Consider the following 72089-nt stretch of genomic DNA (forward strand, 5'->3'; position numbering starts at 1 on the left):
CAAGAGTACTGGAGTGGGTTGCCATTGCCTTCTTCCTGCCATAGTTTGGCCCCAGGTAAGTGACAGGGAAGGAACACAGCCCCACCCATCAACATAAAATTGTATTAAAGATTTACTGAGCATGGCCCCACCCATCAGAACAAGACACAGTTGCCCCCAGTCAGTCTCTCCCATCAGGAAGTTTCCATAAGCCTCTTATCCTTCTCCATCAGAGGGCAGGCAGACTGAAAACCACAATCACAGAAACCTAACCAATCTTATAGCATGGACCACAGCCTTGTCTAATTCAGTGAAACTATGAGCCATGCCATGTAGGGCCACCCAAGATGGACAGGTCATGGTGGAGAGTTCTGACAAAACATGGTCCACTGGATAAGGGAATGGCAACCCACTTCAGTATTCTTGCTCTGAGAACCCCATGAACAGTATGAAAAGGCAGAAAGATAGGACACTGAAAGATGAACCCCCCAGGCTGGTAGGTGCCCAATATGCTACTAGAGATCTGTGGAAAAATAACTTCAGAAAGAATGAAGAGATGGAGCCAAAGCAAAAACAACACCCAGTTGTGCATGTGACTGGTGATGGAAGCAAAGTCCGATGCTGTACAGAGCAATAGTGTGTAGGAACCTGGAATATTAGGTCCACGAATCAAGGCAAATTGGAAGTGGTCAAACAGGAGATGGCAAGAGTGAAGATTGACATTTTAGGAATCAGCAAACTAAAATGGACTGAAATAGGTGAATTTAACTCAAATGACCTTTATATCTACTACTGTGGGCAAGAATCCCTTAGAAGAAATGGAGTAGCCATCATAATCAACAAAAGAGTCTGAAATGCAGTACTCGTATGCAATCTCAAAAACGACAAAATGCGATCCAAAAGTCTACAAATAATAAATGCTGGAGAGGGTGTGGAGAAAAGGGAACCCTCTTACACTGTTGGTGGGAATGCAAACTAGTACAGCCACTATGGAGAACAGTGTGGAGATTCCTTAAAAAACTGGAAATAGAACTGCCTTATGATCCAGCAACCCCACTGCTGGGCATACACACTGAGGAAACCAGAAGGGAAAGAGACACGTGTACCCCAATGTTCATCGCAGCACTGTTTATAATAGCCAAGACATGGAAGCAACCTAGATGTCCATCAGCAGATGAATGGATAAGAAAGCTGTGGTACATATACACAATGGAGTATTACTCAGCCATTAAAAAGAATACATTTGAATCAGTTCTAATGAGGTGGATGAAACTGGAGCCTATTATACAGAGTGAAGTAAGCCAGAAGGAAAAACATAAATACAGCATTCTAACGCATATATATGGAATTTAGAAAGATGGTAACAATAACCCTGTGTACGAGACAGCAAAAGAGACACTGATGTATAGAACAGTCTTATGGACTCGGTGGGAGAGGGAGAGGGAGAGGGTGGGAAGATTTGGGAGAATGACATTGTAACATGTAAAATATCATGTAAGAAACGAGTTGCCAGTCCAGGTTCGATGCACGATACTGGATGCTTGGGGCTAGTGCACTGGGACGACCCAGAGGGATGATATGGGAGGGAGGAGGGAGGAGGGTTCAGGATGGGGAACACATGTATACCTGTGGTGGATTCATTTTGATGTTTGGCAAAACTAATACAATTATGTAAAGTTTAAAAATAAAATAAAATTAAAAAAAAAAAAAAAACGACAAAATGGTCTCTGATCGTTTCCAAGGTATACCATTCAATATCCCAGTAATTCAAGTCTATGCTACAACCAGTAATGCTGAAGAAGCTGAAGTTGAATGGTTCTATGAAGACCTACAAGACTTTCTAGAATTAGCACCTGAAAAAGATGTCCTTTTAATTATAAGGGACTGGAATGCAAAAGTAAAAGTCAAGAGATATCTAGAATAACAGGCAAATTTGGTCTTGGAGTACAGAATGAAGCAGGGCAAGAGCTAATAGAGTTTATCCAAGAGAACACACTGGTCATAGCAAGCACCCTCTTAAAACAACACAAGAGAAGTCTCTACACATGGACTTCACTATACAGTCAATACTGAAATCAGATTGATTATATTCTTTACAGCCAAAGATGGAGAAACTCTATACAGTCAGCGAAAACAAGACCCAGAAGCTCATTATGGCCAAATTCAGACTTAAGTTGAAAAAAGTAGGGAAAACCACTAGATGATTCAGATATGACCTAAACAAAATCCCTTATGACTATACAGTGAAAGTAAGAAATAGATTCAAGGGATTAGATCTGATAGACAGAGTGCCTGAAGAACTATGGATGGAAGTAGGTATCAAGGACATCCCCAAGAAAAACAAATGCAAAAAGGCCAAATGGTTGTCTGAGAAGGCCTTAATAGTAACTGTGAAAAAAAGAGAAGTGAAAGGCAAAGGAGAAAAGGAAGGACATATCCATTTGAATGCAGAGTTCCAAAGAATAGCAAGAATAGATCAGAAAGCCTTCCTCAGTGACCAATGCAAAGAAATAGAAAAAATAGAATGGGAGAGGCTAGAGATATCTTCAAGAAAATTAGAGATACCAAGGGAATACTTCATGCAAAGATGGGCACAATAAACAGCAGAAATGGTATAGACATAACAGAAGCAGAAGATATTAAGAAGAAGTGGCAAGAACACACAGAAGAACTATATAAAAAAGGACTTCATGACCCAGAAAATTACGATGGTGTGATCCCTCACCTAGAGACAGACATCCTGGAATGAGAAGTTAAGTGGGCCTTAGGAAGCATTACTACAAACAAAGTTAGTGGAGGTGATAGAATTCCACATGAGCTATTTCAAATCCTAAAAGATGATGCTGTGGAAATGTTGTACTCAATATGCCAGCAAATTTGGAAAACTCAGCAGTGGCCACAGTGGTGTGATCACTCAACTAGAGCCAGACATCCTGGAATGTGAAGTTAAGTGAGCCTTAGCAAGCATCACTATGAACAAAGCTAGTGGAAGTGATGGAATTCCAGTTGAGCTACTTCAAATCCTGAAAGATGATGCTGTGAAAGTGCTTCACTCAATATGTCAGCAAATTTGGAAAACTCAGCAGTGCCATGCAATTGGAAAAGGCCAGTCTTCATTCCAATCCCAAAGAAAGGCAATGCCAAAGAATGCTCAAACTACTGCACAATTGCACTCATCTCACATGCTAGTAAAGTAATGCTCAAAATTCTCCAAGCCAGGCTTCAGTAATATGTGAACTGTGAACTTCCAGATGTTCCAGCTGGTTTTAGAAAAGGCAGAGGAACCAGAGATCAAATTGCCAACATCCACTGGATCATCAAAGAAGAATGAAAGTTCCAGAAAAACATCTATTTCTGCTTTATTGACTATGCCAAAGCCTTTGACTGTGTGGATCACAATAAACTGGAAAATTCTGAAAGAGATTGGAATACCAGACCACCTGACCAGTCTCTTGAGAAACCTATACGCAGGTCAGGAAGCAACAGTGAGAACTGGACATGGAAAAACAGACTGGTTCCAAATAGGAAAAAGTGTACGTCAAGCCTGTATTTTGTCACCCTGCTTATTTAACTTATATGCAGAGTACATCATGAGAAACCCTGGGCTGGAAGAAGCACAAGCTGGAATCAAGATTGCCGGTAGAAATATCAATAACCTCAGATATACAGATGACACCACCGTTATGACAGAAAGTGAAGAGGAACTAAAAAGCCTCTTGATGAAAGTGAAAGAGGAGAGTGAAAAAGTTGGCTTAAAGCTCAACATTCAGAAAACGAAGACCATGGCATCTGGTCCCATCATTTCATGGTAAATAGAGGGGGAAACAGTGGAAACAGTGTCAGACTTTATTTTTGGGGGGCTCCAAAATCACTGCAGATGGTGATTGCAGCCATGAAATTAAAACACGCTTACTCCTTGGGAGGAAATTTATAAACAACCTAGATAGCATATTCAAAAGCAGAGACATTACTTTGCCAACAAAGGTCCGTCTAGTCAAGGCTATCGTTTTTCCAGTAGTCATGTATGGATCTGAGAGTTGAACTTTGGAGAAAACTGAGGACTGAAGAACTGATGCTTTTGAAGTGTGGTGTTGGAGAAGACTCTTGAGAGTCCCTTGGACTGCAAGGAGATCCAACCAGTCCATTCTGAAGGAGATCAGCCCTGGGATTTGTTTGGAGGGAATGATGCTGAAGCTGAAACTCCAGTACTTTGGCCACCTCATGTGAGGAGTTGACTCATTGGAAAAGACTCTGATGCTGGGAGGGATTGGGGGCAGGAGGAGAAGGGGACAACAGAGGATGAGGTGGCAGGATGGCATCACTGACTCGATGGACATGAGTTTGAGTGAACTCTGGGAGTGGTGATGGAAAGGGATGCCTGGGGTACTGCAATTCATGGGGTCGCAAAGATTTGGACATAACTGAGTGACTGAACTGAACTGATCTTATTGACTATGCCAAAACCTTTGACTGTGAAGATCACAACAAACTGTGGAAAATTGTTCAAGAGATGGGAATACCAAACCACCTGACCTGTCTCCTGAGAAATCTGTATGGAGGTCAGGAAGCAACAGTTAGAACTGGATGTGGAACAACAGACTGTTTCCAAATCAGGAAAGGAGTATGTCAAGGCTGTATATGGTCACCCTGCTTATTTAACATATATGCAGAGTACATTATAAGAAACACTGGGCTGGATGAAGTACAGCTGGAATCAGGATTGCTGGGAGAAATATCAATAACTTCAGATATGCAGATGATACCACCCTTATGGCAGAAAGTGAAGAACTAAAGAAACTCTTTATGAAAGTGAACTAGGAGAGTGAAAAATTTTGCTTAAAACTCTCAGAAGGCTGAGGTCATGGCATCTGGTCCCATCACTTAATGGCAAATAGATGGGAAAACAATGGAAACAGTAACAGACTTTATTTTTTTGGCCTCCAAAATTACTTCACATAGTGATTGCAGCCATGAAATTAAAAGACGCTAGCTCCTTGGAAGAAAAGTTATGACCAACCTAGACAGCACAATAAAAAGCAGAGACATCACTTTGCCAACAAATGTCCATCTAGTCAAAGCTATGGTTTTTCTAGTAGTGACATATGGATGTGAGAGTTGGACTAAAAAGAAAGCCGAGGGCTGAAGAATTGATGCTTTTGAACTGTAGTGTTGGAGAAGACTCTTGACAGTCTCTTGGACTGGAAGGAGATCCAACTAGTTCATCCTAAAGGAAATCAGTCCTGAATATTCATTGGAAGGCCTTATGCTGAAACTGAAACTCCAATACTCTGGCCACCTGATGGGAAGAACCGACCTATCTGAGAAAACCCTGATGCTGGGAAAGATTGACGGCAGGAGGAAAAGGGGACAGCAGAGGATGAGATGATTGGATGGCCTCACCAATGTGATGGACATGAGTTTGAATAGGCTCCAGGAGTTGGTGATGGGCAAGGAGGCTTGGCATGCTGCAGTCCATGGGGTCCCAAAGAGTCAGACATGACTGATCGACTGAACTAAACTGAATTGAACTTAACCTGTAATCCTGATTCCAGTTTGTGCTTCATCCACCCTGGATTTTGCATCATGTACTCTGCATAGAAGTGAAATAATCAGGGTTACAATAAACAGCTTTGGCATAGTCCTTTCCCAATTTGGAACCAGTCCATTGTTTCATGTAAGGTTCTAACTGTTGCATCTTGATCTGCATACAAGTTTCTCAGGAGGCAAGTCAGGTGGTCTGGTATTCCCTTCTCTTTTATGTTTCCACAGTTTGTTGTGATTCACACAGTCAAAACCTTTGGTGTAGTCAAAGAAGCAGATGTTTTTCTGGAATTCTCTTGCTTTCTCTAGGGTCCAACAGATATTGGAAATTTAATCTTTGGTTCTTCTGCTTAACCTACAACTAGCTTGAACATCTGGAAGGTCTTGATTTACATACCATTGAAGCCTGGCTTGGAGAATTTTGAGCATTTCTTTGCTAGTGTGTGAAATGAGTGCATTTGTGTGGTAGTCTGAACATTCTCTTGCAATGCCTTTCTTGGAATTGGAATGCAAACTGACCTTTTCCAGTCCTTGTCCACTGTTGAGTTTTTCATGTTTGCTGGAATATTCATTGTGACACTTTAACAGCATCATCTTTTAGGATTTGAAATAGCTCAGCTGGTATTCCATCACCTCTACTAGTTTTTTTTGTTTTTGTTTTTGTAGTGATGCTTCCTAAGGCCCACTTGACTTCACACCAGGATGTCTGGCTCTGTGAGTGATCACACCATCATGGTTATCTGAGTCATTAAGATCTCTTTTTTCTTGTTCTGTGTATTATTGCCACCTCTTCTTAGTATCTTCTACTTCTGTTAGGTCTATAATTGTTCTGTCCTTTATTGTGCCTGTCTTCACATGAAATGTTCCCATGTTATCTCTAATTTTCTCGAAGAGATCTCTAGTGTTTCCTATTCTGCTGTTTTCCTCTATTTATTTGCATTGATCACTTAAGAAGTATTTCTTATCTCCCCTTGCTTTTCTTTGGAACTCTGCAGTCAGATGGGTATATCTTTCCTTTTCTCCTTTGTGTTTTGCTACAAACAACAACAACAAAATTAGATGTACATAATTAAACAGCAGGACTATTTAAATACCTTATTGATGAGCTCAGTTTTTTAAAAACGGATGATGCATGAAAAGATACTCAGTCATGAATGAAAAGAAAAAATAAAAAGTAGAAACATAAAATAATTTCCAGAAGGAAAAAGTTTAAAATAAATTTGACAAACTGCTAATATTTTAAACAGGAAGAATTCATATCTGCTGCTGCTGCTGCTAAGTTGCTTCAGTCGTGTCCGACTCTGTGCGACCCCATAGACAGCAGTCCATCAGGCTCCCCCGTCCCTGGGATTCTCCAGGCAAGAACACTGGAGTGGGTCACCATTTCCTTCTCCAATGCATGAAAGTGAAAAGTGAAAGTGAAGTCACTCCGTCGTGTCTGACTCTTCGTGACCTCATGGACTGCAAACTTTCAGGCTCCTCTGTCCATGGGATTTTCCAGGCAAGAGTACTGGAGTGGGGTGCCGTTGCCTTTTCCATCATATCTGCTAATATATGTTAAAAATACATCTGTATATATGTTTATTTACACCATTGCATGTATAACTAAATTATCTGTCTATCCTTAGTATTGGATAAATTAATACTTAATGTATTGGTAAGAGATCACTAGGGGAATATGATTCTTGTTTTGATTCTAAAATACCTGTTGATGCCTGCAATCATTTTGCAACCATAGACACTGAACTTGGTGTGTCTACGTAGCTCTCCTCTGCCTAAATCACATTCCTGGGAAGATGCTAAAGAAAGCAAAAATATTTACCTAAAGCAGAATACATATGTAAAATCAAAAGTAGAAAAGGTAATCACTTCCCTGATGGCTCAGACAGTAAAAAGTCTGCCTGCAATGTGTGAGACCCAGGTTCAATCCCTGGGTCAAGCAGATCCCTTGGAGAAGGAAATGGCAATGCACTCCAGTAGTCTTGCTTGGAAAATCCCATGGACAGAGGAGCCTGATGGGTCTTTGGGGTCACAAAGAGTCGGACATGACTGAGTGATTTTCACACACGTGAGGAAGTTGGGAAGGTTGAGATGTCCGCTTTAGGTAGGTATCTATGTTTGAAATCAGATCTAAGAATTCAGAGGCTAAGAGATCAAACAGACTAGGACAGACCAAATGGGAATGGTGAAAAGAAATGGATCCTGAGTAGATGATATTATTTTTATAGGAACATATTTAACAAGCCTTTTAGAAAACATTTTAAACATTTTAGAATGATGAATGCTTATATTATTTTTGGGAAAGCTATTAATTATTTATCTGAAGTTATTCTTCTGGGTTAAGAGCTAGTACTTTTTAAATTACCTTTAGAGATTTTTCAGGCTCAGAACTAGTCAGGCTCTAATTTTTTCTGTGAAGAAAGTAATGGGAAAAAAAAGACTGGAAATAAGCAAACTTAATATGAAAAGCAAGAATGTATGAATTACAGAAGATTTAAGATCTAAGGTTGTATGCAGATCAAGGAAAGATGATGCAAACATAAGTTTTTGCTTCTAATGAAGCACGTGAGGCTTATGTAAAATTAGAGGTGATGACCTGAACCAGAAGTTAGCAAAATATGGCACTAGGCCAGATCCAGTCCATGGCCTACTTCTGTACAATGCATAAGCTATGAATGATATATACATATTTACATTTTTAAGAAGTTGTTTCATTAAAAAAAGAAAAGAAAATCTATGAAAGAGACCCTATGTGCCCCACAAAGCCTAAAATATTTATTGTTTGGACCTTTATAGAAAAAATTTTCTGACTCTTCAAGCAAACCATTTCTGAAGTTTCTTAAGCTAGATTTTTAAGGTATAGTCACCTTAATGACTGCAGTGTTGCCAGAGTCATTCAATAAAATGCAGGATATTCACTTAAATCTGCATTTCAAATAAAATATTTTTGGACTAGTATATCCCATGAAGTATTTGGGATATACTTATACTAAAATGCTATTCATTATTTTTCTGAAATTTAAATTTCTCTCAGAAACTTGTATTTTATCTGGCAACTATATGATTGCAGATATATGTGAATGCTCTGATAATATTTTGTATCTACAGCTAGTTGAGCAATTTGCCCAAAAAGTATTGATAGACAAATAATCTAAAGTTAGGTCTGGAAAGAATATTATTGAGAGGTTATAGGCCTTTGTCTTTGGACCTATTTAATCATTGTTTAAATCAATGCACTGGATAAAGTTCAGTTTATATTTATATAAACCACATGAAAGGGGGCATAAATCTTTAGAGACAGCTAAGGACTATTTTTGGAGAAGGAAATGGCAACCCACCCCAGTGTTCTTGCTTGGAGAATCCCAGGGACCTGGGAGCCTGGTGGGCTGATGTCTATGGGGTTGCACAGAGTTGGACATGACTGAAGCGACTTAGCAGCAGTGGCAGCAAGGACTGTTTTAAATTTCAGATGGTCCAATCAGTGGAAAACTGATAGTGATAAGCAAGAAATGACCAGAGGGAGAAGGACTTAATAATTAATGAGGTGTATCTGAAACTGGAGGACTTTATTTTCTTCCCTAAAGTGAGAGTAACTGACATTTTATTTACTCCCTCACAACTATGTGGAGAATTATATTTGTGAAATGTATTTTGAGAGTGTGCTTTCATTAGAAAGGAGTATTTTCTAAAGTTTGAAAATGTCAGGTAATGTTGGAAGAGTAAATGAGAGCAAAACTGTCTAAGTCTCTACATTAAAAACAGATGGAAATAAGTTCACTAGCAGAGATTTTGGCAAATACATAATTTCAAAATAATATGAATAGTGATGTGGAACAGGAAAAATCAGAATAAGAATGATGTGTGCAAGACTGGATATGTATTATATTTGTAAATCAATATGAATGATTGCAATTATAGAATGTGATGTAAAAAACCTGTATAGGAATAGTGTAAATAGTATTTATATGAAGGTCACAATTACTACCAAAATTTCTGGCTTTGAGTTAAAAAGCAGAAGCATAGCATTCTAATCTAGAACTGTGTGAAGCATTAATGTGAGATGCTAATGCCTCAAAATATATGAATAGTGAAATGTCAGAGTGTATTTTTTTAAAGAGAGCATTTCAAATTATCTAAATGCAAATTAACCTGATATATGCAGATTACAATTTTTAAAAAATAAAATTGAGTTTAAAATGAAGGGACCATTGCTTTACAATAGGGAACAGTCCTACACAGCTATGCTTTGGGTTTTTGAACATATGTTCAAACATCTGAAGAATGGTATGGTTGATTTCACAAACTCTAATTGTGTCCAGAGTTACACATTCATCATTTTTAGCAATTTGCAATGTTGGCTATTTTCAAGTGACTGCATAGCAACTTTTTGGGTATTCATACATAATGACTTTTATCACCTGTATAAAAAGTGAATTATAGATCAATTTAACATGAAATATGTACAGTTACATTTCTATCTAGTAAAGAAACAGAAAAAAAAAAAAACATATAAACTCAATGTGTAAGATAAAAACTCATTCAGCCTTCTTTTCTTTTTGTTTTCAAATGTTAATTGTGTACAATTTCTTTCCAGAACATGGTTTTGGCACTGCAAACACTAATTTGAATAAGGGAACAAATTTTAAGTGGCTCTTTTGCTTTTTATGCCAAGAAATGTCAGATGTGCTGCACATAGGAATTCACAGTAGGTAGGGCTTTTAGAGTCCTTCTTAAACTAGGTATTACAAATTTGTGAAAGACTAGAAAACATTTTTCTGAAAACTTCAAATCATAGAGAACTTCAACAGTTGTTTGGTGGTGTCACTGAAATACATCTAGTTAAAGACATCATTTTCCAAATTTCTTTTACATCCTAGAAAGAAATGTAACTACATCACTCTGCATGAAAGTACAAACTCTGAACAACCTACTTCCACATATTCCAAAGTCTGTGCACAATGAATGCATATTGATACAAATGTGAAAGATGTGATTAAGTAAATATGATGCATACTACAGAAAATCATGAGTATGGAAATATTGCTTGTTCCATGTAATTAGATATGATAAAAAATGACCTTCTGAAAATAATTGCCAATCAGTATTGTAGAATGAGATATAGGTGCTTAGAGTCTGTCTGTGGGATTTGGAATTCACATTCATGTAAAGGAATTCAGTATTTGAATAACGGAAGAATTCAAGTGTAATGTCCCATTTGATATGCATGTGATATGTGTGTGTAATGATGCCAACATGATAGAAATAACAAGTAAAATTTGTCAATTTTTTTTTTTTAAGAAAATTTACATTGTCGATTTCAGACTTCTATTTTACTTCAAGATTGCAAGTTATCCCATTTTATTTATTCTGAGTTCTTTAATAGAAAGCTCTAGAGGATAAGCTTCAGTGGTTTATGATACTCCAAGCTCAAAATTTACTAGAGTTGCTTAAATTTTTTTTTTAAAGTAGTAGATATTTTTGAAATACTTTTAAAAATTAAGGGTTATTTTTTTATTTATTCAGGAAAAAGGATTATAGCAAAAATTGAGTGATAAACCAAAAATATTTTGTCTAGTTCTTATGTTGATATGTTTTAAATCCTATGATATATCCTGGAAAATTTTTGTTAGTTTGACCTCAAGCATGTTTGTAAGTATCATAGTCTAAATAGTTTAGACTTTAGGGCTTCCCTCAAAGCTCAGTTGGTAAAGAATCTGCCTGCAATACAGGAGACCGTAGTATGATTCCTGGGTTGGGAAGATCCCCTGGAGAAGGGATAGGCTACCCACGTCAGTATTCTCAGGCTTCCCTTGTGGCTAAGCTGGTAAAGAATCCACCTGCAATGCGGGAAACGTGGGTTTGATCTCTGGGTGGGGAAGATCCCCTGGAGAAGGGAAAGGCTACCCACTCCAGTATTCTGGCCTGGAGAATTCCAGGGACTATACAGTCCATGGGGTCACAAAGAATCGGACACAAATGAGAAGCTTTCACTTTCACTTTACCTACAAAAGAAGGGTAAATGTATTCTAATAAAGCCAAGTTAGAAGTGCTGCCTGAATATTCAGGCACAGATTGAAATGAATATAAAGTTTGAAAACTGTTCAAATCCAAAACTAGTTCAGATGGGGAAAAAGTCAGAGATTTGGGCTATAAATTTGTTATAGAGAGAGCAAGTTTTATATTTTTTATAAGTATGATAGCATTTATTTACTTAAATAGCTAAATGGTTATTCAGTTATTTAAAAATAGTTTTATTTAAATTAAATAAAAATATATGTTTTCCTTTTATATCTCAGCTGCTACACTAGATGCCTTGGTTGGAAAGATGTAAATGAAGACAGTTACTGTCCTTGATATCTTCCTATCTAGGAGGAAGACATAAGTAAGTATGCTATGAAAAAGTCTATACACCAATAGGGAAAGGCACAACATAATATGGGAAAATAGGTTGGAAACAAAAGCAGATTGGGATGTGAATCACAGAAGATGGCTTCCCAAAGAAAATAATAATTGACCCAAGTCTTTAAGGCAGAAAAGCAGCTGACCAGATTAGGAAGACTATTCCACATATAAGGAAGGGTTGAGAGCATGGGGCATGATGTCTGAATGGGCAAGAGAGGCTGGGAGATTACAAATCCCTCAGCATAACTGGATTGGAATTTTGAATGGCAAGAGATTGGAGGAAAACAAAGCCAGAGAAGTAAGCAGGAATCAGATCAAGGAGAGCAATGTGTGTCAGAAAAAGAAATGAGTTTGGAAGAAAAACCAAGCATGGATCATTTGTAAAAAAAAAGACTGTCATGGATCCAGGCGAATAAAGCACCTGGGTGTCAATGAGAAATTGCATTCTCTCACTCCATGAGGGAGACTAAGTGTCCCAATTAGAAACAGCAAATGAAGTGAAACTGCAGACTTCAAGATATTCCCTACAACTCCAACTCCAAACAGCATCCTTTCCCCCAAAGCCATTTGCTTTTTCAGAAATTGTTCTGTGAGTAATGTCAGAGGAACACACAGCAAATGCACTTTTAGAATTCCTAGGCTGGAAAATACTAGTGTAACTGTAGAAGAATAAGAATTAGCCAAGATGGAAGGAGTCAGGCTCTCTTACCCCATGTTCTCTCACTCTCACCCCATATTCTGTAAACAATGACAGCATGGTTATGTAATAGCTGAAGTCATTTATAACACTGTGCACATACATCATGATGAATTTGGCCATGTGCCACCTTTGTTCATGTAAGCACCACCTGAAACAGCCCTTGCAGCTGTCAGCCACCTGTGAATAAAGCATGTCTGCAGTTCCCAAGGCTCCTCTCATTTTCTTTCAGCTTTCCAGCTCATGCTTTGCCTACACTGGATTCAGCAATCAGCAAGACAATTGGTATAGTTGGCAGGATACCCAGCAGCTAGGGGAGCCTGAGGCTACAATGGCCACAGTGGCCACAGCATAGCATGTGGTACCTGGTGGCTGCTGTCCTCTTGGTGTGGGCCCCAGTGGAAGACTGGAAGGTAGTGGATGGGTCACGGGTTAGCCTTGAAAACGCATTACAGGTGGTCAGTTCCCATTTGCCAGACAAAGTAGCTCATACTACCATACTGCGGCTGGCACCGTGGGGTGGATTTTGTTGACTACCCTGTAAGCTAATATGGATCATGCCCTCCGTGATGATGCAGAAGTGTGTGAATTGCAGAGATGGGAGAAGAGTTAGAACAGCGTATACCTATGCTGGAGCAAGACATGCATGGCCTTGTTGAACCCAGCTTCTTGGACAATGAGGTAATGAGGGACAGTGACAATGAACATTATGAGACCACAGGTCCCCACATGTTAGAGAGGCCCACTGTGCAACAAAAGGCAAAACATGAGCAGCCTATGGTCCAGGGGAGCATCCCCAAGGGGCCCCAATGTGACTGAGTACACAATGTATCGATGATATTCCTAGGTGGAGTTGGTTGATTTGGGTAAGCAATTTCCACAGAAGCAAGGGGAACCCTTGGTAGCTTGGCTTTTGTGACTCTGGAACATGGGGGAGGATGGGTTTTATTTGTTTCATGGATGAGACAGAACACTTGTCATCTATAACTGCTCACCTCTCATTGAGACAAAGATTATAGAATGTTAGGTGACTCATGCACGGGGCACCTAACCAAACACATGCACTGATAGAATGGATTAACACTGCCATTTGCTCCATGTGGACAAATGTGGGTGAACTCCCAGAAACTGTGAGTAAATGGCATATCTTTGCTGAGTTAACGCAAGTTGTGAGAGAGCTGGGCATGAAATTGTTTATGTTTAACCTAAATACTCAAGGTAGATGATGAGCATTTTACAGCAGCATGTGAGATGCCATTTTGAACAATGCCCCATCTACCTCTTTCAGACCCTTAATGGTATTCTTGCGCCCTGTGTGGGCCACCCCATCTACAAGGTGATCTCAATGGTGGTGAGCTTGCGAGAAGTAGAGGGACAGTGGCAGGCAAAGCAGGTTAGAAATGTGAAGACCCCAAAGGGGGCCAAGCTGGTAAAGACCCCATCTGGGTGACGCAAATGCAAATGTGGGCCAATTTGCTGGCAGCAGGAGTTAACAGAAATAGAATTGATAAACAGCCCAATGCTCTGCTCCTAGAGTTATGGAGGCAACTGAGACCAGAGAAACAGTACCAAGTGTGGGAAGTACCCACAGCAAGAGATACAGGTGGTTCGGTTAGAAGATTACATAGCACCCAAGGATGTTCCACTGGATGCCCTTTTCCATTCTGAATAGGGCTCAGACCAATGTGCCCACCCAGAGAGCCCAAGCAGGGACAGGAGGCCCCATGTAGAGCTTGCATTTCACTGGTTACCGGCTAGTGTATAGAGAGTAATGGCTCTGGTTGACACTGGTGCTGGAGGCAGCTTTATTTATGGCAAGCCAGAGTAGTTTCCAGGTTTTGTGCACAAATTAATGGCTATGGCAGCCAAGCAGTTAAGGTAAGGCCTGTGTCCTTACCTTTGGAAATTGGACGGCTCCCTATATGGATGTATACTTTGTATGTATTCCTGATCCTGGGATATATTTGGGGGCTAGATGTTCCACGAGGCCTAATGTTGCAAACCTTTGTGGGGGAATTTCGTCTTCAAGTGCATGTGATGAAGGCTGTTGTGAGGGAATACACAAAGCATCCCCCACAGTTTTTACTCACACCTTGGAAGGTAACCTCTGTGAGACAGTATCATCTACCAGGTGGGCATGAAGAAATAGGTGCCACCATTGCTGAATTGGCAAAAGTGGGCATTGTACCACCTGCTCATAGTCCATTTAACTCTACAGTTTGGCCTATTTGGAAATCTGATGGGTCATGGAGAGTGACTTGGACTACAGAGAACTGAATAAGGTGATGCCACCTATGCATGCTTCTATGCCAGAGACTCATGACTTGATGGACTGACTGACCACAGCGTTGGGTGCTTATCACTATGTGGTGAACTTACTTAAGGCATTTTTCTCTATTGTTATAACTTATGAGAGCCAAGACCAATTAGCAGTCACTTGAGAGGGATGCCAGTGGACATTCCAGGTTCTTTCCCAAGGGTACCTGCACAGCCCAACTATTTGCCATAGGACGTGGCAAATGGAAGTGCCCAACATCAGTGAAGCTGTTTCATTATATTGATGATATATTACTAACCTCTAATTCTCTTGAAGATTTCAAACAGTGTGCACCAAAGCTTGTAAAGTATTTGGAATCATGTGGGTGGGCTGTGAACACCACCAAATCCTGTCTTTGAAGGGGTGGGACCAACACCTATGGGGATTTTTCTGGGTCCTTAATGAGAAACCCTGCAGGGGTGGAGTTGCCCTGTGGAGGCTCTCCTGTGTCATGCTACCACATCCACACAATTGCAAGTAACAACAACAGACATTTTGTTAAAGCTTGGATACAGAATCCAAAGTAATATCCTGCTGCCAGTTCTGACTGGGATTTCACAAGGACAGACAGTGGACTGGACTTGGCCATGGAGGATAAAGGCATACCATATAAATTAGGTGGTTCTTCTAGCCCCGTGGGGTCAAGGACTGCAACATGAGTTCCAGGTGGTATCCTGGGTGATGAATCCCTGGCCCTCTCATGTGTGAATCACCTATCCAGTACCTGGCATTGGGTTTTTCTATGTAATGGGAATGTAACTTGTGCTCTAGTAGTTTGTTGCTGTAGCCTCTACTGTTGCTGCGGGATGTGGGTCCAAGTGTCAGCATTACTCACCAAGTGGGTATCATGGAAGACAGACTGCATATAGATTTTGAGGTGAGAGACCCTGAAGAGATGGAATATAGTTAGGCTCTCTCACCCCACATTCTGTAAACAATGAATTTGTATGGTATGTAATAGCTGAGATCATGTATAACCCTGCAAACACACATCATGATGTAATCTCTTGGCCATGTGCCACCCTTGTTCATGTATACATATATAAGCACCACCTGAAACAGCCCTTGTGCCTATGTCAGCCACCCATGAATAAAGCATGTCTGAAGTTCCTTAGCACTTAGTGTGGCTGAGAGGAGCTACCCCATGTCTGAGGTCAGGGGCAGAAGCCGGGAGGGCCCCATGCCCAAGGGGAGGCAGCCAAGAGGAGTTACCCCACGTCCAAGGTCAGGGGCAGCAGCCGAGAGTGCCAAGCTGCAACGGCGCAGGAAGGGCCGAGAGGAGCTACCCCACGTCCAAGGTCAGGGGCGGCGGCCTGGAGGAGCTACCCCGCGAATGAGGTTAGGGGCAGCGGCCAAGAGAAGCTACCACAAGTCCGAGGGCAGGGATGGCGGCCGGGAGGACTTACCCCGCCCCCCGCTCCAAGGAGTGGTGGCTGAGTGGGCGCAAGAGGGCCTGGAGGACCTATTCCACATTCAAGGTCAGAAGGGGCGGTGGGGAGGAGATAACCCTCCTCCAAGGTAAGGAACAGCAGCTGCGCTTTGCTGGAACAGCCATTAAGAGATACCCCAGGTCCAGTTCAGTTCAGTTCAGTTCAGTCGCTCAGTCATGTCTGACTCTTTGCAACCCCATGAATTGCAGCATGCCAGGCCTCCCTGTCCATCACCAACTCCCGGAATTCACTCACACTTACGTCAATAGAGTCAGTGATGCCATCCTGCCATCTCATCCTCTGTCGTCCCCTTCTCCACCTGCCCTCAATCCCTCCCAGCATCAAAGTCTTTTCCAATGAGTCAACTCTTCGCATGAGTTGGCCAAAGTACTGGAGTTTCAGCTTTAGCATCATTCCTTCCAAAGAAATCCCAGGGCAGATCTCCTTCAGAATGGACTGGTTGGATCTCCTTGCAGTCCAAGGGACTCTCAAGAGTCTTCTCCAAAACCATAGTTCAAAAGCATCAATTCTTCGGCACTCAGCCTTCTTCACAGTCCAACTATCACATCATACATGGCCACAGGAAAAACCACAGCCTTGACTAGACGGGCCTTTGTTGGCAAAGTAATGTCTCTGCTTTTGAATATGCTATCTAGGTTGGTCATAACTTTCCTTCCAAGGAGTAAGCGTCTTTTAATTTCATGGCTGCAGTCACCATCTGCAGTGATTTTGGAGCCCCAAAAAATAAAGTCTGACACTGTTTCCACTGTTTCCCCATCTATTTCCCATGAAGTGATGGGACCGGATGCCATGATCTTCATTTTCTGAATGCTGAGCTTTAAGCCAACTTTTTCATTCTCCACTTTCACTTTTATCAAGAGGCTTTTGAGTTCCTCTTCACTTTCTGCCATAAGGGTGGTGTCATCTGCATATCTGAGGTTATTGATATTTCTCCTGGCAATCTTGATTCCAGCTTGTGTTTCTTCCAGTCCAGTGTTTCTCATGATGTACTTTGCATATAAGTTAAATAAGCAGGGTGACAATATACAGCTTTGGCATACTCCTTTTCCTATTTGGAACCAGTCTGTTGTTCCATGTCCAGTTCTAACTGTTGCTTTCTGACCTGCATATAGATTTCTCAAGAGGCAGGTCAGGTGGTCTGGTATTCCCATCTCTTTCATAATTTTCCACAGTTTATAGTGATCCCCACAGTCAAAGGCTTTGGCACAGTCAATAAAGCAGAAATAGATGTTTTACTGGAACTCTCTTATTTTTTTGATTATCCAGCGGATGTTGGCAGTTTGATTGCTGGTTCCTCAGCCTTTTCTAAAACCATCTGGAACATCTGGAAGTTCACAATTCACATATTGCTGAAGCCTGGCTTAGAGAATTTTGAGCATTACTTTACTAGCATGTGAGATGAGTTCAATTGTGCGGTAGTTTGAACATTCTTTGGCATTGCCTTTCTTTGGGATTGGAATGAAAACTGACCTTTTCCAGTCCTGTGGCCACTGCTGAGTTTTCCAAATTTGTTGGCATATTGAGTGTAGCACTTTCACAGAGAAACCCAAGTAAGATGGTAGGTGTTGCAAGAGGGCATCAGAGGGCAGACACACGGAAACCATACTCACAGAAAACTAGTCAATCTAATCACACTAGGACCACAGCCTTGTCTAATTCAGTGAAACTAAGCCATGTCTGTGGGGCCACCCAAGATGGGCGGGGCATGGTGGAGAGGTCTGACAGAATGTTGTCCACTGGAGAAGGGAATAACAAACCACCTCAGTATTCTTCCTTGAGAACCCCATGAACAGTATGAAAAGGCAAAATGATAGGATACTGAAAGAGGAACTCCCCAGGTCAGTAGGTGCCCAATATGCCACTGGAGATCAGTGGATAAATAACTCCAGAAAGAATGAAGGGATGGAACCAAAGCAAAAACAATACCCAGCTGTGGATGTGACTGGTGAGAGAAGCAAGGTCTGATGCTGTAAAGAGCAATATTGTATAGGAACCTGGAATGTCAGGTCCATGAATCAAGGCAAATTGGAAGTGGTCAAACAGATACGGCAAGAGTGAACGTTGATATTCTAGGAATCAGTGAACTAAAATGGACTGGAATGGGTGAATTTAACTCAGATGACCATTATATCTACTACTGCGAGCAGGAATCCCTCAGAAGAAATGGAGTAGTCATCATGGTCAACAAAAGAGTCTGAAATGCAGTACTTGGATGCAATCTCAAAAACGACAGAATGATCTCTGTTCATTTCCAAGGCAAGCCATTCAATATCATAGTAGTCCAAGTCTATGCTCCAACCAGTAATGCTGAAGAAGCTGAATTTGAATGGTTCTATGTTACAAATAGCTGTGAAAAGAAGAGAAGCTAAAAGCAAAGGAGAAAAGGAAAGATATAAACATCTGAATGCAGAGTTCCAGAAGGCACTCAGAAGGCTGAGTGCTGAAGAATTGATGCTTTTGAACTGTGGTTTTGCAGAAGACTCTTGAGAGTCCCTTGGACAGCAAGGAGATTCAACCAGTCCATTCTGAAGATCAGCCCTGGGATTTCTTTGGAAGGAATGAGGCTAAAGCTGAAACTCCAGTACTTTGGCCACCTCATGCGAAGAGTTGACTCATTGGAAAAGACTCTGATGCTGGGAGGGATTGGGGTTGGGAGAAGGGGATGACTGAATGGCATCACTAACTCGATGGATGAGTCTCAGTGAACTCCAGGAGTTGGTAATGGACAGGGAGGTCTGGCGTGCTGCGATTCATGGGGTCGCAAAGAGTCGTACACGACAAAGCGGCTTCAATTTCACTTTTCACTTTCATGCATTGGAGAAAGAAATGGCAACCCACTCCAGCGTTCTTGCATGAAGAATCCCAGGGACGGGGGAGCCTGGTGGGCTGCTGTCTATGAGGTCGCACAGAGTCAGACACGACTGAAGTGACTTAGCAGCAGCAGCAGCAGCATGAAGACCTAAAAGACCTTTTAGAACTAACACTCAAAAAAGATGTCTTTTTCATTATAGGGGACTGGAATACAAAAGCAGGAAGTCAATAAACACCTGGAGTAACAGGCAAACTTGGCCTTGGAATACGGAATGCAGAAGGGCAAAGACTAATAGAGTTTTGCCGAGAAAATGCACGGGTCATAGCAAACACCCTCTTCCAACAACACAAGAGAAGACTCTACACATGGACATCACCAGATGGTCAACACCGAAATCAGATTGATTATATTCTTTGCAGCCAAAAATGGAGACGCTCTATACAGTCAACAAAAACAAGACCAGGAGCTGACTGTGGCTCAGACCATGAACTCCTTATTGCTAAATTCAGACTGAAATTGAAGAAAGTAGGGAAAACCACTAGACCATTCAGGTATGACCTAAATCATATCCCTTATGATTATACACTGGAAGTGAAAAATAGATTTAAGGGAGTAGATCTGATAGATAGAGTGCCTGATGAACTATGGAAGGAGGTTAGTGACACTGTACAGAAGACAGGGATCAAGACCATCCCCATGGAAAAGAAATGCAAAAAAGCAAAATGGCTGTCTGGGGAGGCCTTACCAATAGCTGTTAAAAGAAGAGAAGCGAAAATCAAAGGAGAAAAGGAAAGATATGAGCATCTGAATGCAGAGTTCTAAAGAATAGCGAGAAGAGATAAGAAAGCATTCCTCAGTGATCAATGCAAAGAAATAGAGGAAAACAACAGAATGGAAAAAACTAGAGATCTCTTCAAGAAAATTAGAGACACCAAGGGAACATTTCATGCAAAGATGGACTCGAAAAAGGACAGAAATGGTATTGACCGAACAGAAGCAGAAGATATTAAGAAGAGGTGGCAAGAATACATGGAAGAACTGTACAAAAAAGATTTTCACGACCCAGATAATCACGATGGTGTGATCACTCACCTAGATCCAGATATCCTGGAATGTGAAGTCAAATGGGCCTTAGAAAGCATCACTACGAACAAAACTAGTGGAAGTGATGGAATTCCAGTTGAGCCAGTTCAAATCCTGAAAGATGATGCTGTGAAACTGCTAAACTCAATAGGCCAGCAAATTTGGAAAACTCAGAAGTGGCCACAGGACTGGAAAAGGTCAGTTCTCATTCCAATCCCAAAGAAAGGCAATGCCAAAGAATGCTCAAACTACTGCACAATTGCACTCATCTCACACGCTAGTAAAGTAATGCTCAAAATTCTTCGAGCCAGGCTTCAGCAATACGTGAACCATGATTCAAGTATTGAATTTACTGATGTACAAGCTGGTTTTAGAAAAGGCAGAGGAACCGGAGATCAAATTCCCAACATCCGCTGGATCATGGAAAAAGCAAGAGAGTTCCAGAAAAACATCTATTTCTTCTTTATTGACTATGCCAAAGCTTTTGACTGTGTGGATAACTATAAACTGTGGAAAATTATGAAAGAGATGGGGATACCAGACCTCCTGACCTGCCTCTTGAGAAACCTGTATGCAGATAAGGAAGCAACAGTTAGAACTGGACATGGAACAACAGACTGGTTCCAAATAGGAAAAGGAGTATGCCAAGGCTGTATATTGTCACCCTGCTTATTTAACTTCTATGCAGAGTACATCATGAGAAACGCTGGGCTGGAAGAAGCACAAGCTGGAATCAAGATTGCCAGGAAAAATATCAATAACCTCAGATATGCAGATGACACCACCCTTATGGCAGAAAGTGAAGAGGAACTAAAAAGCCACTTGATGAAGGTGAAAGAGGAGATTGAAAAAGTTGGCTTAAAGTTCAACATTCAGAAAATGAAGATCCTGGCATCCGGTCCCATCACTTCATGTGAAATAGATGGGGAAACAGTGGAAACAGTGTCAGACTTTATTTTTTTGGGCTCCAAAATCACTGTAGATGGTGACTGCAGCCATGAGATGAAACGATGCTCACTCCTTGGAAGAAAAGTTATGACCAAACTAGATAGCATGTTGAAAATCAGAGACATTACTTTGCCAACAAAGGTCCGTCTAGTCAAGGCTATGGTTTTTCCTGTGGCCATGTATGGATGTGAGAGTTGTACTGTGAAGAAAGCTGAGTGCCAAAGAATTAATGGTTTTGAACTGTGGTGTTGGAGAAGACTCTTGAGAGTCCCTTGGACTGCAAGGCAATGCAACTAGTCCATTCTGAAGGAGATCAGCCCTGGGATGATGCTAAAGCTGAAGCTCTAGTACTTTGGCCACCTCATGTGAAGAGTTGACTCATTGGAAAAGACTTTGATGCTGGGAGGGATTGGGGGCAGGAGGAGAAGAGGACGACAGAGAATAAGATGGCTGGATGGCATCACTGACTCGATGGACGTGAGTCTGAATGAACTCCGGGTGTTGGTGATGGACAGGTAGGCCTGGCGTGCTGCGATTCATGGGGTTGCAAAGAGTCGGACACGACTGAGTGATTGAACTGAATTGAAGTTCCTAAGACTCCTGGCATTTTCTTTCAGCCTGATGGCTCATACCTTGCCTACTCTGGATTCAGGGATCAGCAAGATGGTAGATCATGACTGAACCTAAAGAATGCAGAGAGATATTGGTGTGGCAGATTTTGTGAAGCACTTGCTTTCAAACACAGCTGCCTTCTTTCTTGTACATGTGTCAATCTTAAAAATGCTCCCTTAATAAAACTCCGGTTTTATAATCTCTTTCTCGTATTCTGCTTCTCTGGGAACTCACCCTGTAACAACTGGGGAGCAAATTTAGAAAATGGCCTGACATGCAAACTCTTCAGGCAAGATGAAGAGGCATCCCCTAAGCCCCAAGTGCAGAGTGACTGCTAAATAGAGCCAAGAGATTTCATAACAGGGAAGAACGAATCCACTTTGATATTGGATCTGTTTCTTTTACTTTAACCTTTGTATTCTATTGCTTTTGCTACAAATTAGTCACTAAAGGGATGTTGCCTATAAGCTCAAATTATACATAATAATCTGTCTTTGAGAACTCTGCCTTCTGTGTAATGAACATTATAAGCTAAAACACCTCTTTCTAGTTCACATAAAATATCCTGAATGGGCCCACTGGTGAATGACTGCAGGAAGGGAGAATTAACATATGCTCTCCAACGTTTGACTAGGACTAGGAAATGATGACTGTACCTATTGAGTCTAAAAGAAGCCTGAATTCTAACTCTCTAACTCGAGGAAGATCGTCCTTTGGGATGATAGTCCACCATTTTCTCTATCTGCTGGCTTTCCAAATACAGTTGCTATTCCTTACAACAACACCTTGTCTTTCAATTTATTGACCTATCATGTGGTAAGTAGTATAAGCTTGTACTCAGTAGCAGTTTCATGTTAGAGACCAATCTGGGTTTAGTATGTTTTAGAGATAAGGTCAGTTCAGTTCAGTCACTCAGTCTCATCTGACTCTTTGGGATCCCATAGACTGCAGCATGCCAGGCTTCCCTGTCCATCACCAACTCCCAGAGCATACTCAAACTCATGTCCATCGAGTTAGTGAGGCCATCTAACCATCTCACCCTCTGTCGTCCCCTTCTCCTCTTGACTTCAATCTTTCCCAGCTTCAGAGTCTTTTCCAATGAGTCAGTCTTTGCATCAGGTGGCTAGAGTATTGGAGTTTCAGCTTCAGCATCTGCCCTGCCAATGCATATTCAGGACTTATTTCCTTTAGGATTTACTGTTTTGATCTCCTTGTAGTCCAAGGGACTCTCAAGAGTCTTCTCCAACACCACAGTTCAAAAGTGTCCGTTCTTTGGCACTCAGTTTTCTTTATAGTCCAACTCTCACATTCATACATGACTACTGGAAAAACCATAACTTTGACTAGATGGAAAATTAAGATCTCTGCTTTTTAATATGCTATCTAGATTGATCATAACTTTTCTTCCAAGGAGCAAATGTCTTAATTTCATGGTTGCAGTCACCATCTGCAGTGATTTTGGAGATCAAGAAAATAAATTCTGCCACTATTTCTATTGTTTCCCCATCTATTTGCCATGAAGTGATAGGACCAGGTGCCATGATCTTAGTTTTTTTGAATGTTGAGTTTTAAGCCAACATTTTCACTCTTCTCTTTCTTTCATCAAGAGTCTCTTTAGTTCCTCTTTGCTGTCTGCCATTAAGACGATAATATCTGAGGTTATTGGTATTTCTTCTGGCAATCTTGATTCCAGCTTGAGCTTCACCCAGCCCAGCATTTTGTATCATGTACTATGCATATAAATTAAATAAACAGGATAACAATATACAGCCTTAACATTCTCCTTTCTCAATTTTGAACCAGTCCATTGTTCCATGCCCGGTTCTAAATGCTGCTTCTTGACCTGCATACATGTTTCTCCTGAGGTGGGTAAGGTGGTGTAATATTCCCATCCTTTAAGAATTTTCCATAGTTGTGATCAAGACAGTAAAATGCTTTGGTACAGTCAATAAAGCAGATGTAGATAATTTTCTGGAACTCTCTTGCTTTTTTGATTATCCAGCAGATGTTGGAAATTTGATCTCTGGTTCCTCTACCTTTTCTAAATCCAGCTTGAACATCTGGAACTTCTCTGTTCATATAGTGTTGAACCATGGCTTAGAAAATTTTTAGCATTACTTTGCTAGTGTGTGAGATGAGTGCAGCCCTTTTTAGAGCTAAAATGGGCTGCAATTTGATTATAGCTCTGTCACTTTGACAGTAGAGAACCTGAAGGTCAAAAGAGTCATGATTCCCCTAGTTCTGCACAGCCAATTAAGCACTGGGTTGAGGATTCCACATCTTCTCACTTCTAGCATATTGCCTTTTTCCAGCATAAAGAAGTAGACCTCTGCTTATGAAAAATATGTGTTTCTTGGAATTTTCTTCAGCATATTGTTTGCTTATAGCCACAGGAGAAACATGAAAATTCCTAGAGAATGACTTCACTTCCCTCTTATATCACTATTTATAAAACGTAAGGAGCATGTGGTTTTTAAGATGAAAGAAACAAAAGCATCCCAAGATCTTTGGAATTTAGCTTAGAACCCTTTTTTGTAGAGTTGAATTTCCTCCACTACTAGGGATAAATCAGTGTACATATTTGAAAAGAACCACAGAAAGAAATTCCATTATTCTAGGTGTTCGATTCTTTTTCATCCTGGTTAAAATGTACTTATATTAGTGTAATAGCATCTATTGATATAAGGACTTTATTAGTCACCAAACTGCAGATAATTCATGATAACTATCTCCCATTCCAAAGATGGTACACACATCTAAGCGGTACACATTAAGAAGAGGTCAGTTGGTCCAATTATCCTCACCCTCCAAATCTATATTAGAGAGGGCAGAGCCCAGCACAGAGAGAAGTGGTGCAGGGAATCACCAGCAAGACAGTGATCCTCCTGTGGTGAGAGAATGAACTTGTTCTCTCCATCAGGAGCCACTGAGAAATCAGATTTCGCGCTTTTCCTGGTTTCTTCTACTCTTGAACTGACCCTGGGAAGAGATGTAACTATGGAAGAGATAGGAGGATGTGAACAATCTCAAATTGGGTGTAGGAATGAAGCAATTAGGTCAATTGGGTTAAACTTTTTTATCAGCAAGTTACCTGAAAGCTTTGGACTGTATCCATGTTATCTCAAATAAAGAAAAGATAAACATAGCAGAAAATATCTTGATTGCTGGGAGAAATTAATTATTCCTGAATGTAACCTGCCAATCCAGCTCATTTAAGAAACTAAATTCATTACTATGTCAATATAGATGACATTGCATACCCTATATTCTTAAGGGAGATTTTAAAACAGAAATGAGTGAGTGGTTAAAAGAACATTTTTTTTTTTTGCATCAAATTCAACTTGGTTTGAGTTCTGGCTTTGCTCATCACTGTGTGACCATGGAAAATTACTTTCTCTGTGCCTCAGTTTCTCCTTTAGTAGAATGGGGATATTGACAATTGAGGTTTACACATTTTATGGTGAATTCCAAGCCCACCAGGATTCCTCTTCTTGGGCGGTGCTTTCTGATATCTTTTAGCAGCCAGGCTGATACAGCAGTTTTAGCCACAGTTACTGGGCTATGGGTGGTGAACTTAGTCATGCATCTCCTCCCCAGGGTTGATCTTAGACTCAGTCTTTCCCTAGAGGAAGGACTCTACAGTGTTGAGTAGGACTCTACAGTGTTCAAACACCATTGTCAGCTAGGACCTGACAAGAAGAATGAAACACAACTCCAGCAGAGAAAGTATATGGATGCTTTTGTTCCTAGTTACTGGGGAACTAGTTTTCTGGAGATACATTTTCATCTTATTCTGGAGTTTTATAAGATGCCACATTTATATTTTCAAAATTAAAATTTTCTGTCTTTGCTGACATTAACTTGGATTAGAAAAGAAGCATAGTTTAAAGAACTTGGATTCAAATTCCAATTCCAAACTTATTGGCTAAGTAACCATGTTACTTAGACCCTGCATCATTTTCTCTCCCATAATGGGGAAAGAATAGTAATTACTTTGACATAATACTCGTCCTTGAGTAATACATGACTCACTACAGGCTAAGGTTAAGAGAAATGCCTAAAACATCTGAGTTCAATTCAGTTCAGTCTCTCAGTCGTGTCCGACTCCTTGCGACCCCATGAATTGCAGCACGCCAGGCCTCCCTGTCCATCACCAACTCCCGTAGTTCACTCAGACTCACGTCTATAGAGTCAGTGATGCCATCCAGCCATCTCATCCTCTGTCGTCCCCTTCTTCACCTGCCCTTAATCCCTCCCAGCATCAGAGTTTTTCCAATGAGTCAACTCTTCGCATGAAGTGGCCAAAGTACCGGAGTTTCAGCTTTAGCATCATTCCTTCCAAAGAAATCCCAGGGCTGATCTCCTTCAGAATGGACTGGTTGGATCTCCTTGCAGTCCAAGGGACTCTCAAGAGTCTTCTCCAACACCACAGTTCAAAAGCATCTATTCTTCGGCGCTCAGCTTTCTTCACAGTCCAACTCTCACATCCATACATGACTACTGGAAAACCATAGCCTTGACTAGACGGACCTTTGTTGGCAAGGTAATGTCTCTGCTTTTGAATATGCTATCTAGGTTGGTCATAACTTTCCTTCCAAGGAATAAGCGTCTTTTAATTTCATGGCTGCAATCACCTAAAGTATCCAATAAATATGAGCTATTATTTTTTGAATTGATTTTCATCACTTTGGAAACTAAAATAACTTCGACTAATAAAGTATCATTTACAGACTTCCCTGGTTGCCCAGTGGTTAAGAATCCACCTGTCTGCAGGAGGCATGGGTTTGATCCCTGGTCTGGGAAAAGCCACATGCTGTGGAGCAACTCGTTAATTGCCAGCAACACTGAGATTACCCATATCATCCATTCCTTATTTTTAATCCACAAGCAACAAACAGGACTAGAGAAAGAGGGTGACGAATATACATGTGCAGAGTGGTTTTGATTTCCAATTCTCTCTCTCAGTTCAGTTCAGCCGCTCAATCATGTCCAACTCTTTGCAACCCCAAGGACTGTAGCACACGAGGCCTCCCTGTCCATTACCAACTTCCAGAGCTTACTCAAACTCATGTCCATTGAGTCAGTAATGCCATCCAACCATCCCATCCTCTGTTGTCCCCTTCTCCTGCCTTCAATCTTTCCCAGCATCAGGGTTTTCTCCAATGAGTTAGTTCTTCACATCATGTGGCCACAGTATTGGAGTTTCAGCTTCAGCATCAGTCCTTCCAATAAGTATTCAAGACTTATTTCCTTTAAGATTGACTCATTGGATCTCCTGGTAGTCCAAGGGACTCACAAGAGTCTTCTCCAACAGCACAGTTCAAATGCGTCAATTCTTTGGTACTCAGCTTTCCTTATAGCCCAACTCTCACATCTATACACAACTATTGGAAAAATCATAGCTTCGACTAGATGGACCTTTGTTGGCAAAGAAATGTCTTTGCTTTCTAATACAGTGTCTAGGTTGATCATAGCTTTTCTTTCAAGGAGCAAGCATCTTTTAATTTCATTCCTGCAGTCACCATCTGCAGTGATTTTGGAGCCCAAAAAATAGTCTGACACTGTTCCCATTGTTTCCCCATCTACATATTATCTCTCTACATATTCATATTTATTCATATCCATATCTATGATCCTAGAACAGATAATATATATCCACAGAGATATCTTAACAAAGCAAATTAAAGTAATTGAAATTGATTTAGTATTTCAAGGGCAGACAGTTTAACAAATAAATTCTTTTGCTCAGATGTTTTTCAATTTCAGTAATCAAATTGCATTTATGAGTAAGGCTATGATGTTGCCACTTAAATACAATTTCTATTGATTGTTTCCTGCCAAAAGCACATTATAATGATGAAGAAAATACTTGCTTAAAACTCAGTTTCCCAGAGGCCATGTGATTTTTTTTTTTTTTTTTTAGCTCTGGGCCTCCTAGGTCTTCTGTTTTGCTATTGTTTTAACAACTCTGTAGGACAGGTCAACATCAGCCATCCTGTTTGCTATTGCTTTATTATTGTATCCTCTAAGTTTATGTGTTCCAATTCTTTGTGCTGATTTCTTCTAGATAACTGTAAATTAGAATTTTACTATTTCATACATTGTATTAAAGACCCAGGTTCAATCCCTGGGCCAGGAAGATTTCCTGGAGAAGGAAATGGCAACCCACTCCAGTATTCTTGCCTGGAAAATCCCATCGATGGAGGAACCTGGTAGGCTATAGTCCATGGGATTGCAAAGAGTTCGACACAACTGAGCAACTTCACTTTCATAGTATAATACAAAAGTTTAGTACAGGTTTTTCTTTCATTATGTAACTGTTAAAATAAAAGAAAAAAGTACTATTAACAAGCTGTAATTAACTATCAGTAATACATTCTCATATAGAAGAGCTTAGTGCTGTCTTTGAAAGAGTGTACTGCAGCAATTGTAAGAAAATAGCCATTATTATGACTAAAAAATAGCACCTGATCATAAAACTTTACCATATTTCTTGAGATGCGGATCAGTAGACCTACTAAAAATTTGAATAGATGAATGAGATTAATGTAGTTTTCCCTTCATTAATTTGTTTTATTCTCCTCTCCAACTTTAGCTAAAAAAAAAATCACTTCTACTTACAGTTTTTCTTTTAAAACAATAACTGGTAGAAAGCCATTCTTACATATTCATTTTCATGATAACATAATATTCTCTTTGTCTCAATCACTCATTTCTCTTTTCCAAAAGCCTGGCACCTTCTGATTTTTAATTTTAGATTAAATGACATTTGCTAGTTGTAAATTTATAAGTGGTTCTTCCTCCACTTCCACCACACCCCAGCCTATTTTTATTTGCTACACCACTCTGTTTCAGAGTCTGTATGTCAGTTTGAATTATATATTTGAACATTTACTTCTCAATTGGTTTATACTTCTTGTAAAGACAAAAAGCAGGGAATATGTCCATCTTATTCTTCAGCATGTGACCATTGTTCAAAGCAGATAAGAAAAGAATGAAAATTAGAACACTTCCTAACACCATACACAAATATAAACTTAAAATGGATTGAAAAACTAAATGTAAGGTCAGAAACTATAAATCAGAGGAAAACACATGCAGGACACTTTCAAATCACAGCAAGATCTTCTATGACGCACATCCTAGAGTAATGGAAATGAAAACACAAATGGGATCTAATTAAACTTCAAAGTTTTTTGCACAGCAAAGGAAACCATAAAAAAGACGAAAAGACAATCCTCAGAATGGGAGAAAATAATTGCAAATGAAGCCACCAAAAAAGACTCAATGTCCAAGCAGTTCATGCAGCTCAATACCAGAAAAACAAACAATGCAATCAAAAAATGGACAGAAGACACAGACAGACATTTCCCCAAAGAAGACATACAGCTGGCTAACAAACACATTAAAAAAAAAAAAAAAAAAGTTCAACATCATTTATTATTAGAGAAACACAAATCAAAAGTACAATGATGTATCATCTCATGCCAATCAGAATAGTCATCATAAAAAAATCTACAAACAATAAATGCTGGAGATATGTGGAGAAAAAGAAATTCCCACCTCTTGCACAGTTGGTGGGAATGTAAATTGATACAGCTACTATGGAGAACAGACAATAGTGATTTAGATTCATTTATTGCAAATTCAAGTTTAAGTGTTCCATATTTACAGTTTTATATTAATTTTTTTTTTGCACTTTCAACATGACTATATTCCAAAGGATTGTGTCAGTTTTATTTAGGTAAATAAATAAATAATAATTCACTATGTTTTCAAAGGAAAAAAAAAAATTACCATAGAACCCAGCAACCCCACTACTGGGCATATGCCCTGAGAAAACAACAATTTTAAAACACACATATGCCTCAATGTTTATTGCAGAACTATTTATATTAGTCAGGACAAGAAAGCAACCTAGATGTTCACCAACAAATAAATGAATAAAGAAGTTGTGATACATATATACAATGAAATATTACTGAGCCATAAAAAGTAATGAATTTGAGTTAGTTCTAGTGAGATGGATTAACCTAGAACCTATTATATAGAGTGAAGAAGGTCAGAAAGGGAGAAACAAATGTCATATATTAACTCATATATATGGAATCTAGAAAAATGGTACTGAGGAACATATTGAAGAGTCAAACATAGAGAAGAGACTTGTAGACATGATGGGGGAAAGAGAGGGAGGGACACATTTAGAAAGTAGCATTGAAACATATACATTACCATATATAAAATAATTGGTTAGTGAGAATTTGCTTTATGATGCAGGGAGCTCAATCCAGTGCTCTGAGATAACCTAGAAGGGTGGGCTGGGGTGGGGGGTGGGATGGAGATCTAAGAAACATATGTATACCTAGAGTTGATTCATGTTGATATATGGCAGTAACTAACACAATATTGTAAAGCAACTATCCTCCAATTAAAAATAAAGAGATATGGCATTGAAACATGTAAAATATCATGTAGGAAATGAGTTGCCAGTCCAGGTTCGATGCACGATGCTGGATGCTTGGGGCTGGTGCACTGGGACGGCCCAGAGGGATGGTATGGGGAGGGAGGAGGGAGGAGGGTTCGGGATGGAGAACACATGTATACCTGTGGCGGATTCATTTTGATATTTGGCAAAACTAATACATTTATGTAAAGTTTAAAAATAAAATAAAATTAGAAAAAGAAAAAAAATAAAGAGATATGTAAATAATGTGTGGTGAAAATGTGCACGAATGACTTCATCTAATAATTTGCAAATGAATTAATACATTATTATGAGAATGAGAGAGATTGCCTCTGAAAGAGTTGAAAGGTTGTTGCTGAGCCATGAAAGGCACCAGGATTCTTGACCTCTGGAGTGGAATTCAATCCAGGACCAGTGACAAGGCTTGATCACTCAGAGTTTTTGTGTAATAAAGTTCTATTAAGGTATAAAAGAGATAGAGAAAGCTTCTGACATAGACATCAGAAGGGGGAAGAAAGAGTGTCCCCCTGCTAGTCTTTAGCTGGATGTTATATAGCTACTAGCAGGCTGCTAAATAGAGAAAGGAAATATCTCAAAACTCAGAGATTGGCACCAGGCCCCTCACTCACAATATGCATTCTGAGATAACATTGGCATAAAGTGAGTTGTCCCCTGCCATAAAATGATTGACATGAATCTTGAAGAATGGCAGGTTTCCAAGCAAAGACATAGTCTCATTAACATAGCCTATGAGGATATTTGCATTAGTAAAACACACTGATTTGTCAAGTCCATTCTGAGTCTTAGGCGGAACTGACTTGAAGACTGAGTCTAGGGTAAATACATAGTTCATTAATATAGTTGAAGACAAACATTTCCATAAGAAAAACACATTGGTTAGCTCAAGGTTTGAGAAAAGTTAAATTCAGGTGGAAACAGGTGTCGTCATGGCAACACAGAATTTAAAAAGAAGCCTCTTTTTAAATTTGTATAGAGAAGGGATAAAAATCTAACACTTGTAGTTTGTTTACTACTGCTGCTTAAGAGAGACATAAAAAATGTTTGACACTTGCAGACCCCTGGCCTTCCTGCTGTTACCCCCTCATTCCCCCCTTTTCTTTCAGGAGAATTATGTTGCCTGGGGAAAGGGGCATCATTGTAACTCTGTAAATGCTTCCGAGCTGAGAAGAGGAGTCGTCCCTTAATTGTTGTGGCAACACATTCTCCTAACCCTCATAATGAGGGTCTCTGATCCAGGAGCCCCAAGTAGTAGTTGGAGGAAGCTGCTGCAGTCACAGGAGTTTGAACAACCATTTGTAACTTAAAAGCCTTCGTGTGACTAGAAACAAATCCAGCTACACAATTACAGATGCAGCAAAAGCGGAACAATCAGAATTATTGCAGTTAGGATAGTTTTCCACCATGGGGAACTAGTTAATGTCTTCCAAAGTCAGGCAGTTGAGGTTTTATGAGTATCCATAGCCTGAATTATCTTGTTCATGTGCTTAGTAAAGTGAGTAACATTAGTGTTTATATTGGATATATATATATACAGCACTGGGTATGAATAATGGCACAAGTTCCTCCTTGTGCAGCTGTCAGAATATCTAAGGCCAATCTGTTTTGTAAAACCACCTTTCTAATTTGTATTTGTTCAGCATTAAGAGCTGAAATAGCTTTTTGAGAATCTTCTAAAACCTGTTGAGTAGAGTTAGTCAGAACATCAACTCATAGCATAACATCTGTACTTCCCAGAGAGGGAACAAATATTGCAGCCAAATAATCATACCAGTGAAATACAGACCTTCCCCAGTGAGTTCTAAGGTGTGGTAAATTATCAAGCTTCTCTGGAAGCTCTGAAAATATGAAGCCCTGAGTAAAAGCTAGACTTAGGCTGCATCTCCCTATCCAGCCAGGGGTAAGTCACGCTCATGTATAAGACACATATCCAGTAGGTCCGGTTTCGAGCAAGCCAGCATTACTGAGGGATCCAGTCCCAATCAGTGCCTGGCTAGGCAAAAGGAGGACCTGACAATCCCAATTGTTTCAATCATTATAATTAAGTTGTTGGCTAACTTCTGGGGATGGCTCTATTTGTTCCAAGCATATGGGGGTGCTAGATATTAGAGATCCCTTTTCAGGAGTTAGCCATATAACCTCATCCCATATTTGATAAATGTCAGGTAAAAAGCCGCCAGATCTAGACCCATTTACCTTCTTATGTGTAGCAAAATAGTCATTAAACCAAGACAATATATAATCAAAATTAAAAGTCACATTATATGCATAGTTAAAGCACAAAGTGTTGCACCAGTCCATTTTAAGACTGTTAGATGTCATCAGATTAAGAAAAGGCATCACGTATGATTGTTGTTGTCAAAGGTATTCACAGACTTGGAGAAAGTCTTTTCCTTGAGGTGAAGATGTCTACTATGGGAATCCTTCCACTAATGAACAGGGGAGCACTCTGCAGACCCAGCAGTTAGACCAATTGTGGAATGCAGCATAGGAGTGAGCCCAGGACAGGAAGGCATTGTCTTGAGGATCAAATGGCAGACTCAGGATTTTTGGAGTCAGTAGAAGCAGGCTCACATAGATTATCAGGCCCATCTGAAAAGCACAAAGTCAGAGCAGGAAAGTGAAAACATAAAATTACATCACTTAGTTCTGGTCAGGGTGCCACCTTTTAAGTAGAGTGTGATGCACCCACAAATCAATTCATGGCACTTTGACAACTGTAGGAGAAGAAAGAATAACCTGGTAAAGGCCGTCGCAGAGGGGCTCAAGGGATTGGCTCCCAGATCCCAATGTTTTTTATCAGGACCTTGGTTCCTGGCTCAAATAGAGGCTTGCTTGACTTAAAGGCTGGGTCAGGAATCACCTCCCAGAGTTCTGCTATTGCCTGTTGAAAAGCTGAGAACTGAGTCACATAATTAGTTAATTCCAAGGCTTCAGGATCTATAACAATGTCTGTGCATAAGAAGGCCCTTCCATAAATATATTAAAAGGGGCACAGTCCCTTCTTTTTGGGGGCAGTTCGAGCCCTCATTAAAGCTATGGGTAGAACTTTAAGCCAATTGTCCTGTGTCTCTTGAGTTAATTTGCACAGACGTCTCTTAATAATGTCATTAGCTTTTTCTACCTTTCCTGAGGATTGGGGTCTCCAGGAACAGTGTAAGTGATACTCTATTCCTAGAGATTTTGACACCCCTTGAATTACAGCAGATTTAAAGGCAGAGCCATTTTCACTCTGGAGGCTCTGTGGCAGCCCAAACCTGGAAATAATTTTATGGATTAAAATTTTTACAACCTCCTTAGCCTTTTCACTATGACAGGGAAAAGCCTCAATCCATCCAGTCAAAGTATCCACCCAAACTTGTAAGCAAAAATATCCATTTGCTTTTGGCATATGAGTGAAATCAATTTCCCAGTCCTCTCCAGTATATTTTCCACTTCATTGTAACCCAGATTTTGCTAGCTTTTCAGTCTTCGGGTTATTATTATTATTATTATTATTTTTTTTTTTTTTACAAACCTCACATCTTTTGATAATGTTCTTTAAAGTTTTCATTACATTTTTACCTTCAAAGAAACTAGAAGCCATGTGGGTAAGTACTCTCAACACCTAAATGAAAACTCTGGTATAAACCCTTAAGAATTTTCCATTGAGCATTTTCGGAAATTATTAATCGTTCATCCTTGGACTGTAACCATTCTTTATCAGCAATCTTCACTCCTCTTCTCTCATATCTTTCTAATTCTTCCTCAGTATATTGTGTTTTTTCCTGTTCCACAGGACCTGTCCAGATAAAGTCGTCTGCAGTTAAGGGATTTCATAAAGCACGGCCTTTCTGGCTTGACAGTCAGCCAGCTGATTACCCTTGGCTACTTTACTCCCATTCCTGCTGTGCCCTTTGCAATGCATAACAGTTACTTCTTTAGGAAAATATGTATCAGTTAAAAGTCTCTCAATCTCTCTGAAATGCTAAATAGGTTCTCCTGTTGCCTTTTAAAATTGTCTTTCTTTCCACATTGCAGCATGTGGATGTAAAGTCAAACAAGCATACTTAGAATGAGTGTAGATATTTACTCGCTGCTGCCTCTGGTAGAAAGATGGCTCTGGATGCTTTTTTTTTTTTTCTCTCTCTCTCTTACAGATGGGAGCTAACAATTCCAGCCTCCCTCCTTTGAACTGTATTCTGAAAACCTAGATAGATTTGATCCCCAGAACTTAAAGAAGACATGCCTGATCTTCCTATAGGATAGTGCATGGCCACGGTATCCATTGGAGGATAGCAAATGGAGGCCGGTTGGAGGGTCTCTTAATTATAATACTGTTTTACTATTAGGCCAGTTCTAGAAAACCAGAGAAATGGGTAAAAGTAGCATATGTGTTGCCCTTTTTCTCTCTGTGAGGCATGCCAGACTTACATTCTAAGGGTATAGATTTGGGTATGAAACCTTCAGCTCCCTCCTGTCCTCCTAGTTTGCCCCTGTAAACTGAGGGCTCCAAACTGAGCAAACTGAAAGTCAGGGGACCCTCCCCAGGAAGAGTTGCCCTGGTCTCAGTAGAAGCCCAAACCAAAATTCAAGTTACCTTGATCTTGGTAAAAACCCAAATTGAGATTCAAACTGCCCAAGTAGTGGTCTAAACAACCCATCTGAGTACAAAATCAGACTACTCTGGTTTCAATAGAAACTCAGACAATCAACGTAAGAGAAGCTCAGACAGCAAAAGCTAAGGGTGAAATACAGCATGAGATGGAAGATAGGAGACAAAGAGATAAAGAAAAGCAGGTTTCTCCAATCTATCCCTGGGATCATATGCACAGAACAGCCAGAGAGGCTGAGGAACACAAGCTGTTGTCTCTTCAGGAAGCACCCATCGGGAGAAATAATCAGTCTATGAGAGTTAATAAGCCATTTTTCTCATCAAGAAATACAAAGAATCAAGGAAGATCTGGGAGACTATTTAGAAGACCCAGAAAAATATATTAGAGCTTTTAAAGGTGTTACCCTGCTTTATGACCTTACTTGGAAGGATGTGATGCGTATCCTGGGACAAACACTAACTCCCAACCCAAAACCTCGGGTTTTGGGGCAAGCTCTTGCCTATGGAGATGAATGGCTTGGTAATAAATCAGTAGGGAAGAGGAGGGATGAGATAGTCACCCTCCCTAGTGGGAATCAGGCAGTTCCAACTATAGAACCAAATTGGAACTATGCTATAACATGGCTAAAGGAAGATGGGATCAGAGCAATTTTGTCATATGTGTTCTTGAAGGACTCAGGACATGCTAAGACTTTATGCCAAATTGGCCTAGATAGATTGAGGGAAACCTTTTGCAGATTCACTGAGATTGATCCTTGAGATTGATCGCTGAGATTGAAAACGAAGGCAGAAGAGTGATCTTAAAATATTTCTCACTCAGTCAGTTCCAGATATCCACCATAAGCTATTAAAACAAGCATATGGATCAAATTAGAAAGGACCCTGATGCTGGAAAAGATGGAAGGTGGGAGAAGGGGATGGCAGAGGATGAGATGGTTGGATGGCATCATCGACTCAATGGACATGAGTTTGAGTAGGCTCCAGGAGTTGGTGATGGACAGGGAAGCCCAGTGTGCTGCAGTCCATGGGGTCACAAAATCAGACACGACTGAGCTGAACTGAACTGACAGGCCAAATCAGTCTTTAGATAATCTGTTGCAACTGGCTCAGACAGTCTATTATGGTAGGGAATATGAGGAAAAGAAAGAAAAATAGAGAAAACAAAGGAAGAGGTGGAAGCCTTTGTAATGGCTGTCAGGACTGTTCTTAAACAGCCTGAGAAAAATTTCTAGAGGGATGCAGGTGAAAAGGGGTGGGCTTGCTATTATTCTGGAAAAGAGGGACACCTCAAGCGGGATTGCCCCAGGGATCTAAGTTGCCCCCCAGCTCCATGTCCGGTCTGTAAGGGACCACACTGGAGAGTTGTGTGCCCCAGAGGTGTATGTTTCAGGGCTCAGACTCTCAAGACAATCAGGACTGAAGGTGCTCTGAGGTCCCCACACAAGGTCCCATCCTAATTACACCTGAGGAACCCCAGGTATTAGTAACTGTGGCGGTCAATCTTTAGATTTCCTTTTGGACACTGGGACAACTTACTCTGTGCTTACTGAAACCCCTGGCCCAGTTTCTCCCCGATCTGCTTCTGTAATGTGACTGTCTATATGAAGCCAAATGTTATTATTTCAGTTATCCTCTAAGCTGTAACTAGGACTCTGTGCTATCTTCACATGAGTTTCTGATTGTGGCAGTCTCCCTCACCCCTTTTGGGGAGGGATATACTGAGCAAGGTCCATGCCTCTGTTTTCATGAATATAGAAGCATCCCTTTCTCCCCCTTTAATTGAATAAAATGTAAATCTTAGAGTGTGGGCTGATGGGAAATCTGTGGGTCGAGCACAAGATGCTATTCCTGTAGTTGTCAAGCTCAAAGACCTGCACTTATTTCCACATAAAAAGTAGTATCCACTGAAATGTAAAGTTAAGTAAGGGTTAAAAACCCGTCATTGAGAATTTAAAGGAGCAGGGGCTATTAAGTCCCTGTAACAGTCCATACAACACTCCTAATTTGGGTGTAAAGAAGTCAAATGATAAATGGAGACTAGCTCAAGATTTACAAATAATAAACGGGGCTAAAGTTCCTTTATACCCCATGGTGCCTAATCCTTACACTCTATTGTCTGAAATTCCTGAAAAAGCCAAATATTTCTCAGTAATTGATTGAAAAGAAGCTTCTTTATAAATTTGTTTAGAAAAGGGGGGAAAAAAAATCTAACACTTGTAGTTTGTTTTCTCCTGCTGCTTAAGAGAGACATAAAAAATGTCTGACACTTGCAGCCTATGTTGTCTGTTTGGAGACCTCTGGCCTTCCTGCCTGTTACCTTCTCAGAGTCAAGGCCCATTTTTGTATGAAAGGTCTTGTTTGATATACAAGTGTAACATGTATGTCTGGCAGACAGTGAAGGTTGGAGCTGAATTGCAAATAGGTAGCTATCATTGTAGATGTCATGTGAGGCTTCAGGGTTCTGTTGGACCCTCTCATCTACCAGGAGACAGATAATGTAAACACAGTTAAGTAAAGAGAGATCAAAGTGAGTGCTCTAGAGTTTGTTAAGTCAATGCCTTTTTAACACATACTGCAACTGATTCCAGTATTCTTGCCTTTCAAATCCCATGGACAGAGAGGAGCCTGGTGGGCTACAGTACAAGGGGTCACAAACAGACACAACTTAAAAACTGAACACACACACACATTAAAAAATAGGATAGTTTAGTATTTTAATTGACATATTCTATTATTTTCAGTTCAGTTCAGTCGCTCAATCATGTCCAACTCTTTGGGACCCCATGAATTGCAGCACACCAGGCCTCCCTGTCCTTCACCATCTCCCAGAGTTCACTCAAACTCATGTCCATCGAGTCGGTGATATCACCCAGCCATCTTAACCTCTGTCGTCCCCTTCTCCTCCTGCCCCTAATCCCTCCCAGGATCAGAGTCTTTTCCAATGAGTCAACTCTTTGTATGAGGTGGCCAAAATATTGGAGTTTCAGCTTTAGCATCATTCCTTCCAAAGAACACCCAGGACTGATCTCCTTCAGCATGGACTGGTTGGATCTCCTTGCAGTCCAAGGGACTCTCAAGAGTCGTCTCCAACACCACAGTTCAGAAGCATCAATTCTTTGGCACTCAGCCTTCTTCACAGTCCAACTATCACATCATACATGGCCACAGGAAAAACCACAGCCTTGACTAGACGGGCCTTTGTTGGCAAAGTAATGTCTCTGCTTTTGAATATGCTATCTAGGTTGGTCATACTTTCCTTCCAAGGAGTAAGCGTCTTTTAATTTCATGGCTGCAGTCACCATCTGCAGTTACTTTGGAGCCCCCCAAAATAAAGTCTGACACTGTTTCTACTGTTTCCCCATCTGTTTCCCATGAAGTGATGGGACCAGATGCCATGGTCTTCGTTTTCTGAATGTTGAGCTTTAAGCCAACTTTTTCACTCTCCACTTTCACTTTCATCAGGAAGCTTTTGAGTTCCTCTTCACTTTCTGCCATAAGAGTGGTGTCATCTGCATATCTGAGGTTATTGATATTTCTCCCAGCAATCTTGATTTCATCTTGTGCTTCTTCCAGCCCAGCATTTCTCATGATGTACTCTGCATAGAAGTTAAATAAGCAGGGTGACAATATAAGCCTTGACGTACTCCTTTTCCTATTTGGAACCAGTCTGTTGTTCCATGTCCAGTTCTAACTGCTGCTTCCTGACCTGCATATAGGTTTCTCAAGAGGCAGGTAAGATGCTCTGCTATTCTCATCTCTTTCAGAATTTTCCACAGTTTATTCTGATCCACACAGTCAAAGGCTTTGGCATAGTCCGTAAAGCAGAAATAGATGTTTTCCTGGAACTCTCTTGCTTTTTCCATGATCCAGCAGATGTTGGCAATTTGATCTCTGGTTCCTCTGCTTTTTCTAAAACCAGCTTGTACATCTGGAAGTTCACGGTTCACATATTGCTGAAGTCTGTCTTGGAGGATTTTGAGCATTACTTTACTAGTGTGTGAGATGAGTGCAATTGTGCGGTAGTTTGAGCATTATTTGACATTGCCTTTCTTTGAGATTGGAATGAAAATTGACCTTTTCCAGTCCTGTGGCCACTGCTGAGTTTTCCAAATTTGCTGGCATATTGAGTTTAGCAGTTTCACAGCATCATCTTTCAGGATATGAAATAGCTCAGCTGGAATTCCATCACGTCCACTAGCTTTGTTCATAGTGATGCTTTCTAAGAACCACTTGACTTCACATTCCAGGATGTTTGGCTCTAGGTTAGTGATCACACTGTAGTGATTATTTGGGTCGTGAAGATCTTTTTTGTACACTTCTTCTGTGTATTCTTGCCACCTCTTCTTAATATCTTCTGCTTCTGTTCGGTCCATACCATTTCTGTCCTTTATCGAGTCCATCTTTGCATGATATGTTCCCTTTGTATCTCTAATTTTCTTGAAGAGATCTCTAGTCTTTCCCATTCTGTTGTTTTCCTCTATTTCTTTGCATTGATCACTGATGAAGGCTGTATTATCTCTTCTTGCTATTCTTTGGAATTCTACATTCAGATGCTTATATCTTTCCTTTTATCCTTTGTTTTTCACTTCTCTTCTTTTCACAGAAATTATTAGTTATGTTTAAATAATTTTACCTTAAAACTTTTTAATAAGCAATAGTAAAAATCATTTTAATTGACTTTTCTTCAATTTTATAAGCAACTTAACCTTGGAAGGAAAAATAATTTTAATCATGCCTATCAAAAGAATAATCAGTAAATTTATCAAATATCATGCCTACATGCCAATAGAGTTAAATATTTCTATATCCATTTATAATATATACAGATATAAGTTGGTACAGTTGAATTCATTAGTGTCTTAATTTCATCTAAGTATGTAATGTTTATTTCAAGTACCTGCACCCGAATATATTTTTCTTGAATTTCAATTTGAAATCTACCATCACTGGACACTCTGGAAAAGCTATGACCAACATAGAAAGGATATTAAAAAGCAGAGATGTTACTTTTCTGACAAGGTCTGTCTAGTCAGAGCTTTGATTTTTCCATTAGTCATGTATGGATGTGAAAGTTGGACAATAAAAAAATGCTGAGCACTGAAGAATTTATTCTTTTGAACTGAGGTACTGAAGAAGATGCTTGAGAGTCCCTTGCACTGTAAGGAGATTAAACCAATCAGTCTGAAAGGAAATCAGTCTTGAATATTCATTGTAAGGACTGATGCTGAAGTTGAAGCTTCAATACTTTGGCCACCCGATGAAAAGAACTGGGTCATTGGAAAATATTCTGATGCTGGGAAAGATTGAAGGCGGGAGGAGAAGGGGATGACAGAGGATGAGACGACTGGATAGCAATGCCAGCTCTATGGACATGAGTTTGAGGAAGCTCTGGGAAATGGCGATGGACAGCAAAGCTTGGCCTGCTGCAGTCCATGGGATCACAAAGAGTTGGGCATGACTGAGTGACTGAACTGACTGACTGGACACTCTAGAGGACACACATTGTGGCAGATAAAACTATAGATCTCGAATATGGACATTGTGTTTCAGATTTAGATTTGACATAAGCTAGCAGTTTCCATGAGTTAATTCTCTTGGATTTGTTTTCACACCAGTAAAATACAGGGCTCAACTAATGTAATTCTAAGATATTTTCCAATAATAGATAGTTTTAAAGTCCCCCAAGGATCCTAAGCTTATATTGTATTAATCTTTCATGTTTTAAATTTTATCTGTGTGTTTATGTGTACAGTATGATATAATTTGTTAGAAATACATTTGCAAACAATGAAGTTGTGGTTCTCTGGAAACTCAGCATGGAGGTGAGAAAGGTTCATGACACTTCCCAGTGTGCATGTAAGCAGGTTGTTATACATGTTTACCTCACTGGTTATTAACCTCTTACTGAAAAATCCCCCATCATTGCTATATTATCCATGATTGTAATGTGAAAAAGTTTTACTGCATGTGGATATAAAATTAACACAGAGAAACCCCTTGAATTCCTATACACTAACTATGACAAAACAGAAAGACATTAAGGGAACAATCACATTCACCACTGCAAAAAAAAAAAAAAAAAAAAGAATAAATACATAGGAATAAATTTACCTAAAGAAACAAAAGACCTATATATAGAAAACTATAAAACACTGATGAAAGAAATCAAAGATGACACAAATAGATGGAGAAATATACCATGCTTGTGGACTGAAAAAATCAATATAGTGAAAATGAATAAATTTATAGATTCAACTAAATCCCAATCAAGCCACCAAAGGTATTTTTCACTATAACAAATAATTTCACAATTTGTATGGAAACGCATACACACACACACACACAAAAAAAAAACCCCTTGAATAATCAAAGCAAGCTTGAGAAAAAAGAATGGAACTGGAGAAATCAACCTGCCTGACTTGTCTATACTATAAAGCTCCAGTCATCAAGACAGATATATAGATGAATGGAACAAAATAGAAAGCCCAGAGATAAATCCACGCATCTTTGGACACTTTATCTTTGACAAAGGAGACAAAAATATGCAATGGAGAAAAGACAATCTCCTTAAAAAGCAGTGCTGGGAAAACTGGTCAACCACTTGTGAAAGAATGAAACTAGAACACTTTCTAATACCATACACAAATATAAACTCAAAATGAATTAAAGATCTAAATATAAGACCAGAGACTATAAAACTCTTAGGGAAAACAGGCAGAACACTCTCTTACATAAATCACAGAAACCTTCTCTATGAGCCACTTCCAAGAGTAATGGAAATAAAAGCAAAAATAAACAAATGGTACCCAATTAACTTAAAAGATTTTGCACAATGAAGGAAACTACAAGCAAAGTGAAAAGGCAGCCTTCAGAATGGGAGAAAATAAAGCAAAAGAAGCAACTGACAAAGAATTAATCTCAAAAACATACAAGCAGTTCATGAAGCTCAATACCAGAAAAATAAATGACCCAATCAAAAAATGGACCAAAGAACTAAACACACATTTCTCCAAAACAGACATGCAGATGGCTAGGAAACACATGAAAAGATACTGAAAATCACTCATTGTCAGAGAAGTGCAAATCAAAACCACAATGAGGTACCATCCCATGCCAGTCAGAATGGCTGCCATCAGGAGGGAGGAGCCAAGATGGTGGAGGAGTAGGACGGGGAGAACACTTTCTCCCCTACAAATTCATCAAAAGAGCATTTGAACGCCAAGTAAATTCCACAAAACAACTTCTGAATGCCGGCAGAGGACATCAGGCACCCAGAAAAGCAACCCAAGTCTTCGAAAGGAGGTAGGAAAAAAATATAAAAGACAAAAAAAGAGACAAAAGAGGGAGGGACAGAGTTCCGTCCCAGGAAGGGAGTCTTAAAAAGAAAGAAGTTTCCAAACACCAGGAAACCTTCTCACTGCCGAATCTGTGCCGAGCTTTGGAAGCACAGAGGGCAACATAACAGGGAGAAAAAATAAATAATTAAAACTCGCAGATTGCAAATCCTATGGTAACTCCCCCAGCAGAGAAGCAGCGCAGACGCCTGCACACGCCATTAGCAAGCAGGGGCAGAGCAGGGAGGCGCAGCGCGGGCTGCATCGCTTAGAGTAAGGACCTGGCCTGAATACTCTGAGCACTATCTGAGCGAAATAATTTGGGCTAGCACACCAGACTGTGGGATATCTATCACGAGAAAAGCCAGCCCTAACCTAAGATACCACCAGGCCCATGCACTGAACAAAGGACTGAACAGAGATAGCCAGCTGCAGACCTTCCCCCTCAGGTGACACGCAGCCAGAGCCGGAAGGGGGCAATCTCAGCCCCAGAGAGACATTATCTATAAAACTGTATGCAGGCTTCTTTGCTAACTAAAGCTTCTTGGGGGTCTGGACGGTCAATATCTGCCTGAGAAGGTACACCTGTTGTACACCTAGATAACCTAGCGGCGGGGAGGCGATAAGTTGCAGCAAGCGCGCTTGCTAAACACCTCATCACCTGAGCTGCTTGGACCTGGGAAGGGCACAAAACGCAGGCCCAACTGGTTCTACGCCTCTGAGGACTGCCCGAGTGCCTGAACCTGAGCAACTTGGACCTGGGAGGTGCAGGCAGCCCTGGGCTGGCGACGGATGGTTCCTGGCGGAACAACCTAGAGCCTGAGCAGTGTGGGCAGGGAGGCTACATGTGCCATGAGCGGAGGCAGACCCAGTGTGGCTGAGGCACTGCGAGCACATGCCAGTGATACTTGTTTGCAGCATCCCTCCCTCCCTCCCCACGGTGGACTGAACAACGGAGCCTAAAAAAAAAAAAAAAAAAAAAAAAGTGTCCTCCACTGTCCCCTTTGTGTCAGGGCGGAAACCAGACACTGAAGAGACCAGCAAACAGAAGAAGCTATAACAGAGGGAACAGCCTTGGAAGCTACAGGCAATAGATTAAAACCCTGTGGCTACTACTGACTACATAGGAAGGGGCCTGTATATCTTGAGAAATATAAGTCGGACCAAGGAACTAGCCAAAAATGAGCTGAACCCACAATACTCACAAGAAAACCAGAGAAAGTCCTCGATATATTTTTACTATTTTTACGATCATTCTTTCTTTCTTTCTTTTTTAATTTTTTTAAAAAAATTTAAGTCCTCTATTATTCCTTTAATTTTCACTTTTATAACCTTTTACTTTGCAAAAAAAAGACCCTATTTTTTTTCTTTAGCAAACTTCATATATATAATTTTTATAATTTTTTGACCTTTTTTTTTTCTTCTTCTTTTCTTTAACATTGTATTTTTGAAGTTCCAAACTCTACTCTAGATTTTTAATTTTAGCTTTTTAGTATTTGTCAATTTTGTACCTATAGTTTTTTTTTTTATAATTTCTGTGACTTTTTTTTTCTCTGTTTCTTTATCTTCTTCTTTTATATAACATTGTATATCTGAAATTCCAAACTCTACTGTAGATTTTTAATTTATGCTTTTTAGTATTTGATATCAATTTTGTACCTGTATTTTCTTTATAATTTTGTGACATTGTTTTTTTTTTTTCTCTTTCTCTCTCTCTCTCTCTTTCTTTTTCTTCTTCTTTTTTTAAACATTGTATTTCTTGAAATTCCAAACTCTACTCTAGATTTTTAACTTTTGCTTTTTGGTATTAGTTATCAATTTTGTACCTATATTTTCTTTATAATTTTTGCGACCTTGTTTGTTTTTGTTTGTTCTTTTTTTCTCTCTTTCTTTTCCTTCTTTTCTTTAACATCGTATTTTTGAAATTCCAAACTCTACTCTAGATTTTTAATTTTTGCTTTTATCTATTTGTTACCAATTTTGTACCTTTAAGAACCCAATCTTCAGTACCCATTTTTCACTAGGGAACGAGATTACTGGCTTAACTGCTCTCTCACCCTTTGGGCTCTCCTTTTACTCCACCAGGTCGCCTGTGTCTCCTCCCTAACCCCTCTCTACTCTACCCAACTCTGTGAATTTCTGTGTGTTCCAGACGGTGGAGAACACTTAGGGGACTGATTACTGGCTGGATCTGTCTCCCTCCTTTTCATTCCCCCCTTTTATCCTTCTGGCCACCTCTGTCTCCTTCCTCCTTCTTCTCTTCTCTGTATAACTCCATGAACATCTCTGAGCGGTCCAGTTGTGGAGTGCACATAAGGAAGTGATTACTAGCTAGCCTACTCTCTCCACTATTGATTCCACCCCATCTCATTCGGGTCACCTCTAACTCCCTCCTCCCTCTTCTCTTCTCCATGTAACACTGTGAACCTCTCTGGGTGACCCTCATGGTAGAGAAACTTTTCATCTTTAACGTAGATGTTTTATCAATGGTGCTGTATAGAAGGAGAAGTTTTGAGACTACTGTAAAAATAAGACCAATAACTGGAAGCAGGAGGCTTAAGTGCAAACCCTGACTCCAGGGAACTCCTGACTCCAAGGAACATTAATTGACAGGAGCTCATTAAACGCCTCCATACTGACACTGAAACCAAGCACCACACAAGGGCCAACAAGTTCCAGGGCAAGACATACCAAGCAGATTCTCCAGCAACAAAGGAACACAGTGCTGAGCTTCAAGATACGGGCTGCCCAAAGTCACCCCAAAACCATAGACATCTCATAACTCATTACTGGACACTTCAGTGCACTCCAGAGAAGAAATCCAGCTCCACCCACCAGAACACCGACACAAGCTTCCCTAATCAAGAAACCTTGACAAGCCACCTGTACAAACCCACACACAGCGAGGAAACGCCACAATAAATTCCACAAACTGCCAGAATACAGAAAGGACATCCCAAAATGAGCAATTTAAACAAGATGAAGAGACAGAAGAATACCCAGCAGATAAAGGAATAGGATAAATGCTCACCAAACCAAACAAAAGAGGAAGAGATAGGAAATCTACCTGATAAAGAATTCCAAATAATGATAGTGAAATTGATCCAAAATCTTGAAATCAAAATGGAATCACAGATAAATAGCTTGGAGATAAGGACTGAGAAGATGCAAGAAAGGTTTAACTAGGACCTAGAAGAAATAAAAAAGAGTCAATATATAATGAATAATGCAATTAAAAACACTCTGGAGGCAACAAATAGTAGAATAACAGAGGCAGAAGAGAGGATTAGTGAATTAGAAGATAGAATGGTAGAAATAAATGAATCAGAGAGGATAAAAGAAAAACGAATTAAAAGAAATGAGAACAATCTCAGAGACCTCCAGGACAATATTAAACGCTACAACATTCGAATCATAGGGGTCCCAGAAGAAGAAGACAAAAAGAAAGACCATGAGAAAATACTTGAGGAGATAATAGTTGAAAACTTCCCTAAAATGGGGAAGGAAATAATCACCCAAGTCCAAGAAACCCAGAGAGTCCAAACAGGATAAACCCAAGGCGAAACATCCCAAGACACATATTAATCAAATTAACAAAGATAAAACACAAAGAACAAATATTAAAAGCAGCAAGGGAAAAACAACAAGTAACACACAAGGGAATTCCCATAAGGATAACAGCTGATCTTTCAAAAGAAACTCTTCAAGCCAGGAGGGAATGGCAAGACATACTTAAAATGATGAAAGAAAATAACCTACAGCCCAGATTATTGTACCCAGCAAGGATCTCATTCAAGTACAAAGGAGAAATCAAAAGCTTTTCATACAAGCAAAAGCTGAGAGAATTCTGCACCATCAAACCAGCTCTCCAACAAATACTAAAGGATATTCTCTAGACAGGAAACACAAAAACGGTGTATAAATTCGAACCCAAAACAATAAAGTAAATGGCAACGGGATCATACTTATCAGTAATTACCTTAAATGTAAATGGGTTGAATGCCCCAACCAAAAGACAAAGACTGGCTGAATGGATACAAAAACAAGACCCCTACATATGTTGTCTACAAGAGATGCACCTCAAAACAGAGGACACATACAGACTGAAAGTGAAGGGCTGGAAAAAGATTTTCCATGTAAATAGGGACCAAAAGAAAGCAGGAATAGCAATACTCATATCAGATAAAATATACTTTAGAACAAAGGCTGTGAAAAGAGATGAGGATGGTCACTACATAATGATCAAAGGATCAATCCAAGAAGAAGATATAACAATTATAAGTATATATGCACCCAACATGGGAGCACCACAGTATATAAGACAAATGCCAACAACTATGAAAGGAGAAATCAACAATAACACAATAATAGTGGGAGACTTTAATACCCCACTCACACCTATGGATAGATCAACTAAACATAAAATTAACAAGGAAACACAAACTTTAAATGATACAATAGACCAGTTAGACCTAATTGATATCTATAGGACATTTGATCCCAAAACAATGAATTTCACCTTTTTCTCAAGTGCACACAGAACCTTCTCCAGGATAGATCACATCCTGGGCCATAAATCTAGCCTTGGTAAATTCAAAAAAATAGAAATCATTCCAAGCATCTTTTCTGACCACAATACAGTAAGATTAGATTTCAATTACAGGAGAAAAACTATTAAAAATTCCAACATATGGAGGCTGAACAACATGCTGCTGAATGACCAACAAATCACAGAAGAAATCAAAAAACAAATCAAAATTTGCATAGAAACGAATGAAAACACAAAACAACCCAAAACCTGTGGGACACTGTAAAAGCAGCCCTAAGGGGAAAGTTCATAGCAATACAGGCATACCTCAAGAAACAAGAAAAAAGTCAAATAAATAACCTAACTCTACACCTAAAGCAACTAGAAAAGGAAGGAATGAAGAACTCCAGGGTTAGTAGAAGGAAAGAAATCTTAAAAATTAGAGCAGAAATAAATGCAAAAGAAACAAAAGGGACCATAGCAAAAATCAACAAAGCCAAAAGCTGGTTCTTTAAAAGGATAAATAAAATTGACAAACCATTAGCCAGACTCATCAAGAAACAAAGCGAGAAAAATCAAATCAATAAAATTAGAAATGAAAATGGAGAGATTACAACAGACAACACAGAAATACAAAGGAACATAAGAGACTACTATCAACAATTATATGCCAATAAAATGGACAATGTGGAAGAAATGGACAAATTCTTAGAAAAGTACAACTTTCCAAAACTGAACCAGGAAGAAATAGAAAATCTTAACAGACCCATCACAAGCACGGAAATTGAAACTGTAATCAAAAATCTTTCAGCAAACAAAAGCCCAGGTCCAGATGGCTTCACAGCTGAATTCTACCAAAAATTTAGAGAAGAGCTAACACCTATCCTGCTCAAACTCTTCCAGAAAATTGCAGAGGAAGGTAAACTTCCAAACTCATTCTATGAGGCCACCATCACGCTAATACCAAAACCTGACAAAGATCCCACAAAAAAAGAAAACTACAGGCCAATATCACTGATGAACATAGATGCAAAAATCCTTAACAAAATTCTAGCAATCAGAATCCAACAACACATTAAAAAGATCATACACCATGACCAAGTGGGCTTTATCCCAGGGATGCAAGGATTCTTCAATATCTGCAAATCAATCAATGTAATATACCACATTAACAAATTGAAAAATAAAAACCATATGATTATCTCAATAGATGCAGAGAAAGCCTTTGACAAAATTCAACATCCATTTATGATAAAAACTCTCCAGAAAGCAAGAATAGAAGGAACGTACCTCAACATAATAAAAGCTACATATGACAAACCCACAGCAAACATTATCCTCAATGGTGAAAAATTGAAAGCATTTCCTCTAAAGTCAGGAACAAGACAAGGGTGCTCACTTTCACCATTACTATTCAAGATAGTTTTGGAAGTTTTGGCCACAGCAATCAGAGCAGAAAAAGAAATAAAAGGAATCCAAATTGGAAAAGAAGAAGTAAAACTCTCACTATTTGCAGATGACATGATCCTCTACATAGAAAACCCTAAAGACTCCACCAGAAAATTATTAGAACTAATCAATGACTATAGTAAATTTGCAGGATATAAAATCAACACACAGAAATCCCTTGCATTCCTATACACTAATAATGAGAAAACAGAAAGAGAAATTAAGAAAACAATTCCATTCACCATTGCAAAGGAAAGAATAAAATACTTAGGAATATATCTACCTAAAGAAACTAAAGACCTATATGTAGAAAACTATAAAACACTGGTGAAAGAAATCAAAGAGGACACTAATAGATGGAGAAATATACCATGTTCATGGATCGGAAGAATCAATATAGTGAAAATGAATATACTACCCAAAGCAATTTATAGATTCAATGCAATCCCTATCAAGCTACCAATGGTATTCTTCACAGAGCTAGAACAAATAATTTAACAATTTGTATGGAAATACAAAAAACCTCGAATAGCCAAAGCGATCTTGAGAAAGAAGAATGGAACTGGAGGAATCAACCTACCTGACTTCAGGCTCTATTACAAAGCCACAGTTATCAAGACAGTATGGTACTGGCATGAAGACAGAAATATAGATCAATGGAACAAAATAGAAAGCCCAGAGATAAAGCCACGCACATATGGACACCTTATCTTTGACAAAGAAGGCAAGAATATACAATGGATTAAAGACAATCTCTTTAACAAGTGGTGCTGGGAAAGCTGGTCAACCACTTGTAAAAGAATGAAACTAGAACACTTTCTAACACCATACACAAAAATAAACTCAAAATGGATTAAAGATCTAAACGTAAGACCAGAAACTATAAAACTCCTAGAGGAGAACATAGGCAAAACACTCTCTGACATACATCACAGCAGGATCCTCTATGACCCACCTCCCAGAATATTGGAAATAAAAGCAAAAATAAACAAATGGGACCTAATTAAACTTAAAAGCTTCTGCACATCAAAGGAAACTATTAGCAAGGTGAAAAGACAGCCTTCAGAATGGGAGAAAATAATAGCAAATGAAACAACTGACAAACAACTAATCTCAAAAATATACAAGCAACTGCTACAGCTCAACTCCAGAAAAATAAATGACCCAATCAAAAAATGGGCCAAAGAACTAAATAGACATTTCTCCAAAGAAGACATACAGATGGCTAATAAACACATGAAAAGATGCTCAACATCACTCATTATCAGAGAAATGCAAATCAAAACCACTATGAGGTACCATTTCACACCAGTCAGAATGGCTGCGATCCAAAAGTCTACAAGCAATAAATGCTGGAGAGGGTGTGGAGAAAAGGGAACCCTCTTACACTGTTGGTGGGAATGCAAACCAGTACAGCCACTATGGAGAACAGTGTGGAGATTCCTTAAAAAACTGGAAATAGAACTGCCTTATGATCCAGCAATCCCACTGCTGGCATACACACTGAGGAAACCAGAAGGGAAAGAGACACGTGTACCCCAATGTTCATCGCAGCACTGTTTACAATAGCCAGGACATGGAAGCAAGCTAGATGTCCATCAGCAGATGAATGGATAAGAAAGCTTTGGTACATATACACAATGGAGTATTACTCAGCCATTAAAAAGAAAACATTTGAATCAGTTCTAATGAGGTGGATGAAACTGGAGCCTATTATACAGAGTGAAATAAGTCAGAAAGAAAAACACCAATACAGTATACTAACGCATATATATGGAATTTAGAATGATGGTAACAATAACCCTGTGTACGAGACAGCAAAAGAGACACTGATGTATAGAACAGTCTTATGGACTCTGTGGGAGAGGGCGAGGGTGGGAAGATTTGGGAGAATGGCATTGAAACATGTATAATATCATGTATGAAACGAGTTGCCAGTCCAGGTTCGATGCACGATACTGGATGCTTGGGGCTAGTGCACTGGGACGACCCAGAGGGAGGGTATGGGGAGGGAGGAGGGAGGAGGGTTCAGGATGGGGAACACATGTATACCTGTGGCGGATTCATTTTGATATTTGGCAAAACTAATACAATTATGTAAAGTTTAAAAATAAAATAAAATTAAAAAAAAAAAAGAATGGCTGCCATCAAAAAGTCTACAAACTATAAATGCTGGAGAGGGTGTGGAGTAATGGGGAACCCTCTTATACTGTTGGTGAGAATGCAAACTAGTACAACTACTATGGAGAACAATGTAGAGATTCCTTAAAAAACTGGAAATAGAACTGCCATACAACCCAGCGATCCAATTGCTGGGCATACACACCGAGGAAGCCAGAATTGAAAAAGACACATGTTCCCTGATGTTCACTGCAGTACTGTTTATAACAGCCATGATATGGAAGCAAGCTAGATGTCCATCCCCAGATGAATGGATAAGGAAGTTGTGGTACATATACACAAGGGAATATTATTCAGCTATTAAAAAAAAAAAAACACACATTTGAGTCAGTTCTAATGAGGTTGGATGAAACTGGAGCCTATTATACAGAGTGAAAGTGACAGTCCATTCACTGTGTCATGGACTATACAGTTCATAGAATTTCTAGGCCAGAATATTGAAAGTGAAAGAGGAGAGTGAAAAAGTTGGCTTAAATCTCAACATTCAGAAAACTAAGATCATGGCATCCGGTCCCACCACTTCATGGGAAATAGATGGGGAAATGATGGAAACAGAGGCTGACTTTATATTTTTGGACTTCAAAATCACTGAAGATGGTGATTGCAGTCATGAAATTAAGACACTTACTCCTTGGAAGGAAAGTTATGACCAACCAAGACAGCATATTAAAAAGCAGAGACATTACTTTGTTTACAAAGGTTCGTCTAGTCAAGGTTATGGTTTTTCCAGTAGTCATGTATGGATCTGAGAGTTAGACTGTGAAGAAAGTTGAGTGCTGAAGAATTGATGCTTTTAAACTGTGGTGTTGGAGAAGACTCTTGAGAGTCCCTTGGACTGCAAGGAGATCCAACCAGTCCATCCTAAAGAAGATCAGCCATGGGTGTTCATTGGAAGGACTGATGTTAAAGCTGAAACTCCAATACTTTGGCCACCTGATGCAAAGAGCTGACTCATTTGAAAAGACCCTGATGCTGGGAAAGATTGAGGGCAGAAGGAGAAGGTGACGACAGAGGATGAGATGGTTGGATGGCATCACTAACTCAATGGACATGAGTTTGGGTAAACTCCGGGAGTTGGCAATGGACAGGGAGGACTGGCTTGCTGAGGTTTATGGGGTTGCAAAGAGTCGGACACGACTGACTGAACTGAACTGAATTTGGGAGTGGGAAGCCTTTCCATTCTCCAGGGGTTCTTCTCAACTCAGGGATCAAACCCAGATCTCCCACATTGCAGGTGGATTATTTACCAGCTGAGCCACAAGGGAAGCCCAAGAATACTTGTGTGAGTAGCCTATTCCCTTCTTCAGCAGATCTTCCCAAACCAGGAATCAAACCAGGGTCTCCTGCATTGTAGGCAGATTCTTTATCAACTGAGCTATCAGGGAAGCCTTTATACAGAGTGAAGTAAGTCAGAAAGATAAATACCAATAGAGTATATTAGTGCATATATATAGAATTTTGAAAGATGGTAATGATAACTCCATATCAAAGACAGTAAGAGAGACATAGATGTAAAGGAAAGACTTTTGGATTATGTAGGAGAAGGAAAGGTGGGACAATATGAGAGAATAGCATTGAAACATGTATATTACCATATGTAAAATAGATGACCAGTGCAAGTTCAATGCATGAAGCAGGGCACTGAAAGCTGGTGCTGTGGGACAACCCAGAGGGATGGGGTGGGGATGGAGGTGGGAGGGGGTTCAGGAATGGGGGGACACATGTACACCCTTGGCTGATACATGTAGATATGGCAAAACCACCACAACATTGTAAAGCAACTAACCTCCAATTAAAATAAATTAACTAACTAAAAAAAAGTTTTGCTGCATGTAATTTAAGTTTTTCTATGGCTAGGTAAACAGAAGATGGTGTAAGAAAAGGGAGATAAGACGACCTTTGGTAAGACTTGTCTTTTATAATTACATTTCACAACACACTTTTGCTTCTTTATAAAATAATGCATCAAAAGACCCAAGACTTATTCAGGCTTGTAAGTTTTTATTAAAAAAAAAAAAAACTAAACTAATCTAAAGATCTCTTATCTTTCCAAAGTATTAGGAAACATTAGAGTTAAAGAGCTTTCATCCTGTTTTATAGCTTGCTGAAATTATGTCCCAATTTTTCTACCTTATTTTTATCTCTACTATAATCCATTTTAAATCCTACTCTCAGTTTCATCATTCTGAAGTAAACTTTGATCATTATATATTTTTTCAATTAAAAATCATTGATAATGAGTTTAATATTGTTTATAATTTTTTCTTTCTTTCTTTTTTCTTTTCTTTCTTTTTTTTTTTTTTTTTTGTCCTTGTCACATGGCATGTGGGATCTTAGTTACCAGTGAAAAAGTGAAACTGAAGTCTCTCAGTCATGTCTGACTCTTTGCAACCCCATGGACTGTAGCCTATCAGGCTCCTCTGTCCATGGGATTTTTCCAGGCAAGAATATTGGAGTGGGTTGCCATTTCTTTCTCCAGGAGATCTTTCCAGCCCAGGGATTGAACGAGAGTCTCCCGCATTGCAGGCAGATGCTTTACCATCAGAACCACCAGGTTGGCTTCCAGACCAGGTATCAAAACCATGCCCCCTGCATTGGGAACAGGCAGTCTAATCAGTAATAGCCTAGTGAAGTCCTTTTCAATTTTTTTAAACTTTTACTGAGATAGTTATAGACTCGTATATAAGTGTAAGAAATAATATAGAGATCCCTGTGCACCATTCCCAATTTATCTCAGTGATAACTTTATTCTATGAATTTAATATATTTAATCTGTCATTTAGGATTTTTACAAAATGAATCCCACCTCAATTTTCAGCTTTATTTCTCATCTGATCCCACATGTGTCCTTCTGCCAAGCCAAACTAGACAACTCTTTTCCCCTTCATGTATGTGCACATTCTTTCAATTTGTCCTTTTAAATACCATTTTGGCTACCACTTTGTCCATGGAATAATTTTATGGATTACCTAAGACATAAGAAAGGAACAATTATTGTTCATGAAAATATTTTCATAAGCTATCTATTGTGGGTCTGTGAGAGAAATGGCAATAAAATTTTGTTAAACTATCCTACAATATAAATGATTAAAAATGTCAAAAATTCAAGGAGAAAGCAGGAAACAGAGGGTAATGAGAAGAGAGAAGACAAATATATGAAGAATTTTTAAGGAAAGATTTAACATGCACTTTTAAGGTATGTTCATGTATTTGTGTATGTACGCAAGTTTGCATGTGTGTGCTATAAAAGCCTTCTGTGAATGATTATATTCTTTTGTGGAAAGGGCAAAGAGGCTCATGGTTTGGGATCTTGGTATATTGAGCGGTCTAGTTACTATGCTATTTTGTTGTTGTTCATTCACTAAGTCATGTCCGACTCTGCAACCCCGTGGATTGCAGCATGCCTGGCTCTTCTGTCCTCTGCTCTCTCCCAGAGTTTGCCATCTCATTCTGTGCCACCCCCTTCTCTTTTTGCCTTCAATCTTTCTACTCATCAGAGTCTTTTCCAATGAGTTGATTCTTCACAACAGTTGGCCAAAGCATTGGAGCTTCAGCTTCAGCTTCAGCATCAGTCCTTCCAATGAGTAGTCAGGGTTTATTTCCTTTAGGATGGGCTAGTATGATCTCCTTGCAATCCAAAGGATTCTCAAGTGTCTTCTCCAGGACCACAATTTTAAAGCAAAACTCAGCCTTCTTTATGGTCCAACTTTCACATCTGTACATCTACTGGAAAAATCATAGCTTTGACTATACAGACCCACATCAGCAAAGTGATGACTCTGCTTTTTAATATGCTATGTATATTTGTCATAGCTTTTATTCCAAGGAGGAAGTATCTTTTAATTTCATGGCTTCAGTCACTTTCAACAGTGATTTTGGAGCCTAAGAAAATAAAATGTCACTCTTTCCATTTTTCCCCCTTCTATTTGCCATGAAGTGATGGGACAGGAAGCTATGATCTTAGTTTTTTAAATGTTGCTATTCAAATCAGGTTTTTTTCAGTCTCCTCTTTCACCCTCATCAAGAAAGTCTTTAGTTCCTCTTCACTTTCTGCCATTACAGTTGTTTTACCTGCATTTCTGAGGTCGTTGATATTTCTCCTGGCAATCTTAATTCCAGCTTGTGATTCACCCAGCCTAACATTTCACATACTGTACTCTGTATAGAAATTAAATAAGCAGGGTGACAATATACAGCCTTGGCACACTCCTTTCCCAATTTTGAACCAGTCAGTTGTTCCATGTCCAGGTCTAATTGTTGCTTTTTGACCTGCATACAAGTTTTTCAGATGACAGGTAAAGTGGTTTGGTACTTCCATCTCTTCGATAGTTTTCCACAGTTTCTTGTGATCCAAACAGCCAAAAGCTTTTGCATAGTCAATGAAGCAGGAGTAAACATTCTTCTGGAATTCCTTTGCTTTCTCTATGATCCAATGCAGGTTGGAAATTGGATCTCTGGTTCCTCTGCCTTTTCTAAATCCAGTGTATATATTTGGAAGTTCTCAGTTTACATACTGCTGAAGCCTAGCTTGAAGGATTTTGAGTATAACCTTGCTAGCATGTGAAATGAGTGCAGTTGTACAGTAGTTTGAACATTCTTTGGCATTGCCCTTCTTTGGGATTGGAATGATACAGACATTTTCCTGTGCTGTGGCCACTGCTGAATTTTCAAAATTTGCTGACAAATTGAGTGCAGCACTTTAATAGTATCATCAGTTTCATGATTTACCTTTTTAGGAGTTATTATGTTAGGAGTTACTACATCTTTAGGAGTCACTGTGTTAGGAGCATAAAATAATCTGGTTTCACTTGCTTCCCTCAATTCTATCAGTTTTCTATGTAATCCAATAAGCTCCTTTTTTTTCCTATTATATAATGATGTAAGTTCTCTGAGGAATGACTACAGGGCCTGTGGAAGGCAGAATTATGTGTCCCCCCTACCCACCATAGACGTCCACACCCTAACTGTTAAGATCTATGCAAATGTTACTTTACCTGACAAAGGGAAATTAAGGTTGTAGTTAGAATTAAAATAAACCAATGATGAGATATAGAGATGATCATGGATTATCCCAGTTGCCTTTGTGCAATAACAAGTGTCCTTAAATATAGAAAAGGGAAGTGGAAGAGAGTAAATCTATTGACATAATATGAAAAAGATTGGAGCCATCATTTTTTCCTTTGAATATGAAATTAAAGGGGTCCTGAGTTAAGGAAAGCAAGAAGTCTCTGGGAGCCAGAAGAGGCAAGGATAAAGATTAGCCCCTAGAACCTCCAGAAAGGAGTACAGCCCTGCCATCATCTTGATCCCAACATTCTGGGAACTGATCTACAGAGCTTTCAAATAATAACATTTGTGTTGGTGCATTCACTAAGTTGTGTGATAGCTATAGAAGCAACAGAAAACTAATATAGGTCCTCAAGAAGACACTCCTGTGGGGGTGGTGGTGATGCTGAGCTGAAGTTCTGTAGCTTAAAGAAGGGAGAGGGAATGGCAACTGACATTTGTATCACACATGTCTTCTCTTCCCTATGTCCCCTCAATCTGCACTCTGTACTCAGAGTACTTGCAAACTTAGGGATAAAAATGTGCTTTCTTCATCTTCATACCAAAGTTCCCCCTGGTGGCTCAGTGGTAAAGAATCTGCCTGCCAATGCAGGAAACACAGGTTTGATCCCTGGGTCAGAAATATCCCCTGGAGACTTAAATGGCAGCCCACTCCAGTATTCTTGCCTGGGAAATCCCACAGACAGAAGAGCCTGGTGGGCTACAGCCAGACACAACAGTGGCTAAAAAATAAAATATAACAACATTTTCATACCACTTCTAACGACTAATTCCATGTGTAATACTGATACGTATATGTTCAATTCATGTTTATTTAATTGGATGTGTTAAATTATAGGGGAAACAGGATGTTAATTAAGGCTATAAGAGAGAAATGTCATCTTTTTTTTATGGACAGAGGAGAATATGTATTTTCTTCTCTTCTTAGATAGGCATTTCTAGATTATCACCAGTGTAAATAGATTGATGGGCATGTAATTTTTACAGTTACGAACACCTGGACATGGGTGGGGAGCTGTCACTTTTTACCAGCTGAACTTGGTGCTTACTGGTGGAGAACACAGCAACAAGTGGTGAGAAGGGTAGGGAAGAGGGGAGCCTTCCCATGCCCTTGCTCCAAAAACAGAATTCTCTGTCATACCCATAGGTAGTTTCACCTGTCAGTCTCTGCCTTTGACTTCAATCCCCATTCACTTTCAACTTAACATCTTAATATTTCAGCAGTTGTCATTTACTAATAGATATGCAAGATTGCCCTCTGCTTTTAAAGACAGACTCAGATAGGAATTTTATGGCAACACCCATTTCTCAGCCCTTCTCTGATGATGTAGACCTATCACTCCTCTGGAGGGAGACAAGTCATTGTTATTAGATGCTGTCTGTATCTGTCTTCTTTGGCCCTAGAAAATCCCACATTCAGCCACCTGATCTATTGTTAACATATAAGTTCAGACTATTGTAATGTGCCTTTAAAATATGTTCCAGTTAATGTGAAAACAAAGCAGATATATAGGCAGTCTTCTTTTTTTTTAATTAAACAAGACAAAACACTTAGTAAAACCTCTCATTTTTATTTCTAGGTTTGCAATTTATTCAGTGCAGCTAATCTTTAAGCATATATGGAACATACACAGAATATAAAATAAATAATTTATTGGTTTTAATGTATTGGCATTTAAATGCTCCTTTATTGTGCTATTTATAAAACTGTTTTATAGAGCACTAAAATGTATGGGACTGTTTAAAAATGTTAATCCTATAATTAATAGTCAGAAGCATACGCTTTCCTCCAGCACAAAGTGCTGATATTCTAAATCTGTCACTCTGAACTTTACAGTTGGAGACAGCCATCTGCCTGCACATAGCCATCTAAAACAAAGCAAGACTATAGGCTCTTATGTCTCCCATGATGAGATGCAGGATCAAGATAAAGTAAGCAACAGGTTCGGCTAATATGAACTAAGACAGTACATGTTGAGGAAAACAATTGATATTAAATCAAACTGATTCTATAAGTCAGTGTTATTAGGTGATTAGACATATGATTTTATGAAGTAAAGACCCTGATATAATGCCAAGTAGATGGGAAATAGTGGATGGGTGACCTACTACTGAGTCATACAGCTTTGCACACCCTTGCTTTGTGTTGTTGAATCTAATGATATTTTAGTTAAGGCTCATGTGTAGCTGACATCTGACATCTCCATTTTGCTGTGAGAATTCAAGGTTGTTAAGATAAAATAACATTTTTACAAAGGTTGAGCGTATTTACTGAAAGGAAAAAGAAGCAAGGCTATGAGGAAAAAAATCAATTTTGAAGATATACTTACATGTAGATATCTCTGCAGTTATATATATATTTTCAGAGAGTCATGTTATTCCATTATCTGTATCTAGATTTTTCTGAAATTCAAATCTTCTTAACCTACCTTCCACATTTTAGTTTTACTGAAATAGTTATGGAAAGATACTACCACTTCTCTTCAGATCACCTAATACACTTCTTGGCTTAATTTTAGTTGGGTCATGAAAAATTATTAGATTAACTTTCACTTCTTTGGTTTTATAATTTTTGAAAATTTTATTCTTTTTAAAGAAACCTCTCTATTCCTTGAAATAAAGGTATTTTTTTTTTTTAACATGAAAGCATGAGGAAAATTAGAAATTCTATGTCATGTTAAATTTGATTTTCTGATAAGTGTGGCAATAGAACATGGTGGCTAAATATGAATTCTGGGGTCTGATGAAATGGCTTTTAATTCCATCTCCACCATGCGCAAGCTGTGTGACCTAAAGAGGGTAATTTAACAGCTCGAGGCCTTCGGTTTCTCATTTGTAAACAGGAGTGACTTAGAGTGCTGACTTCAGGTTGGTTGCTCTGAGAACTAAGTGAAATAAGATGCATGAAGCAACCAGGATGCTGTCTGGTCGATCAGAACTCTTCACAATGACAATATGCAAACTTCATTCCTAGAGCGGAAGCTCACATATTTTAGATGTAGCAATCTCTCTGCAAATGTAAGCATATTAATACTTATATTTCTCAGAAATTGTATATTACAGGATCACATGGTAGCTCTCCTGGGCATATATCCAGAGAAAACCAGAATTTGAAAAGACACATTTATCCCCAGTGTTCACTGCCACACTGTTTACAATACCCAGGACACGGAAGCAACCTATTTCTACACTGATGAATGAATGAAGATGATGTGGTACTGATATAAAATGGAATGTTCAGTTCAGTTCAGTTCAGTTCAGTAGCTCAGTCGTGTCCGACTCTTTGCGACCTATGAATTGCAGCACGGCCAGGCCTCCCTGTCCATCACCAACTCCCAGAGTTCACTCAGACTCACGTCCATCGAGTCAGTGATGCCATCCAGCCATCTCCTTCTCTGTCATCCCCTTCTCCTCCTGCCCCCAATCTCTCCCAGCATCAGAGTCTTTTCCAATGAGTCAACTCTTCGCATGAGGTGGCCAAGGTATTGGAGTTTCAGTTTTAGCATCATTCCCTCCAAAGAACACCCAGGGCTGATCTTCTTTAGAATGGGCTGGTTGGATCTCTTCGCAGTCCAAGGGACTCTCAAGAGTCCTCTCCAACACCACAGTTCAAAAGCATCAATTCTTTGGCACTCAACTTTCTTCACAGTCTAACTCTCAAGATCCATACATGACTACTGGAAAAACCATAGCCTTGACTAGACGGACTTTTGTTGACAAAGTAATGTCTCTGCTTTTGAATATGCTATCTAGGTTGGTCATAACTTTCCTTTGAAGGAGTAAGTGTCTTTTAATTTCATGGCTGCAATCACCATCTGCAATGATTTTGGAGCCCCCAAAAATAAAGTCTGACACTGTTTTCACTGTTTCCCTATCTATTTCCCATGAAGTGATGGGACCAGATGCCATGGTCTTAGTTTTCTGAATGTTGAGCTTTAAACCAACTTTTTCACTCTCCACTTTCACTTTCATCAAGAGGCTTTTGAGTTCCTCTTCAACTTTCTGCCATAAGAATGGTGTCATCTGCATATCAGAGGCTATTGATATTTCTCCTGGCAATCTTGATTTCAGCTTGTGCTTCTTCCAGCCCAGCTTTTCTCATGATGTACTCTGAATATAAGTTAAATAAGCATACTCAGCATAAAAAAGAATGAAATAACGTCTTTTGCAGCAACATGGATGGAGATAGACATTATAATAGCAAGTGAAGTAAGTTAGACAGAAAAAGACAAATATCAAATGGTATCACTTATATGTGGAATCTAAAGAAACATGTCACAAATGAACTTATTTGCAAAGCAGAAATAGACTCAAAAACATAGAAAACAAACTTATGGTTACCAAAGTGAAAATATCAAGGGGAGGGATAAATTAGAAATTTGGGAGTAACATATAAATACTACTATATACAAAATAGTTAAACAACGAGGACCTACTGTATAACACAGGTGATGATATCCCCAATGTTTTATAATAACCTATTTGGGAAAAGAATCTGATAAAGAATATATATATATATATATATAAAATTTGGCTGTACATCTGAAACCTAATACAATACTGTAAATCAATTACATTTCAAAAGTAAATAAATTAAAAGCTATATGAAATATATTAAATATTAATATATAAATGAAATCATAAGAAATATCCATATATAGATAGGTAGAGAGAGGTGGTTTAGAGAGTGTGTATCCAAAGCAAGATTTTTACCAGGTAGTTGAAATACACTGAAACTGGCTTACAATGCTAATTTATTGAAATGTACACTTAGAAATCATGGCATCTGGCCAAACTGGGTAATGCTCTATATGAGAAGTCTTGTCATGGTACCAGATCCCTGAATTGTGAACCTTAGGTAGTATTCATCATCTGTGAATCTGGATTCTAAGATCCATCCTAGTATGATTTATATTAATAGCATCAGATTAAGAACACAGATCTGTCCTTGGATTTCTTTATGACTAAAAAAGAAAGGGGGTAAACTCAAATATAGGGGGTAAACAGCTAAAAATAAACATGTATTAGTTCAGTTCAGTTTAGTCACTCAGTTGTGTTCGACTCTTTACGACCCCATGAATTGTAGCACACGAGGCCTCCCTGTCCATCACCAACCCCCAGAGCTTACTCAAATTCATGTCCGTTGAGTCAGTGATGCCATCCAACAATCTCATCCTCTGTTGTCCCCTTCTCCTCACCACCTTCAATCTTTCACAGTATCAGGGTCTTTTCAAACATGTACAAAAAGAATAATGATTTACTGTATAGCACAAGGAATGATATGCAATACCTTGTAATTAATAATCTATAATGAAGTATAGTATGCAAAAAAAGAATAACTATGCTGTATACCTAAAACCAATATAACACTGTAAATAAACTATACTTCAATTAAAAAAAAATTGAGCAAGGGAAAATGTGTACTTTTTGCAATTAGAAAGATATTTCTAGTTCTAAAAATATACATCTCATCACATTCTAAGTTTTATACTGAAATATTTCCTCAAAAGGCAAGAACAACCAAAAATTATAGATAATACTATGATATAATCTAAAAAGTCATACTTCAAGAACTTTGTTTCATATATCAATGACTTAAATTTTCTTTAAAAAATTCATTGGTAATGATTATTCACAGTTTCTAACTATTTTGCACTTAGAAATATATATTCTGTCGTAGATTATCTAGATTTAGCATCATGTTAACATCCAATTTATTTAACTTTTATTCAGAGTACATCATGAGAAACTTTGGACTGGAAGAAACACAAACTGGAATCAAGATTGCCAGGAGAAATATCAATAACCTCAGATATGCAGATGACACCATCCTTATGGCAGAAAGTGAAGAGGAACTCAAAAGCCTCTTGATGAAAGTGAAAGTGGAGAGTGAAAAAGTTGGCTTAAAGCTCAACATTCAGAAAACGAAGATCATGGCATCCGGTCCCACCACTTCATGGGAAATAGATGGGGAAACAGTGTCAGACTTTATTTTTCTGGGCTCCAAAATCGCTACAGATGGTGACTGCAGCCATGAAATTAAACGCTTACTCCTTGGAAGGAAAGCATAGATAGCATATTCAAAAGCAGAGACATTACTTTGCCAAGAAAGGTTCGTCTAGTCAATGCTATGGTTTTGCTTATGGTCATGTATGGATGTGAGAGTTGGACTGTAAAGAAGGCTGAGCACCAAAGAATTGATGCTTTTGAACTGTGGTGTTGGAGAAGACTCTTGAGAGTCCCTTGGACTGCAAGGAGACCCAACCAGTCCATTCTGAAGAAGATCAGCCCTGGGATTTCTTTGGAAGGATGATGCTAAAGCTGAAACTCCAGTACTTTGGCCACCTCATGCGAAGAGTTGACTCATTGGAAAAGACTCTGATGCTGGGAGGGATTGGGGGCAGGAGGAGAAGGGAACGACAGAGGATGAGATGGCTGGATGGCATCACTGACTCGATGGATGTGAGTTTCAGTGAACTCTGGGAGTTGGTGATGGACAGGGAGGCCTGGCGTGCTGTGATTCATGGGGTCACAAAGAGTCAGACACGACTGAGGGACTGATCTTATCTGATCTAATCTAACATCCAATTTATTAGTTTAAAAATATTGCAAATTCAACAGAAAAAAAAAACAATTAAAATATAAATGGTAGAAAGTGCTTAATAATGTTGCAAACAATAAACTATTCCTAAAAGTGAATATAGTACAGAGTTCTTTGCTTCTTTTCCTGAACTCAGGGTCTTTCATTTTGCCACCCAAACACCAAACAGTCAAAGCTTAGTCAAGCCTGGGGTTTAACTCCAGGTAAACCTGGGTTTTTGTTTTTTGGGAGAAAAGTATGAGTTACTGCATGAAGCATTAAAGCCACAGAGTGAGGAGTCAAGGAGGAAGAGGGCAGTAGTGGACCCCAGATCCTCTGTTGTTTGGGCCATGACTAGGGACACACTCATAACTGAGGACCCCTGCTTTCATGGCATCAATTTCACCAGTCAGTAAATTTGGGCTGGAAATAAATAAAATAAAATATCAAAACGTTTTTTAAGAAAGGTATGAAGGGTAATTTGGTATCATGAAATTAAAAAAGGAAAAACATTCTCAGTTTTACATATGGAGCTAAAAGAGCTTTATCATCCAAATTATCTCCCTAGAGGTCCATTCATAGTACATAACACAGATGGTCTCAGATGGGAGCAGAGGAGACAAGTCTCATGGTGCTTTGCAAACATGAAATAGTCACTCAAAAATCGAGCAATAGTGATATGTTTTCAAAACCATCTCACAGTTAAAAAATAGACTTTAAGGATATAATATGTTTACAATGAATATCAAAAGAGACCATGTTTCTAATTCTGTGCTTTTGGCTGTACTTACTGGCTTACTTATTGGAGAAGGGAATGGCAACCCACTGCAGTGTTCTTGCCTGGAGAATCCCAGGGATGGGGGAGCCTGGTGGGCTGATGTCTATGGGATCTCACAGCATTGGACACGACTGAAGTGACTTAGCAGCAGCAGCAACTGGCTTACTTGGCTAAATAGTGACAGGTTCATTACAGTCACACAAGATTGGGAAGAAGAGTGGAATAACAGATATATGTACCTTTGACATCACTTTTCGAGGCCCCACACTTTGGTATTAAAAAAAGAGTTATTTAACACAATCTTGGAAAAGTAATGAAATTATCTTCCATCTGAATCATCACCTAATAGTAATTCCTATCACTCCCCCCAATATAGAACAAGTGATAAATTTTACATAAAAAATAATGAGAATCTCCATGCTTAGTGCAAGCACAGGCCAGCTGCATAGACACCTAATGCCTTTGTCATCTGCTAAGGGCATTTTTTGCTCTCTTGCCCAGCACTGCTCTAGTTAACTGAAATACTCTTAGGAAGTCATTAGATGCTGGCAATAGGATAATTTCCTTTTGATTCATAAATAGCTTCATTAATTCTTAAACATCAAAAAATAACTTTATTTTTTGAATAAAGTTCTTCTGAAACACCAAAACAACTTCAATATGGATATCTGCTTATGAAGTACAAAAAAAGCAATTTAATTAACAAATAAGCAATAAAATATTATTAATTAGAACTTAATTGTTTCTATGGTGATGAAGATGGATGCATCATAATTTTCAAGAAACTAAGTAAATAACACTACATTTGAATTGCAACTCCTATTTTGTATGGCTATTGCAAATACATTTTGAATGACAAGTTTAATGAAAAAAAAAAGAAAACAAATAGTGTTTGCTTTGCAATCCTGAACCAAAAATGTTCTATTAGAATTCATTTTTAAATAAAATTATACAGATATTTCTTGTTTTTGCTAATAGCCTTCAAGATGTTTATGATAGATTTCTCTTCTTTTCCATCCTCTGGAAAAGTTTTATAAAAGAAATAAAGGAGGACAGTGAAGTTCGTTTACCTTGTTCTCAGAACTGGAGGGTAAATTGGAGCAGACAGTCGCATTAGAAGGAGAAGGCACCCCCTGGGAGGAGGACAGTGATGCAGGTGAGCCTGTTGTGACACAACGGCCCCTGGCGGGAGGCAGGTGCTATGCTGGGGGCTAGAAGGACCCCATAAGGAATGAAAGACTGGGACCTTTTGGATGAAGTGGGATACTTTGATCTAAAGTTATAAACAGATCAGGAAAAAAAAAAAAATATATATATATATGTAAAAGAGCCAGGAATTTAAATAGAAATAACAAAAACTTTGGTTTAAAATAAGGGGAAAAAGCTCCAAGCAAAAGACAAAGACTGGATGAATGGATACAAAAACAAGACTCCCATATATGCTGTCTACAAGAGATCTACTTCAAAACAAGGGACATATACAGACTGAAAGTGAAGGGCTGGAAAAAAATATTTCATGCAAATGGAGACCAAAATAAAGCAGGAGTAGCAATTCTCATATCATATAAAATAGACTTTGAAATAAAGGCCATGAAAAGAGACAAAGAAGGACACTGCATAATGATCAAAGGATCAATCCAAGAAGAAAATATAACAATTATAAATATATATGCACTCAACATAGGAGGACCTCAATACATAAGTCAAATGCTGCTACTGCTGCTGCTAAGTCGCTTCAGTTGTGTCCGACTCTGTGCGATCCCATAAACGGCAGTGCACCAGGCTCCCCCGTCCCTGGGACTCTCCAGGCAAGAACACTGGAGCAGGTTGCCATTCCCTTCTTCAATACATGAAAGTGAAAAGTGAAAGTGAAGTTGCTCAGTCATGTCCGACTCTTAGCGACCCCATGGACTGCAGCCCAGCAGATTCCTCCATCCATGGCAAATGCTAACAAGTATGAAAGGGAAAATTAACAATAACACAATAATAGTGGAAGACTTTAATATCCCACTCATACCTATGTATAGATCAACCAAACAGAAAATTAGCAAGGAAACACAAACTTTAAATGATACAATGGACCAGTAAGACCTAATTGATACATATATATATATATATATATATATATATATATATATATATATATATATGACATTTCACCTCAAAACAATAAATTTCACCTTTTTCTCAAGGGCACATGGAACATTCTCCAGGATAGATCACATCCTGGGCCAGAAATCTAGCCTTGGTAAATTCAGAAAAATTGAAATAATTTCAAGCATCTTTTCTGATCACAACGTGGTAAGATTAGATGTCAACTACAGGGGAAAAGAATTAAAAGTACAAATATATGGAGGCTTAATAACAGACTTCTGAATAACCAAAAAATCACAGAATAAATCAAAAAAGAAATCAAAATATGCACAGAAATGAATGAAAATGAAAACACAGCAACCCAAAACCTACGGGATTCAGTAAAAGCAGTGCTAAGGGGAAGGTACATAGCAATACAAGCTTACCTCAAGAAACAAGAGAAAAATCAAATAAATGACCTAACTTTACACCTAAAGCAACTAGAAAAAGAAGAAATGAAGAACCCCAGGTTAGTAGAAGGAAAGAAATCATAAAAATTAGGGCAGAAATAAATGAAAATAAACAAGCGGGACTATAGCAAAAATCAACAAAACTAAAAGCTGGTTCTTGAGAAGATAAATACAATAGACAAATCATTAGCCAGACTCATCAAAAAAAAAAAAAAAAAAAAAAAGTAGAAGAATAAAATCAACAAAATTAGAAACGAAAATGGAGAAATCACAACAGACAACACAGAAATACAAAGGATCATAAGAGACTACTGTCAGCAACAATATGACAATAAAATGGACAACTTGGAAGAAATGGACACATTCTTAGAAAAATAAACTTTCCAAAACTGAACTAGGAAGAAATAGAAAATCTTAACAGACCCATTGCAAGCATGGAAATCAAAGCTGTAATAAATAATCTTCCAACAAAGAAAAGCCCAGGACCAGATGGCTTCACAGGTGAATTCTACCAATAATTTAGAGAAGAGCTAACACCTATCCTACTCAAACTCTTCCAGAAAATTGCAGAGGGGTGTAAACTGCCAAATTCATTCGACAAGGCTACCATCACCCTAATACCAAAACAAGACAAAGATGAACAATAAAAGAAAACTACAGGCCAATATCATTGATGAAAATAGATGCAAAAATCCTCAACAAAATTCTAGAAAACAGAATCTAACAACATATTCAAAAGATCACACATCATGACTAAGTGGGCTTTATTCCAGGGATGCAAGGATTCTTCAATATTTTCAAATCAATCAATGTGATACACCACATTAACAAATTGAAAGATAGAAATCATATGATTACCTAAGTAAATGCAGAGAAAGCCTTTGACAAAATTCAACACCCATTTATGATAAAAGCCCTCCAGAAAGCATGCTTAGAAAGAGCATACCTCAACATAATAAAAACCATATATGATAAACCACAGCAAAAATTATACTCAATGGTGAAAAATTGAAGGCATTTCCCCTAAAGTCAGGAACAAGACAAGGGTGCCCATTCTTACCTCTACTATTCAACATCATTTTGGAAGTTTTAACTATAGCAATCAGAGAAGAAAATAAATAAATAAATAAATAAAAGGTATTCAGACTGGAAAAAAAGAAAACTCTCACTGTGTGCAGATTACATGATCCTCTACATAGAAAACCCTAAAGACACCACCAGAAAATTGCTAGAGCTAATCAATGAATATAATAAAGTTGCAGGATATAAAATTAACACAGAGAAATCCCTTGCATTCCTATACACTAACTATGAGAAAACAGAAAGAGAAATTAAGGAAACAATTCCATTCACCATTGCAATGAAGAGAATACAATACTTAGGAATAAATCTACCTAAAGAAACAAAAGTCCTATATATAGAAAATTAAAAAACTCTGATGATAGAAATCAAAGATGACACAAATAGATGGAGAAATATACCATGTTCATGGATTAGAAGAATCAATATAGTGAAAATGAGTATACTACCCTCCAAAGTAATTTATAGACTCAATGTACTCCCTATCAAGATACCAATGGTATTTTTCACAGAACTAGAACAAATAATTTCACAATTTGTATTGAAATACAAAAAACCTCTAATAGTGAAAGCAATCTTGAGAAAGAAGAATGGAACTGGAGGAATCAACTTGCCTGACTTCAGACTATACTACAAAGCTACAGTCATCAAGACAGTATGGTACTAGCACAAAAACAGAAATATAGACCAATGGAACAAGATAGGGGGACAATATGAGAGAATAGCATCGAAACATGCATATTACCATATGTGAAATAGATCACCAGTCCAAGTTTGATGCATAAACAGGGAACTCAAAGCTGGTGCACTAGAACAACCCTGAGGGATGGGATGGGGATAGAGTTGAGAGGCAGGTTCAAGATGGGGACACATGTACACCCATGATTCATGTCAATGTATGGGAAAAACCACTAAAATATTGTAAAGTAATTAGCCTCCAATTAAAATAAATTCATTAAAAAATAAGAGGAAAAAAACAGCAGTCATCCAAGGTTCAACTGGAAGCAAATAAAACTGTCACGTTTGTTCTCCATGGTGGATTTTTAAAATGTTGGAAATGTGACCCTGGGTGAATCATAGAGTCCATCTCTGTAGTTCTGTGAAGGTGTACTAATTTCTTCAAAGTCCTGGGCAACCCAAATATATCAGCCTGCATAAGGCTCAGACTCAGCTCTTGAGAATAATTAAAACTTGGGCTGAACATAGTTTACTTTGGCTCCTCATGAGCCTGAAACAAAGTAATACCATACTACATTTTAGTGGCAAAATTGCTTGAATGTGAATTCTTTTTAGGTTGATCACTGAAATATATTTTCTTCAAAGTCACTTGCATTCATTTGAGAAATTAAGCAAGAGATACTTTAGGAATGTTACAAACGACTCCCTACTCTTTTCACAAATTTTACAGCCAGTTTGACTTTTTCTTCCCTAAAAACTGATGAACAAAAGCCAGTTTTCTTTTAATTAAATTTACATTCCTTATTTTTACATTCAAAGCTTCTCAATAATCAGATACCTCTGTCTTTCAACCTGTTTTATCACGATTCCTAATAAATACCTTAATTTCTCTCAAACCTTATGAAATTACTATTCCTTAAAGGTCCAGGCTTTCCTAATTGTTGAAGTTTGTTGAAACCATTTTCTACACATTCTTATTCCTTTGTTCCTATGTATAGGCTTCCAAGATGGCTCAATGATAAAAAATCCACCCACCAATGCAGGAGACACGGGAGACTGGTGTTCGACCCCTGGGTCAGGAAGATTCCTCAGGAGGAGGAAATGGGAAGTCGATCCAGTATTCTTTACTGGAAAATCGGATGAACAAAGGAGCCTGGTGGGCTACAGTCCATGGGGTTGCAAAGAGTCACATGAATTAGTGATAGCACACTATCGCACATTCCTATGTATTAGTTCAGTTCAGTTCAGTCGCTCAGTCATGTCCGACTCTTTGTGACCCCATGAAGTGAAGCAGGCCAGGCCTCCCTGTCCATCACCAACTCCCAGAGTTCACTGAGACTCACATTCACCGAGTTAGCGATGCCATCCAGTCATCTCATCCTCTGTCGTCCCCTTCTCCTCCTGCCCCCAATCCCTCCCAGCATCAGAGTCTTTTCCAATGAGTCAACTCTTCCCATGAGGTGGCCAAAGTACTGGAGTTTCAGCTTTAGTATCATTCCTTCCAAAGTAATCCCAGGGCTGATCTCCTTCAGAATGGACTGGTTGGATCTCCTTGCAGTCCAAGGGACTCTCAAGAGTCTTCTCCAACACCACAGTTCAAAAGCATCAATTCTTCGGCGCTCAGCCTTCTTCACAGTCCAACTTTCTCATCCATACATGACCACAGGAAAAACCATAGCCTTGACTAGACGAACCTTTGTTGGCAAAGTAAAATTCTATCAGTTTGATGCAGCTCCACAATCAAAACTTTCTCTGACTTCACTCTATTGTTTTAGAGTAGATCGCCCCATTTGTACTCAATATGTTTATCCCTTTAAGGTAATTTCCGTCAAGTTAAATGGCAATGCTAATTTGTATTACATCGGGCTTATAACTCAACATTTCTTGTTCTAATTAATTTTAGTTTTAGTGTTTTTGAATGATATCATCATGTTGGTTGGTTTGATATTCTTGCAATCCAAGGGACTATCAAAAGTTTTCTCCAACACCACAGTTCAAAAGCATCAATTATTCAATGCTCAGCTTCCTTTGTTGTCCAACTCTCACATCTATACATGACTACTGGAAAAACCATAGCTTCCAGTTGCTGATTATATAAAAATAATTATTATCAATTGACCATATTAATATTATCAACAATGTAAGAAATGAGAATAAAATTATAGTTCTCAGTCTCATAACTTACATTGTTAATTATATTAATATGGGTGTCATTTGGTTGTGTTTAATGAACATCTGCATAGCTTATATTTTTTAATTTTTATGTAAAAATAATTGAAAATTTAACAGGCAGAATAAATCTTTGTTTTTTTTTTAATATATAATGCAATGAATAAATTTTATTTATTTTTATTCCAAAGTCGAAGTAAATTCATGACATAATTTACAGCTAATAAAAAAATACTAATGGTCAAGGACTATTAATAATATGTCTGATATAAAATCTGATCCTAAGAAGATAGAAGATTTGGTTAATGCTGTTTTCAAACTTTGATTTATGAATCTGACATTTTAATTGATTGGTCAATTGATTATAATTATTTTTATGTAATCAGCAACTGAAGTGTGCAAAATATTGATTTATTCAGGTGAGACATGGGCTCCCTAAGCAGTTACACTAGGAGAAAAAGAACATTTAACTCAGTCTAATTTGTTTTCTGAGAAAAATGTGATTGACTCCAGTTCACGAAGTTCATTGCAAGAGTTAGACAAAATGGTGATATCATTCAAAAACACTAAAATTAAATTAGAACAAGAAATGCTGAGTAATAAGTCCCATGTAATTCACTTTTAGCCTACTGTCTCTATGGATGTGTCAATTTTGAACATAATATAAATGGTATCATTTACATGTAGTCTTTTATGGTGGGCTTTTTCACTTAGCATAATGTTTATTTTAAAGTTTCATCCATGGTTTTTGTATGTAAAATAAATTTATTTATTCACTTAGTATGACAATCAGTGATGCTAATTAACCATCTCATCCTCTGTCGCCTCGTTCTCCTTTTGCCTTCAATCTTTCCCAGCATCAGGATCTTTTCCAATGAGTCAGCTCTTCGCATCAGATGGCCAAAGAAATGGAGCTTCAGCTTTGACTTCAGTCCTTCCAATGAATATTCAGGACTGATTTCCATTAGGATTGACTGGTTTGGTCTCCTTGCAGTCTAAGGGACTCTCAAGAGTCTTTTCCAGCACTACAGTTGCAAAGCAAAAATTCTTTAGCACTCAGCCTTCATTATGGTCCAACTCTCATATATATTCTTTATATATATATACTTGCCTGTGCTATACCGTAGCACCTTGTTGTTTATCCATCCTATATATAATGGTTTGCATCTACTAACCCCAAACTCCCAGCCCATCACTCTCCCTTTACCCCTCTCTACTGGCAACCACAAATCTGTTCTTTATGTCTGTGAATCCCACTCCTGGGCATATATTGACAAAACCATAATTCAAAAAGATACATACACCCCTATGTTCATAGCAGTACTATTCACAATAGACAAGACATAGAAACAATCTAAATGTCATTGATAGATGAATGTATAAAGATGTAGTGCATATATACAATAGACTGCTACTCAGCCATAAAAGTAATGGAATAATGCCATATACAGCAAAATTGATGCAACTAGAGATTGTCATACTAAGTGAAGTTGATCTGATAAAGAAAGACAAATGCCATATGATATCGCTTATATGTGGAATCCAAAATATGGCACAAATGAACCTATCTTCCCTTTTATAAACTAACAAAACCTATTTTTTGCTTTTTGTCAGTTTTATGTTCATATTTCTTTGTCAGTGTGTCTTACTCTAGCTCCTATTTTTTCCTAATCCATCCTTAATCTTCTTTTTCTTATTACCCTGATTGAAAGTATATATTCTTCTATTATTTGGTACTATTTACCTTTCAGTTTTATCTTCTTCCAATACCTTAATATATGTCCAATATATGTTCTAAACACTTTCTAATTTTTTCGGTGTTCAATACCTCATGCTTTACATATGCTAAGATTCCCCTAAAGTAAACTTTACCTAACTTTCTCTTAGGACACAACTCCAAAGTTATTTTCATGGATAAAGATGCATTTATTTACTTTATACCTTTTCTAATCCATGAATACCTTCTGAAATATGATGTAAAAGAAGCAAATAATTTTTAAGTATAAAATATAATAGAGCATTATGGAAACTGAACTCTAGGATCCTTAAATAAATATATACATTCCCATTTTAAAGCTGATACTATTTACATTTTTAGAGAAAATTGAATTTATAATTTATAAAGACATTATTTTTGACTAAGAGCATATGTTTATTTAGCGGATACATTTAGATTTAGAAATCATTAAAGTTTGAATATCTTTCCATTATGAAGATTAATAAATACATAAATAAACAGTATTTTTATTTTTATTTTGTATTTTTAAAAATTATAAATGTGTGATAACACATTTACAGGAGATTTGGAAAATACAGAGCAAGTTTGCATATATGTCCACTATATTATAATTATTTTTTAAGTAGACAGTATTTTTAGTTGGAGTTTTAATATCAAGCTCTCAAAACTTAATAGAATGAATATACAGAGAAGTAGAAGGATACAGTAGACCTGTGAACCAATTCAACATAATTAAGACTTATACAATTTTCACACAACTATAGGATAAAAATTCTATTCAAGTTCTCATAGACTATAAACTTGGAGACACTGGAACATATTCAGGGACATAAAAGAAGTTGCAAAAATTTTCATGATCTAAAGGTACTGTGAAATCATGGAGAGTCTATTCTCTTATTAATGTAGATTTATGTTAGAAAGCAATATCAAAAGATATTTGAAAATAACCCACATATTCTCAAGTGCAATGTAATATTTACCAAGAGGCCATTGAAAGCCTCAATCAAATTTGACTGGAAAAACATAGAAGGTTAATGTATAGAAGA

Source organism: Bos indicus, chromosome 9, assembly GCF_029378745.1.
Source record: "Bos indicus isolate NIAB-ARS_2022 breed Sahiwal x Tharparkar chromosome 9, NIAB-ARS_B.indTharparkar_mat_pri_1.0, whole genome shotgun sequence".
NCBI lineage: Eukaryota > Metazoa > Chordata > Mammalia > Artiodactyla > Bovidae > Bos > Bos indicus.